Source organism: Diabrotica virgifera, chromosome 8 (assembly GCF_917563875.1).
Source record: "Diabrotica virgifera virgifera chromosome 8, PGI_DIABVI_V3a".
NCBI classification, from domain to species: domain Eukaryota; kingdom Metazoa; phylum Arthropoda; class Insecta; order Coleoptera; family Chrysomelidae; genus Diabrotica; species Diabrotica virgifera.
The window spans coordinates 201129498-201201586 of NC_065450.1; the positions used below are offsets into that span (position 1 = coordinate 201129498).

Sequence of the window (72089 nt, forward strand, 5' to 3'; positions counted from 1 at the left end):
TCATAAACTTTGTCTTCTTGACATTCATTGTTAGCCCATATTCTTCTCCAAACTCTGCTATTCTGGTCACCAGCCTCTGAAGATCCCCAATATTTTCAGCTAAGATGACAGTGTCATCCGCATATTTAATGTTGTTAATGGGAACTCCATTTACCTTTATTCCAGCTGTTTCACCATCCAGAGCTTTTTTCAAGATCTCTTCCGAGTAGGCATTAAAAAGAACCGGCGACAACACGCATCCCTGTCTCACTCCACGTCTGATTTCAATTTCCTCCGACAGCTGATCGTTAACACGTACTTTTGCTCGTTGCTTATAGTATAAATTCGATATAATCCTGAGGTCATTGTAGTCCAGCTTCCTTGATTCCAGAACATGCATTAATTGTTCATGTCGTACTTTGTCAAATGCTTTATTATAGTCAATAAAACACGCATATATATCTTGATTGACGTCCAGGCACCTTTGTATAAGTATGTTAAGTGAAAAAAGAGCTTCACGAGTTCCCAGGCCTTTGCGAAACCCAAATTGCGTATCATTAATGTCTATGTCTAGTTTATGATATATTCGGTTATGGATGACTTTCAGTAGCAACTTTAGCACATGGGACATCAAACTAATGGTGCGGTAGTCGCCGCATTCTCGTGCGTTTTTCTTTTTAGGGAGGCAAATAAAGATCGACGTCAACCATTCTTTGGGTAATGTGCCTGAGCTATAAATTTTGTTCAAGAGTACCACTAAAATATCAATATGCTGCTCATCTATAATTTTTAAAAGGTCGATAGGAAGCATGTCAGGTCCTGGGCTTTTTCTGTTCTTCATTGTTTTTAACGCATGTATTATTTCTTCCGTTGTAATATATGGACCTATTTCTCCTGAAGTAAGTTCTATGTGTTCCAGATACCCTCTTTCATCATCGAACAGTTCAGCGATGTATTCTGCCCAACGTTGTACTTTCTCATCGGTCTCTGTTATAGCGACCCCGTGTCTATCCAGAAGTGCACCAGTTAGATTTTGCTTTCTTAGTCCAGCCATTTCTTTGACTTTCTTATGTAGGTTAAATAGATCGTATCTTTTTTGGAGATCCTCGATCTCTTTGCATTTCTCTTCAAAGTGTTTTTCTTTTGCCTGCTTTATCATCTTCCTTATCTCGTGGTTAATCTCCCTGTATTTATTGTCATTTTTGTTCTTATATTGTCTCCGTTGTTCCATCATATTCAGTATCTCGTCATTCATCCATTCCTCTTTTCTCCTTGTGGAAGTCTTTAGTATATCTTGGTGTTATGCAAAATACTAAAATAGAAAAATTCATTTTTTTAAATGTGGTTTAAATTCGTCATAATACCCTAATCAGTGTTTGTTAGTTTTGCATATCACACATGTAAAATATACAAAAATATGCAATGCCGCATAGAATTCTTACCATGTAGTAATATAATTTATTGGTCAAAGATATTATATTTCAACCAAACAACTTTGCTCTAAATGAGAATGCTTTGTTTATTTTCTTCAAATTTCTTGCAAGTTGTTAAGTTTTGTATCAGCACTTATGAGAGGAAATGAATGATTTCTAGTAAAATAAACACTATAGTGATACTGTTTTCTTACCGCCTATGTAATTTAAGTATTGTGTACTTATTAATAGGTATGGAGTATTAATCCCATAAAAGCATAGTATTTAAAATAAACATTTACATAAAGTTTAGTTTAGAGATTTTGTATTATTTCATGTGATTATACCTATATATAGTTTGTCAGTTGTACTCTGCAGTTAAAGAATCTAGTGTTGCATTCAATTAATATAAAATTATATTTGTTAAGTACTCAGTACTATTATTAAATTACGGTTTCACATTACTGCAGAAACATAATCTTGAGGTTTTAAAGTTAATATTTTTATTTAGTTAAATAAAAATGGGTTCAAACAAAAAATTATCTGGGGCACGAACCGAAGAAGAAAAGCCGAAAAAGAAGAAATGACAAAAACAATCTTAGTTTTCTTAGCCAATTTCTTAAAAAAATTAAAATGAAGTTATTCTGTCAGATCATGGATCCAGTAAAACTGTGACCGAACTTTATTTATCGGGGACATTTGCGGATAGGGGAACACCGACTAAGTCGATGCCTCGCTGCCTGGAGCACACATCTTTAGGACACAAGTCCAAAATCAAGTCATTAATATGGAGAAAAGCTCTTCTAGCTACCCCTAAAATCAGGTGGTTTAACCACATAAAGTAGTACAGAGGATGTCCCATTACCCAGAGCATCCAAGCACACGTTCAGTACAAAGCCTCCTCATTCATTATGTACTGCGATGGGGTGGGGTGGTGTTATGGACAGTCAGTGACCGGTTTGATCTTCGGAAATGTGGGTCTCACTGTTTCATTAAAACACACATAATGTCCCCAAGGCTGGGGTTGTACGAAAATCTGCATGGGCGCCAATGCAGGCACGCTGTCAAGGAGGCCGTGCCACCCCCTAGCTTTTCGGGTGCTTTAAACTATATATTGTCATCCAAAGTATACAAAATGTAATGTGCAACATCTTCACGTCTGGCCCCACCCTAAAAATTTTTATATGGGCGCCCATAAAAATGTGTGAGTGGTGGGGGCGCCTGTGCTAGTTTTGCAGGCGGGCACCTTATACCCTAGCGCCGGCACTGGTCTAGTCTCTCACAAATGAAAATAAATCATCATCATCATCATTCTCTTTGTCTTATCCCTATGCGGGGTCGGCTTCCCTAATTGCATTTCTCCACACAATTCTATCTTGGGTCATATCAATGTTAATCCCCTTTACCAAGACATGTCCTGCCTTATCGTCTCCCCCCAGGTCTTCTTTGGCCTTCCTCTTCTACTCCTTCCAGGAATCTGCACTTCAGCTATTCTTCGTATTGGGTGATTAACGTCTCGACGTTGAATATGACCAAACCATCTTAACCTATGCTCTATCATTTTGGCATCAATTGGTGCCACACCTAGACTTCCCCTAATATACTCATTTCTAATTTTATCCTTCTTTGTCACTCCACTCATCCATCTAAGCATTCTCATTTCCGCCACATGCATTCGTTGTTCCTCTTTCTTTTTCACTGCCCAACATTCAGTTCCGTACATCATAGCCGGTCTAACGGCTGTTTTATAGAATTTTCCCTTCAGCTTCATTGGAATTTTTCTGTCACACAACACACCACTCGCTTCTTTGCACTTCATCCATACAGCCCTAATTCTACTGCATGGATCTCCATGTATTTCTTCATTACTCTGTAATACCGATCCTAGGTACTTAAAACTATTGCTTTTCACAATCATTTCACCATCCAAAGATACCATTTTATTTGTAGTAACTCCATCTTTAAATGAACATTCCAAATACTCTGTTTTTGTCCTACTAAGTTTTAAACCTTTCTCCTCCAGAGCTTGTCTCCAGTGTTCCAGTTTTTGTTCCACGTCTCTTTCACTATTTCCTATTAACACTACATAATTAGCATACATTAGACATCATGGAATGCTACCCTGTAGTTTCGCTGTTATCTGGTCCAAAACTAATGGGAATAAATAAAGACTAAGCACCGAGCCTTCGTGCAATCATACTTTCACCCGAAATTTATCCGTATCTCCCACACCTGTCCTAACTCTAGTCGTTACTCCCTCTTACATATCTCTCACAATCATTACATAGTCGCCAGGGACTCCTTTCTTATTGAGTGCCCACCACAGAATCTCTCGAGAAACTCTATCGTACGCTTTCTCAAGATCAATGAATACCATATGAGCGTTGGTCTCTTTATTCCTATATTTTTCCATCAGTTGCCTTACAATGAAAATTGCATCTGTTGTTGATCTGCCCTGCATAAGCCAAATTGATTATCGGATATTTCGGTTTCTTCACGTATTCGTCTATCAATTACTCTGCCATATTTTCATGGTGTGGCTAAGTAGCTTTATAGCCCTGTAGTACATTGTTGTATGTTTCCCTTGTTTCTGTAGACAGGTACTAATATACTGCTTCTCCATTCCTCTGGAATTTGTCCAACTTTCATAATTCTATTAAATAGACCTGCTAGCCAACTTATTCCTGTCTCTCCCAATGCTCTCCATACTTCCCCAGGAATATCATCTGGTCCGACTGCTTTTCCTTTCTTTATTTTTTGAAGCGCTTGATCCACTTCTTCGTTTGGTATTCTGGTAACAAATGAAAATAAATCTAAATTCCAAATAATTTGTAACTGATTTTTATAGAGGACAAGTGTACCTAGACGACCTCTTTTTCTCCTCTTATGTGGTTTCCATTTTCAAGTTCACAGCGGTATTCTTATTCTGTCCATCCTTCGCATATGTCCATACCAGAGTATTTTTCGTTTTTCTACCGTCATCTATTTCATTCGTTAGTTCTTTAATTCGTTCATACATCTCACTTTGTCCGTTAGTGTTAATCTGCAGCTTCTTCTCCCAAACATCATTTACATTTCATCTATTCTGTATTCTGTTTGACATTCTTTTATTTACCACATACGTCTCTGAACCAGAGTGATCAGCTTTCCACTATATATTATCTTAAATATTTGGTGTTTTATTTGCTCTTTATTTCTTTTCTGTTTTATAAATTTGCCTACTGTACTATTTTCTGCCCTCTTGATCTCCTGTAGTCAGCTACTTTTGGTAAGCTTTATTCTTTTCTTTTATTTCTTTTCTTTTATTCTTTATTTTTCACCAAGATGGTTTTTGTTTTTATAATTTATCTGGTCATTTTCCCTTCCAATGGATCTTCTGCTTCTAAGTGTATTTGGGTGTTCATGTTGATATGTATATGTTTCATTTTTGATGCCAGTCTCAATTTATAAAGAAATGTGATCGAAGGGTACCTGTTTGATTTTATAATTTTACTCTCATTATATTTTCTTTTTTTTTTCAGGCTGTTGAGATCGTCACTTCTTATGTATATTCTTAATCTCACTAAATGATGGTCTGATCCACAGATGGCTCATCTACATATTCTAGTTTCTTCAAACTGATATTTTTCTTCTCCTTTTGTCATCGGGGGTTTTTATAACTATATCCCTTCCTTTTATATTACTCTTTTGTTTATGGCTGCCCAATTATTGGCGTAGGTAAGTATTTTTTTTGTTATTGCTACAGACACTCCTCTTTTTGCTCTTTAGTTTTTATTTACTCAACATGACCATATGCTTCACTTATTTTTTTTCCTTTAACCTTTTTTTATTCAGTAAGTACCGCTATATCTAGGTATTTTCCACTGCTTTCAAATCAGCTATTCCCAAAAAAAAACGATGAAAACTTGAGCAAAAAATTAAAAAATCTAATGGAAAATTGAAGAATTCTAGCAGAAGAGGAAGCAAATAATTCATAAACGAAAATATTTAGTAAAATTAAACATTTATTAAAATAATATCTTATAATATTCAATAATTTATCACACGAATTTCATAATCTTATAATTTTAAAGAAACCATATTGTTTCCGTTCAACTTTTCCACTATATTTATACTCTTCAGGGGTGTACCATCTGCTAAATGTGTGTAGACGGTACGGGTGTATCTCTTCTCATCTGAAACGAAAAAAGATATATAAAAAGATAAAAAGTTAAATTTTTCCAGTTTTTTAACATTTATCATTTTCTTAGGTTAGGTGCAGGTGCGACAGTTTGTTAGGCTTATAGACATACTATAATACCTAGACTGCGTGCTGCAATCTAAACCTATGCGACCAGTGCGACAGAGAAAAATGACTGTATATATTAGGTATAGGCATCTCTTTCTAATCGACAAGGTTTATCCAATTACGTTTTGCTTATCGACCACGTGAGTTCCCACTGCCGTCGATTTGATAAACCCCGCCGATTAGAAAGGGATGCCTATATCTAATACAGTCATTTTCTCTGTCGCACTGGTTGCATAGTTTTATATTGCAACGCGCAATCTAGGTATTATGTCCATAGACATATTAAGGGTAGACAAGGCATACTGAGCAAAAAAGCGTAACGTGGAAGAAGTCGATCTCGCGCATGTGACAGACAAATATGGCTAGACTAGTCAATCCTTAATATTGGCGTTATACCTCGATGCACAGAGCAGCCCATACCTTGCCTCATCTACTGGTTATTATATCTATGATTATGCCTATGGCTACGCTATTCCCGCTGTAGTTCATTTTAATTTTTTTAAACGGTATTTTTACACAAATCTTTTATTTTTCTTCAATAACCAACTGTTTTAAAAATGTTACTTCGTGCACATCTATGTAAATAATATAATATCTTACCTTTATCAGACTGTTGATGTACAATAACTTGACCCAATGTGACTGTCATGCCGCTGAAATTACCATCGACTATACTAAAAAAGAATAAACGTATTAGCTCCCTATCTTTAAATTGAAATAAAACAAAGGACATTTTTATACATTTTAAACAAAGACCTCCCGAAGTCATTATGTATGGAATATATGTTTTTTATAGCAGCAAATGAACAAGAAATGCTAGATTTCCTGCGACGAATCTCCTTTTTCGTCAAACATTTTCAATCCACTCCTGAATGTAGATCTCTCCCAATTACTTTCCCGATCTCTATATTGCGCCAATCTAGCCAATCTCTCCCAATATCTTTATCTATATTACGCCAATCTAATCCACTGTTTGCCTGCCACTGCTCTTATATCATCTGCCCATCTCTTTTGAGGCCTTCTCATGCTTCTGGTCATCCTCCTTGCTCTCCATTTAGGGTTCCTCGTTTTCGCCTGTTGTCATCTTATCTGGCTATGTGACCTTCCCAGTGCCGTTTCATTTTTTTTAATTTCTTCGTAAATGCATTTGTACGATCAATTTTTTTGGGCGGAGGTAAATTCCTCACCAACCAGTAGAACCATATAATCCGACAGATATTTTCCTCACCAAGTTTAAGGGTTCGTATTAATCCGGTAGGTATCTTCCTCACCAACTCACTCAGGTAATAAAATAAAAAATATAGATGTAATTTAAGAATGATTATTATGAAAGCATCCGAAATCCGAAAAAAAGACATTCATTTCCTTACGTTGTAATAATAGTTTATAATATAGATAATGTGCAAAACGTATAACTTATTATTTTTTATTTACTATAATAAGAAACACACTTTATAAAATCCATTATAGTCATTTGATTAGACTGATAACTTATTATAGTTATTAAGGTACCAAGGGTATTATAAGGATAATAACGCTTGAGGTCAATAGTGTATAATAGACCGAGGGCCTTCGGCCCGAGGTATATACGTTGACCGAAAGCCTTATTATTTTATTATTATAATACCCGTGATGCCTTCAACGTTTAATGTCCGACTAAATTATTCTTTATATGCAAAAAATTTGAATACATTTTGAATTAATTAGTTTTCGAATACGTACTTTTACCAGAAATAGTCGTAACGTAATTGTGGTAACCATAGTTTTACTTAGAGTTTTATTTGTCAACGTGACAGTATTTAACTCGTTATTTAAATTTAATAGGCGCTAGGGCGTTATTTTTCTATAACACCCCCTTGGGCGTTATATCGTACTTAATTGACTTCGAAATAATGTCATTATTTGTCAAATAATAGACCAGTCGTACGTAAATTTTCTACATTTTTCTCAGCTTACTTGCAGACTGCAGTAATAAAAAAAATTCATTTTATAGTTTGCATGGCATTAAATCAAACACAAAACAATCTGATACGTCTTCCGGTTTTATATAATGTAAGGCCAAAAGTATGTTTGAGCCTACTTCAGAATCATGTTAAATCAAAAGACTGAATTTTCTATACCAAGTTTGGTGTACTTAGGTGAAATCTTCAATCATGTATTTCAGTGTTTGGACACATTTGAATGATAGCATTATGTATAAATATAGCCTTTTCAAAATCTACAAAAACTTTACTAGGATAAAACTAAATTTCGAGAGCTTTAAAAATTTTTGATTTTAACAAATAGAAAAGATTGTTTTAAGTTTCTGTTTTTTTTTTGTTTGACAGTAAACAGTATAATAAAGAAATATAATGCCCATTAATTGGCCCATGAATAGTGAATAATTGCAAATAATATGTGGTACGGTAATAATTGTGCCATACATATAATATACGAGAGGGGCAAAATTATGGAATAATTTAATTTTCTCTAAAACGGACGATTTTGGAGAAAAACCCCGAAACAGTTCGATTTTCATTTTTGAATTACAATTTTTTGGCCTATATTTTCATAGTAGTAACGTCATCTAACTGTGCGTGATCACGTAATCAATGATTTTTTTAAATGGGAATAGGGGTCGTGTGGTAGCTTATTTGAAAGGGTGTAATATTCTCTATTCAGTAATATAAACATTAATGTAATTATTGATTGATTGATTGATGAAGTCACTAATATGAAATAGATAATATATATGCCAAAAAATTGTGATTTAAAAATAAAAATCGACGTGGTTCGGGTTTTTTTGTCCAAAATCGTCCATTTTAGAGAAAATGAATATATTCCATAATTTTGCCCCTCTCTGTATAAAATTCAATGTTGCTAAAAATCTTATATTTGTTTCACATTCACAACTAAATACAGTTATCTTACTTTTGACACAGTTTATAAAGAGAAAGTTTTCCTCCTTGGTTGTTTTTTGAGCACAGCTCTTCACAAATTCTTGAACCTCATATTGGAAGAAAGTTGACCAGGCATCATTTTCGTCGATAATTATATATATTTTTTCTTATATAACAGAAATCAATCGTAGTAATTGTTTCAAGCAAATTAGCTGCAAGCCCTTGGCGAATGATTTTTGGCGGTTTTTCAGTATATTCTCTTCGGCTTTACGTTTACAAGAGTTAGAAACAATTTTTCGGTCTATCTTCTGCAGATCTGGTTCATGATTATGTTGTAGGCTACTTCTAGTTATTGTAAAATTTGCCCCAATAGTATTCAATTTCGCACTAAAAGTTATTTTATTGCCTCCAGAACACTTCTTTACTTTCTAAAACTTTCACCTTATAAAAAATAAAATTTTCAAATACCGAGATTACTTTCTATTAAACATGCCATTGTTGTCAAAATTCCAATTATGAGTAAAAATAAAATACTATAAAATTAATAAATTAATTATTATAGGTACCTACTGTAATTTGATAGTAGATAAATAATTTCCTTGAATGCCTTTTAGTAAAATCTACCTGAAACAACCATTTCAGTTTTGGTGAGGAAAATACCTGTCGGATTATGACATACCCTTCCAAACTCAGGTATAAGATTATTTTGGTGAGGAAATTACACCCGCCGATTTTTTTATAGGGGACAGAATCTTGGACTCTTCGTGCACAAGAACACCAAAAAATTGATGCATTGTGGTCTTGAAGAAGAATGCCTCGCATACCTTGGATAGCGCATCGGACAAATGTTTTCATTCTCAACCAACTAGTCATTAAAAAAGGCTGTCAACAACATATCTGCAGCTAATTCTATATTCTTTGGTCACATAGTTCATAGAGGTGATGACAAATTAAAGAGATTAATTGTTTCTGTAAACTTTCCGGGGAAGAAACCAAGAGGATGGTCACCAAGAAGATGGTTCGAGCAACTTCAGAATTCAGCGGGCTACAGTTCACCAAATATAGCTGAAAGTGTGAAATTCCCATTGCTTGCGCTAACAATGAAGTGAGAACGCACATACAAAAATGGTCTGGACAGTCAGTGCGAGTGCGAGGTCCGTCGTTTGACGAATGCGCATCATGATCGTAGTTATTTTCACACTTTCAGCTATATTTGGTGAACTGTACTCATTCTGTCTCGAAGATGAAGACCAATTTAAATTTTCAACCAACGTTAAATTTTCAGGCGGTTATATTAAATTGGTGCAGCATATGTTGTACCTAAATCATCTCCACTTTGAGATATTGAGATATTAGTATTGCGTTGTCTGCATAGCAGATTCTTTTAAGTTGTTTTCTCCCATTTGGTATCTATTTTTGGTTCTTACTTTTTCTGTTATTTCATCCATGATTAAGTTAAACAATAGATAACTCAGGTAAGTCATCCCATTGCTAGCTTCAATTCGGTCATATCTGATGTAGGTGCATATATCTGGACTAGATTATGTAGCCCGTGTGTTGTGTTTAGCTGGAGTAACATTACTCGTTCAGAATAAAATATGCAATTGATACAGGATTTGGATATTTTCTGTTTGAATACAAACAAATACGCCAGGTCTGTGTTAATTATTAATTCCATAGAAATATATTTTGTAATCGTTTCCTATTTGCTCTTGTCATCTTCGTGGCCATCTTCTTTCACTGACTCCTAGGATTATTTTTATTCTGACCTTTGTTTATTTCCCGGACGATGTTATGGATTTTTTCTGCTTAGTACATTTCTGACATTTTTCCAGTACCACTTGATGTTGATGTGGTATATGTTCTTTCGCAGTGATACGCCTCTATTAATTGCCAAAGTTCGTAAGATCCCTTTATTAAGTGTCAGATGGTCCGAAATTTTGTAAAAATGCAGCTTTTGTATTTTCCAATAATCTGAACACAAATTCGTGGCAATGAAGGTGTAAACTAAATATACGACATAATCAAAAACGAGGAAAACGGGAACATTGCAATCATTATACTAATAATATTAAGCTACTCACCTAATATCAATTTGGTTTGATTGATATGCCAGGTTTGCATAGAAGTATCTTTGATTATTTTGGTATTCAAAACTGGTGTAATCGTCAACATAAAGATTACCACTGGCTGTATTTTCCTAAAATAGATTTTTTTGAAAATTTAATTTTTAAAAATAACACATACTAGTCCTTTCGCCAGGGGGGGTACAACGGCCTCCTTTATTCAGATGGACTTACCCAAGTTTTTTTCATGTATTTTGACCCGTAGAATACGAATTTTTTGGGTAACAGTTGATCAGGATGTCGATAAGATTGTTATTGACCAAGAACTTGAGGAATTACATATCAGAGGTTTCTCACAAAACACAACATTTTTTTGTATTTTTTGGGTCATTCTAAGTAAAAAATGTTCTAACAAGTTTTCCCGTAGGATGCTCAGTTTTCGAGATAAACGCGGTTGAACTTTCAAAAAATCGAAAAACTGCAATTTTTAAACCCAAATAACTTTTGATTAAAAAACAAAATAGCAATTCTGCTTAGCGCCTTTCAAAGTTCAAGTCAAATTATATCGGTTTTGATTATTTGCATTGCTAAAAATTTATTGTGTTATTGTTAAACAAAGCTACAAACACCTAGTGCGTGAGTGATGTTTTCTATGATTTCTCATTTAAAATCTAACGAGTAGGTAGAATAGGTACTAATGCAATCGAGGCTATTTCTACGTAGCATGCGTTAAAATGCATGTAAAGGCACGGGAAACACTATGTGTTTATAGCTTTGTTAAACAATAAAAAAATAAATTTTTAGCAATGCAAATAATTAAAACCGATATAATTTGACTTAAACTTTCAAATGCGGTAAGCAGACTGGCTATTTTATTTTTTAATCAAAAGTTATTCGGGTTCAAAAATTGCAATTTTTCGATTTTTTGAAAGTTCAACCGCGGTTATCTCGAAAACTAGATATCCTACGAAAAAAATTGTAGAAACATGTTTTGCTTAGGGTCGATTTCTCATACCTGCGTTAATCTATGGTTCAGTTGAACCAGGTTCACCCGTGATCTGTGGTTTTGTTTGAAATGCATTTCTCATTGTGGGTTCATGTCAGCGCTCGTTCTACAGCTTTCGAGAAATGCCAATAGATGGCAAAAGGTAAAAAACTGTCGCCATTTTGAACTACAATTTTTATGCTGTTTTTGAATAAAGTTAAATTTAAGTATTTATAGTCAAATAGTCATTTTAATAATTATAAATAAATATTATAAAAACAAAAATAATGTTATCATTTATCGTTGGGCTTAATATAATAAAATATGATATATTTATTATATGACAGCGTTTCGTGTTAATACAACGCATGCGTAGTCCATGGAATCATCTGAACTGAGTTCTGAAATCTTTGAACGGCCGAATTCCACCGTTCAAGCATCGTTCAAGTTTAAACTGCAATCGGTTGAACGTGAATTGAGAAAGACGATTTTGACTTTAAACTGACGTTTACTAGAAGTTCAGGTTAAACTGGAGTTGAACTCGATATGAGAAATTGGCCCTTAGAATGACCCAAAAAATACCAAAAAATGTTTTGTTTTGCGAGAGATCGCGGTTATGTAATTCCTCAAGTTCTTGGTCAATAACAATCTTATCGACATCCGGATCAACTGTTACCCAAAAAATTCGTATTCTACGGGTCAAAATACATGAAAAAAACTTGGGTAAGTCCATCTGAATAAAGGAGGCCGTTGTACTTCCCCTGGCGACAGGACTATACACACACATATCACGTTTGTTTACGCTAATATTCGAAACCACTGAACCGATTCAGATTAAATTTTGTGAAAGTTATTGTTTGGTTAAACATAAGAGATAGGATATTTTTTATCTCGATGAATGACCCTTCCTTTTTTTAATTTTAATTAATTATATATATTCGGAAAAATACTATTTATTCTGATACCCTAGAAAAATTGTGGAAACGGTCTGATATCTCGAGAAATACAGGTCCAAAGAAAAACAACTATCAAACACATGTTTAATATTTTTCAAAAACCTATCGAATGACACTAAAGACGATCCCCTACCCCACCCCCTGGGAATGGGGCAAGGGGCAACTTTGAAATCATATATGGAAACCCCCAATTTATTGCAGATTTGGATTCTGTATTCAGTACAGTACCATAAAAATTTCCATCCCCACCCGCCCCCTTGGATATTATAACATAGGCAGCACACTTCGAGTAACTCTTCTTCTTCTTCTTCTTCTTCAGATGCAAATCCACTAATGGATGTTAGCGATCACAATTTCCATTAACTCTCTGTTTTTGAAATGTGTATCAGAGATTTTAATCGTTACTGTCGTTAATCCCTGTCCATTGCCTTACATTTCGGAACCAGGGCATTTTTTTGCGTCATATTCCTCTCTTGCCTTCAATTTTACCCTCGATTATAAATTGTAGGAACTGGTATTTTTCATTTGGCATGATGTAACTCAAATATGCCGTTTTCCTTTTCTTAATAATTTCGAAAAGTTGGCGTTCTTGGTTGATTCTCTTAAGGACATCTACATTTGTGACTTTGGTAGGATACGGCGATAAAGTCGCATTTCGAAGGGTTCTAATCTGTTTATATCCCTCGTTTTGAGTGTCCAACCCTCTCCGCCATATAGCAGCACCGACCATACGTGTAGCACTTAGTAAACCTTAGTCTTAGTTGAAGATCAAACTCTGAACAGGTCAGTACCTTCCTGAATTTTACGAAAGCTTGCTGAGCTTGCTCAACGCGACATTGTACTTCCCTGTCCGATGCCCAGTCTTCAAAAAGCCACGTTCCCAGGTATTTAAATTTGCTCACTCTTTCAATGGACTTGGTATTCAGTGTTATGCTGGAGTTTTCAAGTGCATCCAAGTTTCTGGAGTTGATCATGAATTTGGTCTTTTTGGAATTAATCTCTAACCCCATTCGCTTATTTTATTCTCCGATTATGTGACAAGTTGTTGAAGATCGACTATGTCAGTGTTTCCCAAAGTGTGGGTCGCGACCCCCTGGGGGGTCGCAATGAGGTACTAGGGGGGTCGCCGGAAATTTCCAAAATAAGACAAAAACACTACTTTGTTAAATCATGTATTTTTATTTTAATAAAGCCGTAAATAAAAAGTAACAATTAATTGTTTTTTTGAAACTAGTCTTTCAAATCTAGGCTGTGTATTTGAGACACACACAATTATATCGTTTTCAAGTACGAGACGATTTCTCACTTTTGTTTTAATGGCAGTCATAGACGAGAAACTTAACTCACATAAATATGATGTTACAAATGGAACCAAACATTTTACAGCTTCATTCGCCAACTGAGGGTATTCCTGCATCTTTTTGGTCCAAAATTCGTCCGGGTTCTGGGAAAAAAATTGGAGCTTCAACATTCCATCACTTGATATTTCAATAAGTTGTTCTTTCATGTATATTGGTATTTCAGCATGTTGAAAGGAATCGGCTAAAAACGAATTCAGTATCCATCTGCAACTGTCGTAACTGTTTTGAATTTCTTCAGGGAAATAATCACAGAGCTGTTGTTTTAAATTAAGCAAAGTAACTTGCATGCCTGCATAAACTTGTTCAAAATTTGTAGCACTGTAACATACATTTTCTATAATTTCCTGAACGCACTGGAATGAATCGAGCTGCTTTTTGCCAAGTGAAGTTGACCATAAATCGATTTTTCTTATAAACCCCTTAATTTTATCTGTGGCTGTAATTATATTAATGTCGCGACCTTGCAAATTACTGTTCAAAATATTTAATTGTTCGAATATATCAGCAAGGAAACCTAGTTTCAAAAGCCGTATAGGATCGGAAAATTGATTTTCATATGGGGACTTCTCATCTTTTAAATACATTAAAAGCTCTGCTCTTAAGTCAAATACTCTTTTTAAGACGTTGCCCCTTAAAGCCACCTTACTTCGGTGTGATAAAGAAGATTTTGAAATATAGCACCCATGTCTTCGCAGATTTTTCGAAAAATACGGGTCTGTAAAGCTTTTCCTTTAATGGAATTTACAACTTTAATGATGGATTTCATAACACAGTCCATTTCAGGAGGTAAAGCTTTTGACGCCAGAGCTTCTCGATGTAAAAAACAATGTCTCCATGTGGCATTAGGCATTATTTCTTGTAATCTGACGACAAGACCAGATTGATGTCCTGTCATAGCTTTAGCGCCATCTGTGCATATAGCAATACATTTTCCCCAGTCAATAACATATTTACTTGTGCGTTTCACAAAACTGTCGAATAAACATTTTCCAGTGGTATTGGTCTCCAATGGGGAACAAAATAAAATATCTTCTTGAATGCCATTATTTGTATCATATCTTACAAACGTAATAAATTGGGCACAGTTAGATATATCCGTGGATTCGTCCATTTGAAGAGAGAAGTACGTGCATTTATTAAGATTTTCCACAACTTGCGCTTGAATATCTTCTGCCATATCACTAATTCTTCTTTGGATAGTATTATTTGACAGAGGTATTGTTTTTAACTTTGCAGACTCTTTTTCACCAATCATTATATGTACCGTTTCAACAGCTGCTTGCAAAATCAGATTTTCAGCAATTGTGTGCGGATTACTAGTTTTGGCAACGCGATAAGCAACTTTATAACTTGCTAATAATGCTTTTTCGTTAGTAGTGGTTGCCAATTGAAAAGTATCTTGCTGTTTGTGAAGGACGTTCAGCTTTCTTTCAAAGAATTCTACGGGTGTGTCTTTTTTATCTGGATGTTTGCTATTTAAATGTCGAAGTAACTTTGATGGCTTCATGCTTTCGTTTGACAATACTTCTCCACAAATAACACATTGTGGTTTATTGGAAATAATGGTAAAACCATATTTAAGATATTCATCACTGTAAAGTCTGTTTTTCTTTTTATTACTGCCACTTTCAGACGTAGATGGTTCTGCACTTCTTTTTAAAAACTTATCCATAATTTGTAATTTATCGTAGACGTAAATACGTAAACGGGAATACGTAAGTCGCAAAATATTTACTCATTACTTAATACCGCTGCATTCGCCACAATGTGCTGTTTCGAACTGAGGTCTCATTGCACATCGCCGCTTATATAAAGCCAAAACGAGGCTACGAGAACGTTCCAGAGTGCCATCTAGTAGCGAAGTAAGGAGTAGAGCCTTCGCGAATATCATGGAAAAGTATTGCGATGTAGACACAAAGATGTCGCGGTGTACAATGTGCAGTCGACTTTTTATTATTTATTTTTATTGTAAATGCTAGTCTGGCAGAAGTACTACTAGTGTACTAGTGGGACAGATCGCAATTATTAAAATAATTGTTGAATTTTTTAAATGTATTTAGTTTGAATTTAAACAGTAAAGTAAAATAAAATTTGAGAAACCATCAGTTGTAAATTAGGCACGCTATTTTTGTCGCTATTTTGGTTTGGGTAATGAGTAGGGGGTCGTGAAAAATTTTTTTAACAAAAAGGGGTCGCGCTTTAGATAAGTTTGGGAAACACTGGACTATGTTGTCACAAATTAAGACACCATCATCAGCATGTCGTATGCTGTTGATCCATATTCCATTTACTTTGATTCCCATCTTTGCATCTTCCAAAGACTCTTGAAATACGGCTTCCGAATGAATGTTAAATAAAAGAGGCAAAACACATATCCCTGTCGAATACCCCTTCTTATATGTATGGGTTTGGATATAGAATTGTTTATTTTTAATTGTGCCGTTTGATACCAGTACAAGTTTCCAATGCATCTTATGTCTTTTTGGTCTATATCAAGTTTCTTGAGGATCTGCATTAACTTGTGGTGTTGGACACGATAAAATGCTTTTTCGTAATCTAAAAAGCATACATTGAGTAACGCTGATCTATATATTGAATCCACCCACCAACATTTCGGCAGAATTCATTAATTAAATTCGTTGTTAAAACGATCAAAACTATAAGAACAATAGTATAACAGTAAACAATGTCCGAAAAACTGAGCAAATTGATGATTCGTTGTTCTACCCTGTATGTAAAATATCCTCAATATACTGAGGTGATCCAGGGATTAATTCTTATTTTTTGAGATATGATGTCTCCACCAGTTATTCCACGGAACCTTTTGAAATAAGTTTCTCCTTTTAACTTCTTTCGTAATTTATTTAGCATCTTTGTTGTTAGATTTTCCATATCTTCTTTTGTCGGAAACTAATTTTGGATATTGTGTAAATATATGCTGCAGTTATGTCTTGTTTTTATCTCAGCTTCAATTCTCATTGTATCCACGTGTGTGATTGTTGGTTTATCATTAATTCGTTTATTGATCTTTCGAAGTACTTCTGATACTGGTTATATAGTATGAATCACAAAGGATAGATTTTCAGAGAAACATATTACATAGTATGAAGATTGAGGTCTGGAAATAAATACAGACAAAACAGAATACATGATAATAGGCTGCACAGGCGAAGACCGAGACTTAAAAGGAAAAATAATAAAAAAACACTAAAGAATATAAATACCTGGGAGTTACATTGACGGAAGATGGAAACGACGAAACAGACATACAACAAAAATTAGGTAGAGGAAGAGCCATCACAAGTCAAATAAACTCATTACTATGGAGTAAAGATATACGAGAAAGTACAAAAAAAAACAACTATATAAAACATTTATTGAAAGTACAGTTACATATATCTCAGAAATCTGGAGAATAAATAAGAAAATGCAGAACCGAATAAACGCAGTAGAGAACAATTTTTGGCGAAGATGCTGTAAATTAACATTACACGATCATGTAAGAACAGATGGAATAAAAGAAATAATGAAGGTAGAGACAAGATTAACGAATACGATAGAAAGAAAACAACTTTCCTGGTACGGACACATGAGAAGAATGAATGATGAGAGATTACCGATTAAAACCTGGAAATGGATCCCAAAAAGAAGAAGGAAAAAAGGAAGACCAAAAAAGTCTTGGAAAAAGGAATCAATATAGCCATGAACAGAAGAAATATAGCAAATATATTCATGGCAAAACAGAAAACAATGGCGTTCGAATTGCGATAAACGGCCTATGATACTTTAAAACAGTCGCTATATATATGTACATATATTTCTTCACATATGTTTTCATATAAGGCTTATTTACCCAAACAGATTTATATAGATTCATATAATTTTGAAAATCTCAATAAAAAAATTATATAATTACTTCTGTGATAAAATAACTATATTTATAGACACTTACCTTGTCTACGTTCACATACAAAACGAAAGGATCGTCTTGCATTTCAGCAGTTGATGATCGTTCTTCGTCTCTCCTTGTAATAATACTTCCTGCTTTATAGAAATATGGAGACTAAAAAAATAAAAAACATGTGTAACAATATGCATCTATGCTTAAAGCATACGTTATATAAAATGCAGGTCATAAATTAAATCACATATTCTGGGACCAAAAATAGTTTGACGGAACCTAACTTACCTTAGTCCAAATGAGCATACAAAAAAAGTTACAGCCCTTTGAAATTACAAGATAAAAATCGATTTTTTCCGATATATCGAAAACTATTAAAGATTTTTTAATGAAAATGGACACGTGGCATTCTCATGGCAGGAACATTTTAAAAATAAATTATAGTTAAATTTGTGCACCCCATAAAAATCTTATGGGGTTTTGTTCCCTTAAACCCCCCCAAACTTTTTTGTACGTTTCAATTAAATTATTATTGTGGTACCATTAGTTAAACACAATGTTTTTAAAACTTTTTTGCCTCCTAGTACTTTTTGGAAAAGCTAGTTTTTATCGAGATATTTTGAATATTTGTCAAATCCACCACATATTTGTATACTGTTACGTACGATTGTAGAGACCTGGTAATAATATGAATTTTTTTTATAAATTACAGTTTGAGGTATATTTTGAACCATATTAGAAAATAAGCCACATCTTGATAAAAGGTGCCTCATCGGAAAAATACTAAGAGGCAAAAACGTTTTAAAAACATCCTGTTTAACTAATGGTACCGCAATAATAGTTTAATTGAAACGTACACAAACATTTGGGGGGTTTAAAGGCACAGAACCCCCATAAAATTTTTATTTAAACATATTAAAAAAGAAGCCGCATCTCGATTAAAACTGGTTTATCGAAAAAATATTAAGAGGCAAAAAAGTTTTAAAAACATTGTGTTTAACTAAGGGTACCACAATAATAATTTAATTGGAACGTAAAAAAGTTTGGAGGGTTTAAAAGAACAAAACTCCCATAAAATCTTTATGGGGTGCACAAATTTAACTATAATTTATTTTTAAAATGTTCCTGCCATAAGAATTCTACGTGTCCATTTTCATTAAAAAATCTCTAATAGTTTTCGATATATCGGAAAAAATCTATTTTTATCGTGTAAATTCAAAGGGCTGTAGCTTTTTTTGTGTGCATATTTGTACTAAGGTAAGTTAGGTTTAATCGAACTATTTTTGGTCCCAGAATATGTGATTTAATTTATGACCTGTATTTTTGTTACACCCTGTATATTATATATAGTCATGTGATTATTACGGTTAAATTGAAAATGTATCTATTGAGATCTATCCAAAAACTTCAGCGATATATCTCAAATAATATTTACACAGAAAATTAGTTGACGTATGGAATAGTAGATGGCACAAAAAACAGGCGAAATTACTTAAGATAAAACCAAAATTTCAACCACTGGCTGATAGTTTTTCTCAGGCGATCATCACGCGACTGCGGCTTGATTATAATCATAGATAAATAATATAGTATTACCAGATAGATAGGCAACTCACTGTAAAAATTTGGTTCCTTACGCCATTTGCGAGCGATGTGTTAACTAATCACCATTTGGCGGGAAATTCAAATGGACAAGCATTAATTTTATCCGTTTAGCGCCTCTTGCGGGCAATTTCGTTACTAATTAAAATATCTTTATATTTTACAAGAAATAATCTCACCTATATTATTAAAATAAAATACCAAAACTTACTAAGCTTGTTAAAGTATTTTATTTAAATAATATCTAAGTAATACTCATAAATTATTCGGAATTCTCAAGTTGCAAAATATGTTATTTTTGCTGTCAAATTTAGTAAGGAAAAGGGATATAAAAAAGTTAGACAATTTTTTTCTAAATATATGTACGTGTATTTATTCGTTGTTTCAGATAAAACAGTTATAAACTAATTACTATTTACCATTTACCTATGCATTTTCTAACTTTTTTATGATTTGTACACAACAATAATAAATCATGTTTATTTTTTTTATTAACACAACACCAAAGTTCTTTCGCAACTAAAACAAAACTACACACTACACTTTATAAACGAAGGATAAGGAACCAACTGAAATTGAAATTACTAAGAATAAATCGTTACAGATAATACAATAAAAACTGTAAACTAATAGAAAATTATTTGTACTTGCACTAACTCTAGCTGTCATTACTTTTGAAGAATTGACAATCGAGTTAAGCCTCGTTTGATTATTTTATTTGTGACATTCAGGTATGGTGTTTTAACATAAATGATTGGTTAAAGTCTTCGTGAGCGAGAAAGGCTGTCGTTTCTCTTTATTTAGCTGAGCGGTGTGGAAGTGGTGGGGGAAATTCCCCAATTTTTCCATATGAGATTCCGGGTCATGGATTATAATCGCCTAAGCCCTAAGCCATAGATTCCCAACCGGAGTGATGCTTGTGCTTGTGAGACTGCGCTAACAATAAAACATCTTCTAATGAAGTGCTCTTTACACAATGTGGAAAGACGTGAATTCGGAATCCCGAAAAATTTGAAAGAACTATTATTAATCTGTGGTTACAAAGTGATTATTCAATATTTAAAATCAATTTTTATTTATTCAATATTTGATTGAATGAAGTCACCAATGAAGAAGTGCTAAGGAGGATGAACACAACCGCAGATTTTATCAACATCGTGAAGGGCCATCGTGTTTACCGCAGTCCCTCTTTATACTGTGGCAGTACTAGAATATGCTTGTAAAAAACTTAACTGGGAAGAGCGAGGCCTGAATATTGACGGTAGAAGATTAACAAATTTGAAATTCGCAGACGACATAGTTTTATTCTCTGACAAACTTAAAGAGATATGTACAATGCTACATGAACTTCAGTTAGTGTGTGCCAGTGTAGGTCTTAAAATAAACATCTCCAAAACAAAATTCATGACAAACCTAGTACCTAGCGGAAATATCAATATTGGAGACAACGAAGTAGAGCTAGTAGAAAAATACATATACCTTGGACACGAAATAAAGATTACAAGAGACAACCAAACATGCGAACTACGAAGAAGAATAAACCTAGCATGGCCAGCCTATGGAAAACTCAAAGACATCTTTAAAAGCGATATACCAATTTCTTTAAAACGTAAAACATTTGACCAATGTGTGTTGCCTGTGATGACTTATGGTGCCGAAACTTTGACATTGACAGCTACAACTTCTAAAATGCTGCAGATAGCCCAGAGGAAAATGGAAAGATCAATGCTGAGTATATCGCTTCGTGACCGAGTTAGAAATGAAGACTTAAGACGAAGAACAGGAGTTACTGACGTAATTTCCCGAATTGCCACCCTGAAATGGAACTGGGCCGGACACGTCGCCCGAATCAGTGATAAGAGGTGGACGAAGAGATTACTTGAGTGGAGGCCGAGATTAGACAAAATAAGTACAGGAAGACCACCTACTCGTTGGACTGACGATCTCAAGAAAATGTCTAGAAATTGGATGCAAAGTGCTCAAAATAGAGCACAATGGACAAAAATGAGGGAGGCCTATGTCCAGCAGTGGACGCAAAGGGCTGGATGATGATGATGATGATGATGATGATGATGACGATGATGATGATGATGATGATGATGTGAAGGGCCGTAAGCTGCAGTACTTGGGATATATAATGAGAAATCAAGGCAGATACTCCAATGCATTTTGCAAGGTAAAATTGAAGCAAAAAGGGCCACACAAAACCAACAAAATCATCATAGCTTGAATGATCGCCAACGTTCGAAACGGACAGGCACCTTAAGAAGAAGACTATTATGGATGTTAATTTTTCCTTTTTCGCTATTAGCCATATAAGCTGATGCGGGTTTGTAAATAAAAATCATTGTCAAAGCAAAATTCTTTTGAAAAAATAAAAAATAGGTTATTATTTATATGCATATCTTTTTACTTACTGTTGTTCTGAAGCTATTTTCTTGTGGCATTTTTATAATCAAGTATATTCAAATGGGAAATAAGCCACAATTTTACCTAAAAATGATTTTATTAACATTTCGACGCCCAAGTCGGGTGTCGTTGTCAAAATACCCAATAATACTAAATAAACAAAAATGTTGTTGCTTAGTAAAAATTTCTTCTAATAATTTATTTAATCTGACTCATTTATATCGGCAATTCAGACACGTATTATACATTTTAAAGTAGACGACTTTAAAATGATATTGCCAATATTGATGAGTTGCGTTCCTGGGACGACTTTACTAAAAGATAGTTCATTCGATTACATGAAACCAATCCCAACTCAAGAATATCCGCCACAAAAAATCATAGCATGTGATCTGTCTTTAAAAAGACAACCAAATGTAACGTTGGCACTGAAATTCTCGCGTTAGAGATTCCATAGTAAATCACGAGGGAAAACCAGGAAAAACCTCGTGATACTATCCCGACATCGTAAGTATTTGGGTTTACATTTAGTTTACTCTCAAAACTAATACCAAATTCTGACTTGATATTTTAAATTTTAAATAATACTAAAATACTAAATGTACTAACTCGATATGTTACTGATTTACTAATTGTGGTATTTTCTTTCTATTGACTTCCTCCTTTAATATGGGTAACCACATCCTACTGCATTCTACCGAGGAATTTGCGACACAATTGGTTTCATTTAGCATAATTAGAGCCGCTTCTTTGATTTTTTTTACTATCTGCTTCTTTTAGGACTATACTTGAATCTCTCCACTGAACTCTATGTTCATTATCCCATGCGTGTTGACATATTTGAGATCTATCAAATTCTCTATTTTTTATATAAGACTGATGTTCATTTACTCTAACGTCTAATGGTCTTGACGTTTCACCTATATAAAATTGTTCGCATTCACAAGGTATTTTATAAATACAATTCTTTGTTCTTTCTTGTTCACTGTTAGGTTTAGTTTTAGATAGAATAGATCTCAATGTGTTTGTTGTTTTGAATGTTGTTGATATGTTGAATTTATTTCCTATTGTTTTAAGTTTCTCGGATAGTCCTTTTACATATGGTGATATGGTATTGATATTTTCCTCGTATTATTTCTTGTGAATGTTGTAGGATCCCGTTCTAAGTTGTTCGGTTCCATTAGATCCAATCTTGACAATTCCTTATTTATAAACGATATGGGATAATCATTTTTTAATAAAATAGATGTTAACAATTGTTTTTCTTCTAAAAATGAATTTTCGTTAGAACAAGTAATTTTGGCTCTATCATATAAGGATTTAATGATTCCCTTTTTAACGTTGATGTTATGATTTGATTTGTAATTGAGATATCTGTTGGTGTTTTTTTTTTAATTTTTACTAAGCAACAACATTTTTGTTTATTTAGTATTATTTGGTATTTTGACAACGACACCCGACTTGGGCGTCGAAACGTTAATAAAATCATTTTTAGGTAAAATAGTGGCTTATTTCCCATTTGAATATACTTGATTTTTACTTACTGTTAAAATAGTTACGGGTAAGATCGCAGAAGATTGCCCATTGTAGATTTTAAACGAACCATCATCTACTCGATACCACTGATTATCTTCTGAGCCAGGGAAATTTACAGTCACCGATCTTGCTCCTTTTTCCATCACAGGCCTTGCTAATATATTGGAACCTACGCAACAAAAACGTGCAAATCAATAAATCTAACCGATTCTTAGAAAACCATTTCTTTACTTACCCAATAATATATGATAGTCCTGGTCGACGCTGCCGGGATAGTCGTAGAAAATTGGTCTCACCACTGGATCTCCTGTTCTGGTGTGCTCGTAAAACAGGGTATACCACACCGGTATATGCTTGTATCTCAGTCTGAGGGCATTTCTGATAACATCCTGGACTTCTGTGGAGTATATGTAGGGTTCCCTTCTATCCGTGTTATTTTCTGCGTGACCTCTATAGAAAGGCAACCAGACACCTGCCTATAAAAACATTAAAAAAGTTATATCTAAAATTTGAATTTTCTTCAAATATTATCAACATAAATTCTGTATACAGCCAGTGGCACGCCAGCACGTGTTAGCGCCTGTGTGCAAATCATTTAATGGCGTCCAAAAATACGCATTTTTTTAAGTTAACCAAACAAAAATAACTAAAAATTCTCATATATGCAACGGGAAAATAAACTAAGTTAAAACAATTAAGTAAAAATAAATATTTGGTGTAACAATATAAATAACTAGAGATATGTGTTGAAGTGAATAAAAGATAAGATGCTTGAATTTTAAATCCAACCGCCCTAACATACGCGGGTTTAATCTTCAATGCAAATTTTTATTTTTTTATTTTTTTTATACATTTTATGATTGTAGGTATATTTATATATTTTTTCAGAAAATACGTATTTAGTTAAAATTTTTGCCAACAATTATTGTTCAGAAATCATTTGTGGCATTTTTCAATGTGTTTGTGTGTGTTTTATTATTTTATTCTTTTATTTTTTTTTATTTTTGGTATTGTTTTAATAAAAATTTTTGGAAACTAGTAAATATTAAAATTAGTATAATATTTAAATAAAATATAAATAAACTATTTAAAGTATATTAATTTGGTTGAAATCACATACCTAATAGAAGTATAACTTCTTACTTGCGTACAAAGTCCACACACATTCTTTTTTTTACATTTTACTAAATACTTGATTCTATACCAGAAATCTAGTTGACATTATATATTTATTTACCTGATACCATCTTTGGACTAGCTCCGTCTCAGGATTGTGGAAAAATCCACCGACGTCAGCTCCGCAAAATACCAAGCCCATAATATTAGATAAGATACATTCTGAATAACTGACTTGCAAGAAAGGCCAATCGGCCGTATTGTCTCCAGTCCACATTGCTGTATATCTTTGACTTCCAGCGAAGTGAGATCTGGTCAAGATAAATGGACGTTTGGTACCATTGTCCCTCTGCATCAGTCCTTGGTGTGTAGCCATGGTCTAAAAAGACAAAACTATAAACAAGAAATGTATTTAATTGGAATTAACAGCAATTTTAATTGACCATAGGTTGTTTTATTTTGTCGTTCTCGAAATAAAAAATTAAAATCAATGTACTATCAATTAAAATTGGGGTCAATTTCCTTTAAATATAGTAGATGACATGGAAATGACAAAAAAATAGTTTCAGAACTGTATGAAATACACTGAGCAGCAAAAATAACGCACCACCTTAAAAGTAGGACATTTTCGATCTCTCGTATTTCCTAAACCTGTTGTCCGATTTGAGTGATTTTTTTAGTATGTTATAGCATTATTCTTTAAGAATATCGATGTAGTAAAAGTGTTGCTGGACAGGTAAATGTCATTGTATACCGGGTGTAAAAATCATACTTTGTTTTTTCCTCAAAGTTCGGAACACCCTGTGGAATATTCTAGCTTGTATAAAATATTGAAATCAAAACTTAATTCTATCCTTAGGCTTTCTTAACATTTTGTTTTATGATTCATTCGCTTATGTTTGATGATACAAAAATTGGGTACGTTAACAACTAGCCATGTTTTTCGTCAATAAATCCACATTTTCTGCTTAGTTTAATTAACAAGCCTAAAGTTGGCTATGAGAGATTAACAATTTAATAGATGTCAAATTGTTAACAGTCAAAAAATGTCAAAGTTTCAATTAATCCGTAATTTTTTTTCTCTTTTGGTGGAAATGGAACGTGCAGGGCCCCCGTAACCAAGCGTGCAACGCGTGCGACGCACGCGGGCGCAACCCCAAATGGGCGCCAAACCGAAGGTTTGGCAAATAAGAAATATTAATTTTAAATGAGATAATTATCTTTTATACAATTTTAATTTCAATTTTTTCATGAACATCGAGAGAAATCTCAAAAATCAAATATTGTGTTAATACTGAAAAAATAATTAAAATTTTATTTTAGATTTGGTGTTAATAATTATTACTATTATTTTATATTTAAAATAATATATAATATCCGAATCGAATACCTATTTTGCATTATCCGTAAATGATTGAATTAATGTCTTCTAAAGTAAAAAATAATATTGGGTATGGACGGTATGGTGGATAGTTCCAATATTATTCAATAATTATGTACTGTAGCCCAGACTCCTGTCAAAAAAGCAAACAAGCCTAAGTTTGCGATATGTAGTATTAAACGATAATTCTAAAAAAAAGTTGAAATACAAGAGAGTTTTTTAGCTTTTTACCTAATATTTGACACTACAGGGGAAGGACTATTTAATTTTGTAGTTGAACCATTACAAAATTTAAATTTGAGGGCGCAAAATTTCGCGAAAATGTGTTTTAAATGCATTCATTTTTTTCGAATCCTGAGAAAAGTAATAAGTATTTTTGAAAAATTTAAACGCAGAATGAAAGATTACAATATTGCCGAGGGTCTAAAGTCCCTGAAAACTTCTATAATGTTTGTTTGAATAAGTTACAGGGCTGAAAAAAAAAGAGAAAATTTAGTATGATTTTTAATTTCAAATATCCCATAAAAAACTTTTTTGTTATTCTAAGGGACTTTCGACCCTCGGTAATAACGTAATGATTCATTCTGCGTTTAACTTTTTCAAAAATACTTATTACTTTTCTCAGGATTCGAAAAAAAATATTGCATTTAAAACACATTGTCGCGAAATTTTGCTCCTACGCCCTTAAGTATAAAAGACACGAGAGGTCAAGGGTATGATACAGGGTGCACACTGTCCACGCTGCACTCAAAGCCACCTTCTGACCGCCGACGAGGGACGCAGGTTCGCCTGTCGTTGTACAATGGTTTCTAGGGAGACTGGTCGAGAGCAAAGCACGGACAGTACACGTAAATGTCTATGGAACCAACAACAATCCATCAAACTTTCTTCTCTGTTGACTTCTTAGCCTTCTGGACACCACCGTCCGGCATAACCCAGGATCCAAGAACACCAGGACACGGCGCTTGCCCCAGTGTGTTTTTCGGACTGTTTGCTTTTGCTGCCAACACAATACATTCACCTCAAACCCTGAAGAGGACAAAATCCTAAACGGGGAAGCACATTGAACGCATTTCTTCTAATCATTATCTAGACAAGCAAATCAAACAATGTGGCTGGCTGAAGGGTATGATAACGGTGCCAATATGCGTATATAATAAGGGTAGAATTTTACGTATGTTTCTCTTTCTCCACAAATAGGAGTATTATAAAATTCATGTTCCTGAATTAAATCTAAAATCTAAATTTTTTTTTTATCTAAAACCTCTAAAAGTGATACAAAATGGTCGAGTAGAATAAAAACTATAAAGCTATTCAAATTTCATATAATTAAAGTTTGTGAGAATCTTATAGATATAGCAGATAATGATATCTTTAACATAGAAAATAGATAGTATTAGAATAATGATCAAGTACTAAGTTCGTTAAATAGTAGATTTGACATAATGCCTGGTTATGATAATGTTTTTGGTTTTTTAGTGATATTTTTACATTAAGTGACGATGTACTTTGAAAAACGGTCTTTCTCTTCAACAAAACCTAACTGATCCAGTAAAAACGGAGGCGGATATTGGTGCAACTGATTTATTTAGTGAGATAAACGCTTTAAAAATTATTTTCATTACTTGACTCATCAAATCCTCTTAGTAATCTTCAACAGATATTTGAAAATATCTAACTTCATCTTTACCAAATATCACTATTTCATTAAGAATTCTTTTCACTTTAACTGTGTCTGTTGCTTCTGTGAGGGATCATTTTCAAAATTAAAGTTAATCAAAATTATTTTAAGGTCTACTGTGGTAGAGGAAAGATCATCTGGGTTGACAATATTAGGTATACAGTGCTCTTCAGATAAAACTATCCACCAAATAACTTTGGAACCACTCATTTTAAGAAAAAACACCAAAACACGTCAAATAATAATTGAAGCGGGAGACATTATGTCATATTTAAGCTTGCCGGGAAAGGCACCCTCAGGTATCATCCGTTATTTTTTATATATATTTATATTTTATATTTAAATTACTACCCCCTTTTTTATTTCATATTTGGATTCTCCTCTTTGTACTGATTTCAAAAATGTATAGCACTTGATGCTTAAAGTGATTAGTTTATGAGAAAAATAAATACAAAAGTAAGAAAACTGGATTGAATAAAAATTATTGTTTTAACAATTTTATAACATTTAGGTTGAAAATTTCACTACCAAAAATTTTAACAATATTTATTCAAAAATTTTAACAAAAATTATTCAAGCTTTGAAAAGTCATTTTGAATAATTATTGTTAAAATTTTTGGTAGTGAAATGTTCATTCTAAATGTTTGTATGTAATAAAATTTTTTAAAAAATAATTTTTTTTTAATCCAGTTTTGTTGCTTTTGTATTTATTTTTCTCATAAACTAATCACTTGTAAGCATCAAGTGTTATACATTTTTGAAATCAGTACAAAGAGGAGAATTCAAATATAAAATAAAAAAGGGGGTAGTAATTTAAAAAAATTAAGGTATGATACGGGGGGTGAGAGCGTGCCTTTCCCGGCAAGCTTAAATATGGCATAATATCTCCCCCTTCAAGTATTATTTGACGTGTTTTTGCGTTTTTTTTTAAATCAGTGCTTCAAAAATTATTTAAGGTGGATAGTTTTATCTGAAGAGCACGTACACATAGCAAGAGCTCGTCAAAAATAAAAAATTATAGATTTATTTTATAAGTGGATGTAGTATATTTAAAGGCGCTAAAATATGTGCGCACGCGGGCGCCGCTCGGCCTTGCGGGGGCCCTGGGAACGTGCTACAAGGAATTTGACCCGTGATGAGTGTGTTCAAGCAAAAGAAATACATATATGTACTTTTATAATGCAAAAAACCTTCTATGCATAGCATGGTAGCTAAGTCCTTCGCTGTGTAAGGGCACTGCTTGAACCCACTCACCACGGGTAAAACTTCTTTGTAGTACGTTCCATTTCCACCAAACAAGAAAAAAATTACGAACATAATTAAAACTTTAAACAATAAATCAACTAATTTTCACAACACATTCTACAGTTAGATACATTCTACGAAGTCATGTACTGTGCTTTTGAAATTTTTGTGCAAAAAAAATGATGTCAACAAAAAAGTTTCCAAAATGGTTCTCGCCAGAACTAAAAAAAATAATAATTGAAAAAAAGTTATCACATTTAAAATTTAAAGTTAGTTCCTCTCTAAATGATTATAATGCATTCTCGAGCCTTAGAAGTAAATGTAAAGCTCTAACAAAAACTTGTCATAATAACTTTATAGAAAAAACTGAGAATGCCATTCATAGTAACATTAAATCGTTTTGGTCATTCATAAATTCTAAACGAACGAGGATGGGTTTACCAAATGAAATGTCTTTGAACAGTATCACTTATACAACTCCCAGTGATATTGCAAATGCATTTGCATTATATTTCTCATCAGTTTATTCTGAGAAAGCAATCGGTAAACGTATTTTACCTCCCACCACCAATATAACGATTAATTCCTGTAATATTACAATATCTCAAGTATATGAAAAAATTATGACGTTAGATGTGAACAGAGGTCCTGGTTCTGACAAAAGACCTCCGATAGTCTTAAGAAATGCAGTTTTATTTTGGCAAGACCATTGTGGAAAATTTTTAATTCGTCTTTGTATACTGGTTACTTTCCGGATCCTTGGAAATTAAGTTTTTTAACGCCAATACATAAAGCTGGTAGTAGATCCGACATTACAAATCGACATTACAAATTACAGACCAATTTCTATACTAAGTACTATTCCTAAGTTATTTGAAAGCTTAGTGTCCAGGATTGTCTATCTCAGGAGGTAGTTGTCAGTTCTGGTCTCCCTCAGGGTTCACATCTGGGTCCGCTATTATTTATTATATTTATAAATGATATTGCAGATATAAACTGTGATAAGCTTTTGTTTGCGGATGATTTAAAAATCTTTTCGAAAATATCTAGTCCTGACGATTCTGAAAATCTGCAATATTAATTAAATAAAATACAGGATTGGTGGAAAGAAAATGAAATGGAGCTAAATGTCAAAAAGTGCCATAAAATTAGTTTTTATCAAGGTAGAACGTATATTCCGTTTGAATATAAAGTTGATAACACACCACTAGATTGTGTTGATACAATAAGAGATCTTGGAATACTGTTTGACAAATCGCTAAAATTCGCAGATCATATCGATTCTATTATTTCAAAGGCATTACAGATGCTTGGCTTCATGAAACGAAACTGCTATGATTTTAAAAGTCCCAATACCCTAAAATTGTTATACTGTTCTCTTGTTAGACCTCACTTGTAATACTGTTGTAGTGTTTGGTCACCTTACTATTACGTTTACGCAGAAAGAATTGAAAAAGTTCAAAATAAATTCCTTAGATTTTTGGGATTTAAAATTAGAGCTATTAATGGGAGTAACAGGTTTTACAGTTATGACGAAATTAGAGCATTTATAAATATCAACACCCTGGAAGAACGTCGTTATCACCATGATTTGAAAATTCTGTATAGTTTGTTAAATGATACAGCAAATAGTCATTATTTATTGTCTAAGGTTGGTTTTAAAGTTCCTTCATATAGTACCCGAAATGCAGTTGAAACCACTTTTCATGTACCATTTCATCGATGTAATTATGGCCTCAATGAACCTATAACTAGAATGTTACGTCTAGCAAATCAAAATACTAAGAGGCTTAATTTTAGTTCCACACCTAACCAATTTATACGCGACTTGCAACAAATTAATATTGCCTCTTAATTGTTTTGTCTTGTCCACCTTTACCAGTCTGTTTCTAATTTGTTCTGTATGTAATTTATTTCTTTTAACTATTATATTTTATGTGTTATATATATGACTTATATTTGGTATACTAAATTGTTTCAAAATTTGGAGAAAATTGTAACTGTATTGGGTTTGTCCCGTGGAAATAAAAAAACAAAACAAAACAAAACAAACCAGACACTTTTTGACTGTTAACAATTGGCATCTATCAAATTGTTAATTTATCATAGGCATTTTAGGCTTGTTTATTAAACTAAGCAGAAAATGAGGATTTATCGATAAAAAACGTGACTAGTTGTTAACGTACCTAACCATTTTATTATCCAACATAAGTGAATGAATCTAAAAACAGAATGTTAAGAAAGCCTAAGGCTATAATTGAGTTTTAATTTCAATATTTTCTAGAATCTTCCACAGGGTGCTCCGAACTTTGAGAAAAAACCCAGTATGATTGTTACACCCGGTATACAATGGCATTTACATGTCCAGCAACAATATTACTACATCGATATTCTTAAAGAACAAAGCTATAATATACTAAAAAAAATCACTAAGATCGGACAACAGGTTTAAGAAATTCGAGACATCAAAAATGTCCCATTTTTAAGGTGGTGCGTTAATTTTGCTGTTTAGTGTATACGCCTGTTTAATAACAACTTATTTAAAGCCTCCTAACAGCTCACCTGAAGAAAACCGTAAATATTGTGAATATCTCTATGGGGAACATTTCCATGGTGTAAAACATCAAAAGGCAACGTTTTTTCCAGCTCATCGTCGAATACTGATGGCTCGTTCATGTCGTTCCATACTCCAGCAAGAACGGGAGTTGATTTTTTAAATTTCTCGTAGCTGTACCAACTGGCGTAGTAGTCTCGAGCTTCTGGGTCCAGGAAATCAATATAGCTGGATAAACCTGGCCAACAATCACCTAAAAATATGAACCAGAGAATAAAAAATACTCTGAAAATACCGAGGATACTTTCGATATTCCAAATATTCAGAGAAAAAAAATAGGAAAAACATCATTGAAACTCCCAATAATCCAAATCTTAAATAATTCATGCAGCTAAATTTGATGTGGTTCAAACCAAAAACCGAATATGTATAGAGTTTTTATTCACACCATCTTCTATTGAGCTCGAAACAGAAGTGGAAGATCAAGATCTTCACGTGCCTTGCCCGTTCCGAACGTTGGCAACTAACATGGCTATTCTGACTTTGTTTACGGCTGATCTGAATAGTTCGGCAGATGACAGTCCGAACCATTGTCGGAAGCTTTGGAGCCACTAGTATCTCGTCCTTCCTGGACCTCTTCTGTTGTCTATTTTCCCTTGGATAATTAGCTGAAGTATTACATATTTACTTTGCCTCATAATAGTGTACACGATAGACAGACGACGTCAGAAGGATTGCTTGAAATTGGTTGCATGATGCCCAAGACCGACAGAACTGGAAGAAATTAAGTGAGGCCTATATTCAACTTTGGATGCAGAAAGCTGGATGATGACGATGATGTGCTTCATAACGTGACCCAAGTTTTTTTTTTATTTATTAAACACCAATAAGATGCTTAAGAACATTACAATCTGATCAAATAATGTGATCAATGAGCAACTTATTTCTAACCCAAATTACTACTAAAAACTTAAGACTAAGGACAAACTCAATAGTACCCCTAATGTTAACTTGTACCATCACTTGCACCGTGCACTATTTTTCACTTAACTAACTCGAAGGGTTTCTTCCTCTTGAGTCTTCTAGGAAAATCTGTGTTGTAGAGGAGATGGATGGCCTCAACATTGACGTGTTGAAGAAGTCGTTGTTCGTGACTCTTGGCAAATTTTTCTATGGTTTTGTTAACAGTATCCATGTCTAGGTCCCTATTCCTAGAGGTCACTGTTCCTATAGTACCATGGAGCGTTGACAATATTCCTTAGTACTTTGTTTTGGAATCGTTGAATGATGTTTAAATTAGTATTACTAGCGCAGCCCCATAGCTGGATGCCATATGTCCATATAGGTTTTATAATCTGTTTATACAAAAGTATTTTATTGTAGATCGAGAGAGTGGATTGTCTTTCCAATAGCCAATACATTTTTTATACTTCATGTTAAGCTGTTCTCATTTCTTTTTAACATGGGCCCTCCAGCGTAGCCTAGCGTCTAGTGTAATACCCAAATATTTTGCGGTATCAACGTATGGTATCTGAGTATTATTGACGTTAACAGGAATGTATTGTTTTTTCTTGTTTTTAAAATTTATATGCACTGACTTAATTTCGTTTAATTTAATTCGCCAGCGTTTAGTCCACTTGTTAAGTCTGTTAATAGAGATTTGTTGTTTTCTTGCTGCTTCTTCATGGTCTTCACCTACGGCTAAAACGGCAGTGTCATCAGCAAAGGTAGCTATTGTGTTATGATCTACTTCAGGGATGTCACTAGTGTATAATAGGTATAGGACTGGTCCTATCACACTACCTTGTGGTACACCTGCGTTGATTTTCTTTAGTTCCGAGTAGGCTTCTTCTTGCTTAACCCTAAAAATTCTCTCTGATATATAAGATTCCAATAATTCTGTGTATGGTCTTGGCAAAATCCTGCGTGCCATACCTTATCAAAAACTTGCGCCACGTCGAGGAAGACAGCGGAGCAAACTTTCTTTTATTCCAGCACAGCGACCTCTCTATTATATCCGTTATTCTATGGACTTGGTCGATAGTTGAATGACTTTCTTGAAACCCAAACTGGTGTGATGGAATTAGAGCCTAAGCATATATAAGAGGTTTCAACCTTTTCAGCAAAAGCTTCTCATACAGTTTTGAAATTACGGGTAGTAATGAAATCGGTCTGTACGATGATACTGTATTTGGCTGTTTTCCAGGTTTAAGGATCATTATGACCTCAGCCACTTTCCATATCTTGGGAATATATCTTAATCTGAACGAGACATTTATAAGATATGTCAGTTTTACTATGGCTTTTCTAGAAAGTTGTTTTAAGATTTCCCCAGTAATTAAGTCAAACCCAGGTGCTTTCCTGGGATTGATGTTTGATTTAATTTCGTCGGCCACTTCTTTTGGAGTGACTAGTTTAATTTCACCTTCTTCCTGTGTGACATTTTCCCATTGTAGTGTGTTATCACCTTCATTTGGCTGGAGCGTGACCCAAGTCTTCCAACTTTCTTTTCTTTATAGTTGTTCCTACCTCTATCTCCTTACATATCCGGCGTAGTACCTCCTCGTTGGTCACGTGCTCGGTCCAGCAAATACGTAATATACGTCGGTGGTCCCACATTTAGAAGACCTCTGCTTTCTTCATTAATGTTGCAGTCATTGTTCAAGCCTCCATTCTATATAACAAAACCGGAAATACATAACATTTGAGAAGTCGTATTTTGAGAGGTAGGGTGAGGCTGTTACAGGTAAAAATTTACTTCATGCTAGTGAACGACAACAGCATGCTTGAATAAAAGAATATGGAGAAATAAAAGTCAGAATTTACAAAACAGTCATAAGACCAATAATGACATACGCGGCAGAAACACGACCTAATAGAGAGAGAACAAAAGGAATGCTAGAAACGACAGAGGTGAAAACTCTTAGAAAAATCGTTAGTAAGACACTATGGGACAGAGCTAGAAGTACAGATATACGACGGAGATGCAAAATAGAAAACATCAAGAATTGGGTAAGAAAGAGAAGAGTAGAATGAAACGATCATATAAGCCGAATGAAAACAAATAGAGCAGTAAAGAAGACGGGAGGCGATCAAAGGGTTGATAAGGAGTCCTGGGGGTGGTTAAGGTTGTCGAAGCCTTGGCCACACAAAAAGCCTTGGGAGATGCTCACAGTATCAGGAGAAAAATCAACAAATCCTACTTCCACGTCCTTGTCGTGATTGCTGGGCAATGCATAGCGTACAATGGGTGTGCGTTATGTAGCAGACGGAAGAGGGTGAAAGGCGAATTTCCAGCGCCTGAAAAAATGGAATATCTCGGCTAAGGGAAAAAACCCTAACAGAAAATTCTAGCCCTCCAGGTTGGGGGTTGGGCGATGGGCTAACAACTCATTCCCGTAAAATACTAAAGTTGTTACAAATCCACGCGCTATGCCTCGGATCCAGGATGGAACTTACGGAAAACGAAACAGGCTACGGAAACGGACGATGATTTTCGGAACATGGAATATTCAAGGAATCTCTACAAAACATAATATTTTTGAAGAACTAAAAATGAATCGCATAGATATCTGCGCTCTGACAGAAACAAAAAAGAAAGGAACTGGAATGGAACAAAAGGAAAACTACATTCATATCTACAGCGGAGTGAAGAAGGAGAACAGAGCAAAGTCAGGAGTATCATTTGCAATACGCAAGAAATATAAGAAAAGTATAAAAGATTGGGAATACGTAAATGAACGAATTTTAAGAGTAGGTCTAAAACTCTATAACAGAGAATTAGAAATATTTGTTGTATATGCTCCTACCGATGATTCAAACCAGGATGTAAAAGATAAATTTGAGGAAAGCCTAGCGGACACCATCTCAAAAATCAGCAACCGAAAAGAGATTATCATGATGGGCGACTTCAATGCCAGAACTGGGTCAAAGATCAATGACGACATTGTGGGAAGATTTGGCGAAGAAACTGTTAACAACAACGGAACAAGACTTGTGGGACTATGTGAAGCGTATTCCTTACGGATAACGAATGGATTTTTTCAACACAGATCCATCCATAAATACACATGGACGCAGCCAACCCGACAATTGAAATCGATTATAGATTACGTCATCATGAAGCAGAAATCATCAATTGTGACGAAAGATGTACGAGTCTATAGAGGTGCAGAATGTGGAACTGACCACTTTTTACTCAGAGCAGATCTATACTTTCCATATATCTTGAACAACAAAATTGAAGAGACCCAGGAAGAGATTACAGAAGAACACCCGCCTCAGTACAAATACAACATCGACGCACTGAAAGATAATTCAATCTCCTTTCTTTTTAAATTAAGACTGAGCCAAAAGATAACCAATACACAGTTTAATACAAGAACAGCAGATGAAAAATATGATCGGCTAAAAAAGTGCTTACATGAAGCTGCATTCGAACCGTTAGGGGAAAAATCCTCAAATAACACTAATCACCCTTGGTTTACAGATTCTTTAAAAGAAAAGACGAGGGAAAAAAAAGAAGCATATCAAAAATGGCTCAGTACCAATTGCTCAGAAGACCGAAAAACCTACGCAAGAATAAGAATGGAAACAAAAAAAGAAGTGATTAAAACCAAAGAAAATATGTGGCTGAAGAAATGTGAAGAAATAGACACTCTTATGGGAGGAACAAAAAGCAGAGAAGCTTGGAGAACAATATCAAATACAAGACAAAACGTACAAGAAATATGCCAGATATCCCTTATAAGTGTAAACGAGTGGGAAACATACTTTAGAAACCTATTGCAAGAGAATAGACAGGAATATGTAAGGCAAACCATCATCGCCCCAAACAACCTGGAACAACTAGAAGATATAACTATTCGAGAACTAGAACTAACGTTAAGAGAAATGAAAAACAATAAAGCTCCTGGTCCCGGAGGTATTCCAATTGAACTCATTAAGCACAGCACGACACAGGCAAAAGAAATTTTAGTTGAAATATTCAACGGATGCCTTTCAGGCAATAGTGGCGTGCCCTCTGAGTGGAAAAACTCCATAACTACCCCTATATACAAAAAGGGTGGTAGAAAAAATTGTAATAATTACAGAGGCATTAGTGTGACTAGCTCAGTTGGAAGACTGTACGGACGAATAATAAAGAAACGGATAGAAAAGGAGTGGCAAGATTCCGAAGAACAAAGTGGATTTAGGACAGGTAGATCATGCACAGATAACATTTTCTGCATAAGGCAATTACTAGAAAAACGTTCTGCTAGAAATCTAGAAACTCACATGGTATTTGTAGACTTAAAAAAAGCATACGATACCGTTCCCAGAGGAAAAATGTTTGAGGTATTACAACAAACCACTTTAAATAGAAAATACATCCAAACAATAAAAGATCTCTATGCTAATGCAACAACAGCAATTAAAATTGGAACGAAACTTTCAAATACCTTTGAAACTTCGAAAGGCCTTTTGCAGGGATGCTGTCTGTCGCCCACTTTATTTAAAATTTACCTTACACATGTGTTAAAATATTGGACTAGGAAATGCCAAACAATGGGGATACCAGTAGGAGATTCTTATTTGTATACGTTGCTATTTGCTGACGACCAAGTTGTGATTTCTGCTGATAAAGATGACGCCAGTTACATGATTAGAAAATTGAAAGAGGAGTACCAAAAATGGGGTTTGGAAATGAGCATGGAGAAAACTGAATACCTTGTAGTCGGAGGTGATACTGAAGACTTAGAATTAGAAGGGGAATACATAAAAGGATGTGATGAATTTAAATATCTAGGTTCAATTTTTGACAAAAACTCCACATGCGATCAAGATATAGAATATCGAATAAGCCAAGGAAGAAAAGCTATAAAACAGCTAAATGGCATTTGGTGGAGTACAGGACTGCAAAATCAGACAAAGAAAAAAATCTACCAAACTATCGTGGAAGGAATTGTCCTGTACAACTCGGAAGTGTGGGAAGTAAAAGACCGACAAAATAAAAGACTTCAAGCTTTAGAAATGGACGCGCTTAGAAGAAGCTGCAGAATATCTAAACTGCAGCATATCCCAAACGAAGAAATAAAAGAAAGAATGGAAGTAGAAAAGGATATTATAGACAGAATAGAACAAAAAAGATTAATATGGTACGGGCATGTCCAGAGAATGGGACCAACAAGATGGCCCAAGAAAATGATCCAGTATGTACCACCCGAGAGAAGAAAAAGAGGCAGACCGAAGAGAACATGGATACAAGATGTAGAGAAAGCAATGAACAGTAGACAACTCAACGAGGAAGATATTCGTGACCGAAAAGCATGGCGAATAGGATGCGGGAAACGGCGAATGCTGTAGAACACCCGGTATATATATAAAGAAGACGGGAGACGGTTTCCCAATAGAAAACAATAAAACGACAACGGAAGAACATTGAAAAACAGAGAGCCATGTTTACACAAAAGAAAAAGAAGATGAAGATTCCTATACCTTTAAAATCTTCTCCGTTGGGCTTTTTAACGAAGTATTTTCCTTTCGCTCCAGTATACACTGGGTAGTCCTCATCAACTTTGATGTGAGGGTCCAAAATGACTACCAGTTTTTTGTTAGTACTGGACAAATTCCTCTGCAATTCTTCTGGATCAGAATAAGTCTCAGGATCCCACGTAAAGTATCTCTTGCCGTCGGTGTAGTCGATGTCCAACCAAATGGCATCCATCGGGAAATTGTTGGCGTTCATCTCGGCTACGACGAATTTGGTGTCTTCTTGGGTTTTGTAGGACCATCTGCATTGGTGGTACCCCAGAGTCCATAGCTGAAATAAATGATACAGTCAAGACAATTACCACAATGTGCGTCGAAAGCCGTAGGAACATATATAACAGTTTTGTATCTTACTTGAGGCATATGGGCTACACCTGTGAGCTTCGTGAACTGCCTGACGACGTTTTTGGGTTGATTTCCAAGCAAAATGAACAGATCTAAGGTACCGCTTTCTACCATAAAATAACTCCAGCCTGATGTAGATTCTTCGTCGTACCAAATGTCCACCCATTGTTCAGCTGCGTTGTGCAAAAAGATGCCAGACGTTTGGTTCTCACTAAAAGAATAGACAGAATAGTACTGAGATGCAACGTGCTAATAAATGTTTAATGAAACAAGCATGACTTACGAATGTCCATATACAACAGGAACAGATCCATATACCGCCATTGGAGAACCAACTTCATAATGATCATTATCTGCATTTCTATTCCTATAGGGGTCCATCAGTACCTTTCCGTCTACATCTCTTGTCGATGGAAGTTCTAGCTTGACTGGATGGTGATGCAAACCATAGAGTCTCTTGGCATTGATGAATTCCGTTGCAAATGCGAAGGAGTTGTCTTCCTAAAATAATTTATTATTGTAGTATGATGACGTTTAGTATTTCAAGTCTTAAAAGGGGGAAGCGTGGACGATGGCTAAAGGTAATGGCGAGAAAAAATAAGAAAAATTGTTGCATAAATTTATGAACAATGTTTCCTGTAAAAGCGTGTCCCGGATGTGTATGCAGAATTCATGTGCACGTATCAGAATTGGGAGCAGTACATCAGGTGATCCACTTTTCCATTTGTTATTCAACTTTGGTTTAGAGCACGCAGTTAGGAAGGCACAACCAGAACTAACAAGAGGCTTTGCTGCCCAAGAAACGAAGGTACTGTTAGATTTTGCAGACAATGTCGACACAATTGAGCAATCCACCGGAGATGCGAAAGAGGTTTTTACCCTCTTTGAAAGTGGGGTCAGCGAAATTGGTCTCAAGGTCAACGAAGATAAGACCAAGTATATGGTAGCTGCTAAACATCTAAGACCAAAAATTAGACAAAACATTTCGATAAATGAGGGCAATTACGAAGTTGTCAAAGAATTGAAATACTTGAGAGCATAGATAACAGCCGAAAACAGTTAATGAAAACGATGTAGCAAATAGTAGAATGAACGGTGAATCTCCTGGAGAATCTTTGGGCCTTGTAGAGGCCAGATAACAGCAGAGTGAAGACGAAAATATAACCAGGAACTCCAAGCACTATATGGAGACGAAAAATAGTACGGTATATTAAGGCAAATTGTTATAAGATTGGTAGGACATGCACTGTGATCAAATGATGTAATACTCCTAAATACAACCTTCTGGAAAAGGCCCGATGGATGAAGGTCAGTTGGTAGCCCCAGAAAAAGATATAAGGATACAGTAACAAGTGATCTACGCAAGATTGAGGTGCAACAATGGGATACTGCTGCAAAAGACCGGCCATAGTGGAGGAAAATGGTAAATGCGGCCAAGGATCACTTGTAGAGCCAAGGATGGAGAACAAGAAGAAATAATGAATAAAATAATGGTCACAGTCATAAATTAATGCTTAAAAATTCGAAAAAGTTGAGTTGAAAAGCATAAATGATAGAAGAATTTGTGTATGGGATAAAAATCAGATGATATTTCGAACAAGTTCTATGAAAATCAATATTTTATCCACGTTTTGCCAGCACGTCAAATTTTGTTCTTTGCTCACCTTATCAAACACCAGTTGTTCCCCGTTTAGTGCAATCTCTTTGGTGTTGTCGTCGTAATAGAACTCCACTTTGAAACTAGTTCCTGTAGTTACTACAACTTTGTACGAATATGATGCGTTTGTTGGTGCTATAGATACTTCCCTTTCTGATGTTTTTGCTGATATTCTAAAAATATAGATAGAAGAAATAATACTATTTATCGACCACTTATAATACAAACAACTTACTCTAAAGTTTGTGGTTCTTCCGCCAAAACATCAGCCAGTTGGTATCGTTTACTACCCTTTTCGGCAATTTTTATCCTTGCAGTTTCATGGACCAGTAAAGATATTTGCAGGATTAGTTCCTGACTATCGGAATTTGTTAGAGGAATCGAGATCACATTGCCAGTTTGACTTAATTTGTCTAATTGAGCTGTAAACTTCGAGTGATTTTCAATGGTTCTCAATTTTCTGAAACAAGAAATTTAAATTATTGAGTGAGTGATCCAAACGTGTTTTTTTGGCGGTCAAAATTTAAATGAAGGAATATTGCGGATTAAACATTACCAGTAAACAACCAATACCTATACACTTTGGTGTATTAAAATATTTTTTTATAATCTTACTCAGCAGGCCAAACGATTAAAATTGTCATTTATCGGTGTAAGCGAATTACGATGGCCTGGTTCAGGAATACAGCAAGCCAAAATCAATAAAGCACCTGGATCAGATCAAATCCCTGCTGAGATACTTAAACTTTTGGAGGAGAAAAATGTTACCCACTTAACCACTTTCTTTATCAAAATTTACAACGAAGGAAAATACCAGATGGTTGGCTGGAGTCATTGTTTATAGCATTATCAAAGAAAAGCAGGCCCACCAAATGCAGCGATTTTAGACTAATCAGTTTGATGAGTCACGAACTTAAGATACTTTTAAGAATGATACAAAACCGTGTATTCATTCTGTGTGATAAAGTAGAATGGGTAATAAGCAATTTGGAATTAGAGCTGGTCTAGGACGTAGAGAGGCACTATTTTGTATGTGCGTTCTTTTATAAAAAAGTTGTGAGTTCCGAAAGAACGTTTATGTTTGTTTCATCGACTTTGAGAAGGCATTCGACCGAGTACAACACGATACACTTTTCAATTGCCTGCGGGCAGGAGGACTTGACCACTACCTACGATATAATATTGCTAAAATACTTATATTACAATCAAGTAGCCCCTATCCAAGTTGGAGATACTCGTACTGAAAAACTACCCATCAAACGTGGAGTACGACAGGGTTGTGTTTTGTCACCCAGTCTTTTTAATCTGTACAAGATGGAGTAAGACTGGGCGGAGAAGTAATCAACAATATCAGATACGCTAACGATACAGCCATTCCTGCAGAAAATTTACAAGGTCTCCTGACATTAATAAATCTAGTCAGTGAAGCAAGTTATCGGAGAGGCCTAAAAATCAATATTTCAAAGACAAACTGGATGGCAGTTGGAAAGATTAATGTAGACCAAGGTGTGCTTTCTCTTGATGGAGAGGAGATAGAACGGGTGGACCATTTTAAATACCTGGCAGTTGGTTAAATGTAAATTGCGAAGGTGATGAAGATATAATAAGCAGGATCGAAATATCAGATAAGGTTTTTATGGTCCTGAAATGTTGTGTGTGGTCTATATTATTGTATGGTTGTTAGACATGGAGGTTAAAAACCACAGTGCTAAATAAATTAGAAGCATTCGAATTGTGGTACAATCGACGAATCCTAAAGATAGCGTGGGTTTCGCACACTCTTAATAAAGATGTTCTCCAAATGATGAATTCAGAACGTCTACTCATAAACATCATAAAGAGGAGAAAAACAGAATACTTCGGCCATATAATTAGGGAACCTAAATAGCATCTACTTTGCCTTATAATACAAGGAAAAGTGGAGGTAAAGAGATGGATTGGGCGAAAGAAACTTTCATGGTTGAGTAATATTAGACAATGGTGCGGTTCCACGGTAGAACAGTTATTACGCGCAGCAGCCGATAGATGGAGGTTTCAGGAACAGTGTACAGACACGGTAACTAAAGAAGAAGAAGGAGGTTCAGGAATATGCAGACAAAAAGATGGAATATTATATTATAGTGAAAAATATATCCTTAACTTTTTAGCATACTGATAGTCTCCAGAGTATTTAAGAGTTATTGGATTGAGTAAACACGGCAGGAAAAGAACTGGGTATACAAAAATGAATGCTTCTAAGACAAAATTAATGATATTTAGTCGCTAACTTCAAAACAATTCTTCCTTACAGGTAAATCAACAAAACATTGAGATAGTTACTCACTTTAAATATCTAAAATACCACATTACGGACCAACTAGATCCAAGTAAAGAGATCAAGAAAATTTTTGAAACTGTTTTAAAAAAGTAAACGCATCTGGATCACACAAACTGAATTTAGACATATCGGTAGTCTTTAGTTAGTTTAGTTAGAAAAAAAATTGTACTTACTTGCAAAATGGTATTCTGGAACAATCTTTGTATATGGTGTGATTCGCACACGAAACATAGCTGGCTATCAAAGCCAAAAGTAGTAAAGGTCTGAAAAAAGAGAAATAAATTATAAAATTTATAAAATTTGACAATGATAAACGTTATATTGTTGTATTGTCTAGATTTTAAAGGAAATACAATATACTCTATTTCTTTGTACCCGTGGCGTGCTGGAACTTTTTACACAGCCCGGTGATTTTATAGAAAAGCGGCCTCCCATTTCCCATACTCGTACTTTTACCTTCTATTATCAGGATGTTTTATTCGTTATTTACAAAATAAAAAAAACCAAAAAAATAAATTATTTTTAAATCAAACATAAAATTTTGAATTCAATGATTTTTTTAAATTTGCTATATTTTTTTATTTAAGGATAAGCAATGTTACAAATAATAAATTACATGTATGACAATATTGTATGCAGTAAGGCAGAAACCATAATTTCCTGAATAAATATATAGGAATTAAGATAAATGTAAAATAAAATTTTGAGAATTTTTCAATCATGTAGTAAGTTTAATTTTAGTAAATCAATTATACAAGAGAGTACAAATAAATACAAGTTCAGTGCAAATACTTTAATTTAACAATATTTAAATGTTAATACAACGCAATAATCTAGACATTCTTTTGCAATTATTTTATAAAATAATTACTTAACTCTCAATCAATAATTTCCGCATTAAATAAATTCAACATTTCAAACAATATTTATGTACTCTATGTCATATTATGCATAAGTTTTTAGTTTGTGAAAACTGTCATTATAGATAGCAGTGCGTGAAGTGTTTAAAGTGTTCGTGAAGTAACAATGTATTTTAAATGGAACTTACTTTTTCGCACTGTTTTTGACACACTTTCATATAATCAAATATCCTTAACTTTCGCGTTGTCATGGTGATGACATAATGGGCAATAAATTACGACAAAGTTTTGACAGTTTTATGGTTTGAAAGAAGTTAGAATTTTTAAATGTCAAAGTTCTAAAAATTGTAGAATAGAAATAAATTCCAATAACGAAGAGTTACAATTTTTTATTTGTTCATCATAGATAAAATATTGTATGAAACTGTGCGTGAAGTACTTTTTGCGAACTTACGCGATGTATGTGCTCTAAACATCGCGTGCTTTCGCAAAAAGTATACTTCACGAACTATTTCATAAATAGCTATTTTAAGGGTACTGTATCATAGGCCTCCTCTAAATCAGCGAGCACTAAATGAATGGGTATATTTCTGGCTGTTTTTTTCTCTACAATTTGTTTCATATTTACTTTTGATTCATTCTTTTATCATTCTACCTTAAAACCTACCCAATGAGCTAAAAACGCTTATACCTCTGTCATTTTTACGTTTCTTTTTGACCATTTTTTTTGTGGTTGGAGCTTATACACGCTAAGTTCCAATCTTCTGGGATATTTTTTTGTTTGATTAGACTAGACATTTATTAAAGGTTTCCGTTAACAATTTTGTTAGTATTGACGGTCCGAATTTTATTAATTCAATGGGGATGTTTCCAGGCCCTGTGGCTTTCCCATGTTTCATTTCCTTTAAGGTTCGTTTTATCTCGTCCACACTGATTGGCTGTACTTCTTCTATTGGATCTGTTCTGAAGTCTCTGTAATTTATTTCGCAATGTGGTCTTGCTCGCGCAAATACGTATTTGTAATATTCTTCCCATTCTGACATACTTATATGGTTTGATCGTATTATGAACTTCCATGCTTCAGATACTCGAGTTCCACCGATATATCTCTCCACCTTCACTTTTTGGTCCCATGTTTAGTTATTTCGATAATATGCCTGTATGTATATACAGGGTGTTCCGGAAAATAGTGCGTTCCTTAAAGGTGTGGGTAGAATGCACCATTTAAAAGAAAACTTTCTTATAAATTTTTTTTCTAAAGTCATCTGTTGCCTCAAAAAAATAAAATAATGTCTTCTACTAAAATTTATATTTGGCAACCCGGCAGTTTTATTTATTTTGACATAGCGAAGATATTTAAAATTGTAAACACAAACAGTCATATCATAATTACCTGTAACCCGAGAATACATCGCATTGTTGAGGTATTGTCACAGTTTTTTTATTGTTGTATAAACCTATATACTGTAGTATTGTCATGATTTCGATCGCAAGTATCATGTTAATTACGTACCTATAGAGTATAATTATTAGTGCAAAATTTAGATTTAGGTACACCAAGGCGTTTTACCTCGAAGTTTAAGGATTTGTAGATGGTTTCAAAACAAAATCTTCAGAGAACCCGAATTTCTGTGTTGTGTACAGATACAGCTTGTTTTACGAGAAATGGTGTGTTTAACTCTCATAATTGCCATAAGTATGAATTTATGGGCTGGGATTATTAGTAATTATCTGATTGTACCACTCGAATTTCCCAGAAGATTGAATGGAGAAATGTATGTAGTACTCAAATTTTTGTAGGTAAGTTACAAACTTTACAAACCTTATTTATTAGATATTTAATAAACACAAATATTATGCTGTTTTTCTATCACTGTTATCAGTATTTTATCAATACATATTATGCCTAATGGTCGATGATTCATAGTTACAGTAAAATTATTTTTACACAGAAGGAACGCAGAATTGCCGGCTGTATTTGCGTTTCTGTGGACATTAATCAAATGCATTAAAATTAATAAATTATTTTTTTGAAAATGGTTGGAAAAAATCGACTTTACAAAAAAATTTTATCAGACTTTAATATATGTACCTAACTAATATGCTATATAGAATGTATAATAATATGTCCGTTTAAAACAAAAACACCGTTCTAATCTTTAAGTTTTGCATTCTTTTGTTATGAAAGATATCAAGAGCTAAATTTACACAAATCCATCTTAGTGTATGTTTCCAATATAATCTGTTGCACAATAAGAATATCATTGTCCTCGCTAAACAAAATCACGTAGACTGAATTTTAAATTAATTCTTCTTGTGGCTAAGCTTCTTTATATTCACAACAAAATTGAAGTTACTGTAAGAAGTGGAACCATTAAGTAACAATCTAGGTGATGTTATGTATATTGATCACAAATACTAAGTACTTTACCAAAAATGGATTCGTATCGGTATTGGAATCATTGGGCAAGTTCTTGATGGTGTGCGTAACGCAAAAAAAATCTTAAATTTGCCATGTAATGCAAGGTTTTAACTTTTCTGGATGTTGTAACTTGTGAGGAAATGACAATTCGAGATTCCCAAGCAACGATAGACACCGGAAGAGGAAGAACAGAAATAATAAAAATAAAAAATGGAATAAGACAAGGAGATGCGCTCTCAGCGGTAGTATTTATTCTACCACTAGACAAGTGGTAAACCACTAATAAAAAAACTGTCAAACGGAGGAACTATACGGTATAAACAAAGAATACATACTTTACACACCCACCCAATTTGGTATAAATAATAGGATATGCGGACGATATAACCATAGTAGCAACAGATAAAAGGACATTGGGCACCCGAAGTCACATTTATCGACAATGTCACCATTATGTCACATAGCTCTGTAAGCAAAGCACTTAGAGACATAATTTTTGTTTTATTTTGAAACTAGATATTATTGTTTATAGTCAAGGAAATGAAGCATTTTGGCTCGCAATTTTTTCGTCCAGCATGGATTTACTTGAAATTTTCACAGAAGGTAGGAAATAGTCCAAGGATCATTTTCTATATCATGCTGCTATACGCTAAAACCTTAGGGGTAGTTGCCACCCCATCTCGGGGGTGGGAATTTTTTATTACACTTTAACCATGTAAATCGATGTAAAATTTGATTTTAAGAAAAAAATGTTTTTTACATTTTCTTCGTAAAACTAATATTTTTCGAGTTATTCGTGGTTGAAAGTAACAGTTTTTCGACGGAAAAATCGACTTTTTTAGAGGGTTTTTTGAGAATAACTCGAAAAATATGCATTTAATCATAAAAACTGTAAATATCAAAATTGTATCTTTTAGTAACACAAACGAAACTGTTTTTCTATAATATTTTTACGACCAATAAAAACCGAGATACGGCATGTTAAAAGTTAGCTTTTTTCGTCAAATACATAATTTGAAATAATCAAAGCCAAATAACGGGAAAACTTTGCATTTTTCTAGGAAAACTTACATGATGTTTTTTCAAGCATATAATAAGATATTTCAAAAAAAAAAAAAAAATAAAAAGTTTCTAGCATAAAAATTGAGCAGCTTATGATCAAAAAAAAGTCGGTACCTGTTTTTCTCTACGAAAAAAACAGTGAAAACAACCCCCTAACTACCCTTGTAACTAAAAATTGGTCTTCGCCTTTCTGTAATTCCTTTTATAATTTATATTATCAATAGACCCAAGAAGTTTGACCTATTTAAAAGGCCTAATTTTAGAAAATTGGAGTTTAAAGAAAAATTGATTTTTTACAATTTTGCATTTTTTATTATTTTCTTTAAAATATCTCCGAAAATACTGGAGATACGAAAAAAATGGCAGACTACTAAATTGTAGCTTTTTTAATAGCTAAAATTTCCTTATGCATAGATTTTCATTACAGTGAACAGTTAGCGAGATATAGCTGTTTAAAACATCTATTTACGAGCAAACATCCCCTTATTCGAGCCCTTTAAACCCACCTCAATTAAAAATTAAGGGATCTTACGGAATTTAATTTAGACAGTCTTATTTCTCTTCAAAAATCCTACAAAACTATTATTGAAAAGCTTTTTATCGCCAAAAATGGAGGAGCTGTGTTTATAAAATTATTTCTTTTTCGAAAAATTCGAATAGTCTCTTATAGAGTATTTTCAATGTACCTATATAATACCACAGAGCCGGTTCGTATACTGGATGACTAAAGAACTATTTGTATGTGCATTTTTATATATTTGTAAATTCGTATTTTTGTGTAAATAATTGTTTTTGTAATTCTTTAATTCTACCTTTTTTTCTGTATAGATCTATTAAATTGTCTACTTATAAAAATTGCAATGTTATTAAGGGTGGTTTTTAAGGGTTAAAATATTATGATATTATATCCTAAAGCATAAAACAATCATTATTTAACCAGTCAAAACCAAATTTTACCTATATTAAAGTTTACACTGTTTTTATATAATTATTGACAATAAGGGTAGTTTACACTCCTAAAAATAATCAACGCCCTTGAGCATGATATGAAGTACAGGGTAAGATGATCCTAACACCAAATTTTTATGTAAATTGATGCAAGCCGAAATTATTCTTTTAGGATAATTAAACTTTTCATATATAGCTCCAACAAGGGTGGTTTTAAGGGTTGAATATTGTGATATTATATCTTAAAGAAGAAAACAATCATTATGTTACTAATAAGAAGCAAATGTTGAAAATAATAAAGTTTAAAATGTTATTTTATAATTTTTTACAATTAGGGGTGGTTTTCACCCTTAAAAAACCAAAAGCGTAGAACGGCTCAATATAGAAAATGAACTAGAGGGTGAAATGAGCCTAATCCCAAATTTTTGTACAAATCGATGCTGGACGAAAAAATTGCGAGGTCTTGCTATTTTTCCAGCTTCATTTCCTCGACTATTAGTTACGCGTAGATTTTTGTAAAGTTAGAGTGAAGGTAACATTTATTTTAAAATTTTTGAAAATACTCTTACAAAAAAAACCCAAAAATGTTTAGATTTTATTTTTTATTTTACTTGTTTTGTTACATTTTTCAATAAAACTTTACGCAGCACTTGATATTATCTATCTACAACTACTGTAAAAATTTGGACCTTTTATCTTCTAAGGATCCAGAGATATTTGACATCAAAAGTTAAAAAACATAGTATTCGGGAAATTGCAAAAATATAAAACACTCTAATAGGCTATAAAGAAAGCTACCGGTACCAGTGGCGTAACCAAGAAGGGTTTTCGGGGTTATAACCACCATTGGGATGTACTTTGAGCTTAATCCATACCCACCAGAGACCCTCCAGTAGTTTTAACCCCCCCCCTTGGATCATCCTGGTTACGCCGTTGACCGGTACACGGTAAGTTGAGTGCGGATGTTCAAAAAACAAATAATTTTGTAGCCATGGATACTTTCTACTATAATGTGTCATTGTCATATATCGTTGGAAAGAGAATATTTCAGAGAATAATTTTCAATCATAACCCAGAAAAAACTTAAAAAATTCAATGTTCGTACTTTGGCTGCCCTTAGAAAACCTTCCAAGAAATAAAAAAAGAAGCGAAACAAAAACGAAATAAAACAAAATACATGAACGAAAGCAAGAAACAGAAAACACAAATGACAGAACTGACTGATGCAAAAATGAAAATATAGATATGAAAAGAAAAATTCAAGCGAGAACTAAAGCGTTCTATAATTCTCTAATAAAGAAAATTTTAGAAATAAGAAGATAAGCCGAAACACAAAAATGAAAATCTGCAAAACGATCATAAGACCAATAGTGGTATATGCTTCAAAGACATTTGCATTAACAGCTGGAGAAGAACAGCAACTGAAAGTTTTTGAGAAGAAGATTATGATAAAAATACTGGCACCACAGAGGGAAAACCAAGAGGATGCAAGACAATGGATGAATCAAGGGATACAAGAATGGATGGGTCAAAAGAACATAGTTAGAGCAATAAAAGCACAAAGAAGCACATATTTATATGGTATGGGTATTAACTGTAAAGATCATGAGCATACATACACCAAAAGAGTGGTCTTTATTCTTTATTTATAGACTCATCCAAATTTAGCCTTAAGGCTTTTGTATTGCATAACAGTAACCAGTTCCATTCGCTCTCTTTGGCGAATGGAGTTTAAAAATGCTGGCCGACTACTGCTGGATACTTAAAAGATATATGCCAGAAGAAAAATACTCAAGAAAATGTCTTATAACTACCTTTTAATGTAGTAAACCCATGTCCATGTACCTAGCTACAAATAGATAAAAAATGTGACTTGTATTTGACTGTCACAAGAAAACCATACGTGAGAGAAAAAAAACTATTAAAATTTTTGGATTTAATGTAATCAGTAGTACTATAAGAATAAGTCATTAAAACTTTTTGAACAAAACATAGGATACCTATTTTGTTTGTTGCCCATTGTATTAAACCAAAAAACTAGTAGGTATATCCAGGATGCTAATGAAGCAGTAAGAAGTATCAAGTAAAAAAATAATTTATAGATATTAACAGAAAAGTAAAGAAACTTATATCAAATATATATTTCCTATTATCAATTTTTCCAGTTTTTCCCCATGATATGCATTGTAAATACTAACAAAAGCCTTTTATTCGAAAAAACAATCTAATAATTTCACCTTCAAAACCATTTCTAATACATGAAGGTTAAACTTAGTTAATCAAAAACTATAAAATTTTGCTAATAGCACTGATAAAAATATTATTATATTAATAGAATCCTACCTTAACATCTTGTCTGACCTTTCCATACGTTGACACTGAACGAGTTATTTAGCTTTTATGACAATCATTAGTTCGTCCAATTTATTATATTTATCATCATCGACTATTTCAAGAGTCTTGTTGGTAAATATCCACTTATGGGTACTTAAAATAATCATATTGATGATAGCACCGGAGCCTGTTAACTCTATGATAGCAATAGTGTTGTTTCATACATTTTTTTATTTTAATCATAATCATAATGGAATTTTCTGAAAATTGTTTACAATTTATACGTAATAGTAGTTTGAAGAGCATTTTGACGTGATTAGTAATGTTATTAATGTTATCTGATTTGGAAAATCATAACAAAAATGTTAGGTAAAGTCCTTTTCATGATCATTTTTCAGTGCGTCACAAATGATAGGAAAAAGGGTAAGTCCGTGATAATACACATTTATGACATTTATTCTAACATGACATTTTAGTTAAATCTGACAGTTGTCACATTTTATTTTCAATTTAGAATAAAAACAAATCAAATGTGTTTCTTGCATTTATAAAATGGTATTTTCTTTGATTTGTATAGTCTTATAAATTATACAGATTATATTTGTAATATTATTATCTAATTAAAAAAAATTATTTTTTTTAATTATGGCGCCATCTATCGACAACTAGAATAATCACAGAACTAGAAGTAATCACCGACGTACCTTTTTTTCTGTCACATACAATTTAATGCGTTAGAAAGAAATCGAAAAACTATGACGCACTGAAAGATGATCATGAGAAAAAGAATATCTATCTACTAATTTGTTGAGAAATGAACTAAAATTTGACATAGAAACCTGGGAGCAACACTTTTATATAATTAACATTGCCTTAAATTATCTAGACCCACTGACAACATACCAGCTGAAATTCTCAAATTTGGAGGATACTACCAAATATTTCAGTGTTTTCATAAATCACTAAAGAGAAATAAATCCCCAGGCATTGATTCAATACCATGTGAAATACTACAGTTACTAGGTGACAAAGGATTACATATCATCCATTCTATCTGTGTCGCTGTTTGGAATTCAGAAAAATGGCCATCTGATTGGTGTACCTGAATTTATATCCCACTACACAAAAAAGGAACTACTGCCAGATGTGAAAACTACCGCACACTGTCACTAATAACGCATGCTAGTAAAATCTTGTTGCATATCATCAAAAAAAGATTAAAAACTTATCTACATTACCAAATACCTCAGAAACAAGTGGGGTTTGTAAAGGGTAAAGGTACAAGGGAACAAATCCTGAACCTGAGAAAACTCATTGACAAGTCTAGAGAATTTCAAGTACCTATGATTATATGCTTCGTTGACTACCAAAAGGCATTTGATTGTGTAAGCTGGATAAATCTGTGTGAGGTGTTAGATAAGGATGCGTGTTGTCACCTGACTTATTTAACATTTATAGTGAACATGTCATGAGGATGGTTTTAGAAGGATGGGCCGGTGGAGTAACAGTAGCTGGTAGGACAATCTCCAATTTAAGATTTGCTGATGACACTACACTTATAGCAGCAAATGAGCAAGAAATGTTTGATCTTCTGCGGAGAGTTGAGCACGAAAGCAATAAAGTTGGTCTGAAAATCAATAAAGCTAAGACAAAAATAATGGTGGTCGACAGATTCGACACTATTCAACTGACTAACATGTTACAGGAATACCAGATAGTAAACACCTTTCTATCCCAGGTCTAGTATAACTAACGATGGTAACTGTGAAGCAGAAGTTCGGAGACGTATTGGTATGGCAAAAAATGCGATGAGTCGCCTAACTAAAGTTTGGAAAGGCAGATTTATCTCTCAAAATATTAAGATGAGACTGGTGAATGCCCTTGTATTCTCAATATTTCTATACGGAGCAGAGACTTGGCCTCTTCGCGCATGCGAGCGCCAAAAAATGGATGCCTTTGAGATGTGGTGCTGGAGAAGAATGCTGCGCATACCTTGTACAGCTCATAGGACAAACGTTTCCATTCTAAACCAACTCAATATTAAAAAAAGGCTGTTCACAATATGTCTGCAACGAATTCTGCAATTCTTTGGTCACGTGGTTCGCAGAGGTGACGACAGTTTGGAGAGATTAATTGTTTCTGGAAACGTTCCGGGGAGAAGATCGATCAAGAGGACGATCGCCAACTAGATGGTCTGACCTAATAAAGCATTCAGCTAAAAACTCATTCTGCGAAGCTCTTTTAGCAGCTGAAGATAAAGACCAATGGAGAAAAATTGTTAGGAATATTGGAAGAAATCACGATCCTCAGTAATGGGGAAGCGCCAAGAGAGAGAGACCGAAAATATTTGTAAATTTTCTACATGTCATAGGCCTGAAAAGGAAAATCTTTGACCAGTGTGTGTTGCCTGTACTCACTTATGGACCGGAAACATTAACACTAACAAAAAATGTAGTAAACAAGATTCGCATAACTCAGAGGGCTATGGAGCGCCAGATGTTGGGTGTCTCCTTGAGAGCCCGAATCCCAAACGAAGAAATACGTCGTAGAACAAAAACAACATATGCTGTCGAAAAAATCGTGTCGGTAAAGTGGAATTGGGCAGGACACGTCACCAGATTGTCAGACAACCGATGGACAAGACGTATTGTCGAGTGGAGGCCACAAGAAGAAGCACTACGACTGACTACGAGGACGTCCGTTGAGTTTTCTCCTAAAAGTGCTTTATTTTTTGGTTATTTCAAGTTGAAATATTAGATTTTAAATTTGACGAATAAATACCTACTTTTTTTTTTACCTAAAAAAGGGGTGTAAAGTTGTGTTGTAGAGGTAGCACCTTTTATCGGAACGACCACATCGAGCGTCATAGACGGGAGATGGTTCTTGATAACTGCTCCTCATAAGACAACTAACTCTCACTTATGGCTCCACGTGCCACACCCCGGGCAACTGCATTGGTATGCAGGGTAAACTAAGCGAGGGTAGCCAGATATGGCGAGAACTCCACCGAGCGATTGCCGGTATAAGCAATCCAACCTTACTGACCAACGGCTTCGGGTGGATGAGTTGGTAAGTGGAAGGGCACTCTTTTGTCCTGGCGCTAAGAAATTGGCACCAAAGGCGAATGAATCAAGTAAATGATCAACGGCATAAGGATACAGAAGGCAAGGAGAAACCACTGTATTAAAGATCCAATTGGATATCTCTAGTACAATCATCATGGCAATGAGTATTAAAAGAAAAAAATAAACTGATCGTGGGAATCGGAGCCCAAGATCCGGCAGGGGAGGAACAGACAAGGACTCCCAGATCGTTAACCGGCGAAACCCTTGTCAAACACCGAAACAAGACAAATTAAAATTAACGAAAGCAAAGATAGGTACGTGGAATGTCAAAAGCATGTACCAGCCGGGTAAAATGCATAACGCATCCTTCAATAAATGAGAAGACTGAATATAAATATACTAGGGGTAAGCCTACATGGTGGCCTAACTCAGGATGCCTTTCGACCAAAACCGGTACCGTATATTACTCGGGAAACACTGACAACCAACATAGACGTGGAGTAGCAATTATTGTCGATACAAAGGTCAACAAGACAATAGAGGGTTTTGTCCCAATCTCAGAAAGAGTGATGCTACTACAAATAAGGACATCACACACGAAACTAAATTTGATCCAAGTATATGCACCAACGACGGATGCAACAGAAGATGAAGTAGAAACATTCTACCAACAAATTGAAGATGCACTGAAAATGACAAAGAGCAGGGAGATCACGGTAGTTATGGGCGATTTTAATGCAAAAGTCGACAAGGGAAGCGCTGCCTGGAACAATAATGGGAGATCAAGGACTAGGGGAACGTAACGATAGAGGTGATCGTCTAATACAATTCTGCCAAGAACAAAATCTAATAACCACAAACACGTTCTTTAAATTACCTTTGAGACGGTTATATACATGGCGCTCACCAGCAGATAAACCGGAAAAAGTGGTAAAAAACCAAATCGATTATGTACTGACTAAAGAGAGATATCGTAACACCATCAAATCCGTTAAAACATATCCAGGAGCAGATGTCACATCAGACCATAACCCACTAATTGCTAATATCACGCTTAAGCTTAAACGTATTAGAAAACCCCATAGAACTCCAAATATAGATGTTAGAAAACTGAAAGAAGTTGATATAAAAAACAAACTTCAACAGAAAATATACGAAAACTTTGATAAATTAGATACTAACACCTACGAGATAAACCATTAATGGGAAACACTAAAAAACTGCCTACTTGTTCCATGCAAAGAAATATTAAAAGAACCGATAAGAAAGAGAGGCAACTGGATGACCGACGAGATACTCCGCATGATGGACCAACGAAGACAAGCCAAGAACAAAGACAATCACAATTACAAAGTAATTAACAATGAAATCAGAAAAAAGATAAGAGAGACAAAACAAACTTACTATGAGGAAAAATGTAAAGAGATAGAAGATCTTCAGAACAAATACGATCTATTCAACCTGCATAAAAAGGTTAAAGAAATGGCAGGGCTGTAAAAAAGAAACCACAACACAACTCTTTTAGACAAAAATGGAAACACTATTATAACGACTGGCGAAAAGCTAAAACGATGGAAAGAATATATGGAAGAGCTTTTCGACGACGAAAGAGGAAACCTACAAGACATATCTTTCGAAAACAGAGAAACAAGTGTAGAAATTACAAAGGAAGAAATATTGTATGCACTAAAAAACACCAGTAACGGAAAAAGCCCGGGGCCAGATCAACTGCCTATTGATATCCTTAAAATAATAGAAAATGAGTACATAGATGTCCCCTTAAAGCTCTTTAATGAAATTTATCAGTCGGGTGACATACCCAATGAATGGTTGACATCAACATTTATTTGTCTCCCAAAAAAGAAAAATGCTAGAGAATGCACCGACCACCGCACCATAAGCCTGATGTCTCACACACTTAAAATGTTTTTAAAGATCATTCATAAACGCATTTACCAAACACTTGATATGGATATTGAAGAAACCCAATTTGGATTCCGTAGAGGCGTAGGTACCCGTGAAGCTCTCTTTGCATTCAACGTACTAATCCAGAGATGCTTGGACGTGAACCAGGATATGTAGTCTGTTTCATAGATTACAACAAGGCTTTCGATAAAGTCCGCCACAAACAGCTAATGGACGTCTTCAAAGCAAAACAACTACAATACAATGACCTTCGAATTATAACAAATCTATATTATAAACAGCAAGCACACATACGCATTAACGAACACACAACAGAAGAGTTCGAAATTAAAAGAGAAGTGCGACAGGGGTGTGTATTGTCACCAAGTCACCACTACTATTCAATGCATACTCCGAAGAAATTATGAGTGCTGTTAGAGAAAGTTCTTTGAAACAAATTTTTTTTTCCTATCCTTTCCTTCCACCCTACTGTATAAATAAAGAAAGCAAACATAATTAGTTTTAGTTTTAGCGTACCTATAACCTATATAATCTTCTGAAAAAAGGGGGCGCAAAGATGAGTCCCGCACCCCGGCGCCGTGTATGCTTAAGACGGCCCTGTGTACTCTGTAGTATTGAACAAATTCTTCTATTATTTCGTTTCCTTGACCCTTTCCCTTTACTTCAGTAAGTACCGTTATGCCCATTATTTTCCATTGTTTTAATTTTGTAAAAGTATCGTAGTATTTATTGTTTATACTCTCTACATTCCAACATCCTATATTCATTATCCGTTTTCGTTTGTTTCCGTCTGGTATCCAAGGCTTTTTCTTTTTATTGTTAGTTTATATTTTTGGTTCCCAGCCCACTGGGCTGCCCAGGTGCCAGGGAGCTAACTGGTGGTCTCAGTCCCAGCGCTAAGGTATAGGTAAGGGGTAAGGTGCCCGCCTACAAAACTAGCATAGGCGCACTTTGTTTTTTTTTTCAGATTTTATTATATTTATTTATTAATTTCACTTAAAACACACTATGTAAATAGTTTAACATAATTTTAGTTTCCTTGTTTTATTTTTTACAAAATTATAAATAAGATTACTTACCTACATATTAAAATCTAATTTATTACATATGTAAGTATATCATTTTCCCTTAAAATTAATGCTAAACTATCAAGTCTCGTATGTGTCTTATTGTCCTTAAATATGTTAATTAATTTGAAAATGACTGGATACCATTACTAGAACCGTTAATACAAGTTTTAATGCTATTGCAAAATTTAGAAGAGATAAATGATTTCAGATTATAAATTTTGAAATGTTTAATGGTGATTTTATGGTATTGCGACATTTGTTCTAAAAATATCTTTATCTACTCTACGTCATATTATGTGTAAGTTTTTAGTTTGTGAAAACTGTCATTATAGATAGCAGTGCGTGAAGGGTTTAAAGTATGCGTGAAGTAACAATGTATTCTAAATGGGATTTATTTTTCGCACTGTTTTTTGGCACACTTTCATATAATCAAATATGCTTAACTTTCGCGTTGTCATGGTGATGACAATATGAGCAATAAATTACAACAAAGGTTTTGACAGTTTCGTGGTTTGAAAGAAGTTAGAATTTTTAAATGTCAAAGTTCTAAAAATTGTAGAATAGAAATGAATTCCAGTGACGAAGAGTTACAATTTTTTTATTTGTTTATCGTAGATAAAATATTGTATGAAACTGTGCGTGAAGTACTTTTTGCGAACTTACGCAATGTATAGCACTCGCTCCGCTGTCGCTCGTGCTCTAATCATCGCGTGCGTTCGCAAAAAGCATACTTCACGAACTGTTTCATAAATAACTATTATACAGGGTGATTGATTAGTAGGGTAAAGCTCAATATCTCCGCTATAGTAATAGATAGCAATAAAAGTTAATAACAAAAATTTTAGCCACCTTTGAGCTTCACATTACAAAATTAGTTAGAATGTTACAGGGTGTTCGGTAACACAGTGGCAGACCTAACTTATGTTTTTTTAAATGGAACACCCTATATTTTATTTTATATTCGAAATTCTGTTAACTTCTCCATCACAAAAATATAAAGGTTTGTAATGTTATACAGGGTATTTACAAAGTTATAACCAATTTTGTATGAAAATCGTAACAAGTTCAACTCCCTGTATAAATAAAAATAAGCACAACAGCAATGGTTTATTAATGCCATATTTTTTATTTATTGTCAAAATTTTTAAGAATTATTGATATTGCTTATTTTCTTTATATCAAATACAGGGTGAGTCAAAACGCAAGTACATTATTTTCTCAGTAATGTTAAATGGAACACCCTATATTTTATATAATTATTGAAAAGTAACATTAACGTACTTTAATTTTTATATAACATTCCCTATGCCCAAATTTATTAGTTTTCGAGATATTTTCATTTTTCAGAGCAAATTATTTTAGGTGTTTAAATTTATCTAAATTTTAAGTAAGCCATGCCTGAATTAACAATTGAAGATTACCGATTATCAATCCGGTAATCAATGTAACACTGTAGCAAATAAAGAAATAAAAATAATTTATTAGTAATACATTTCACAAACAAAAACACAACCACTACATGCAACATTTTTGAAACAATTAAAAACTATCTTTTTATGTAAATGCAACAAATAAACAAAGAAAATTAGTAATAAATTTTACAAATTTTACAATTAAACACTACTTTTAATAAAATATTTTTAATATTTAATTACATAAGGTGTTCAAAATTATCTCCTAACATATTTATGTACGCCTAAAAACGATCATTGAATGAGCTACTTACTCTACGGAGCATTTGTAAATTAACACATAGAAATATACTTTCTATTCTATTTTTCATCTGATCCCTTGTTGTTGGAGGTATTTTATAAACTTCATTATTAACGTAACCCCAAAAAAATCAGTCCAGTTTATTAAATTCTGGTGATTTGGGTGGCCACGCTACTGCTCTATTGAAAAATGAAAATATCTCGAAAACTAATAAATTTAAAAATAGGGAATGTTATCTAAAAATTAAAGTACGGTAATGATACTTTCCGATAGTGATATAAAATACAGGGTGTTCCATTTAAAATTACTGAGAAAATAATGTACTTGCGTTTTGACTCATCCTGTATTTGATGTAAAGAAAATTAGCAATATCGACCATTCTTGAAAATTTTGACAATACGTTAAAAAATATGATATTAATAAACCATTGTTGTTTTACTTATTTTTATTTATACAGGGAGTTGAACTTGTTGTGATTTTCGTAGAACATTGGTTATAACTTTGTAAATACCCTGTATAACATAACAAACCTTTATATTTTTGTGATAAAGAAGTTAACGGGATTTCGAATTTAAAATAAAATATAGGGTGTTCCATTTAAAAAAACATAAGTTTGGTCTGCCACTGTGTTATCGAACACTCTGTAACATTCTAACTAATTTTGTAATGTGAAGCTCAAAGGTGGCTAAAATTTTTGTTATTAACTTTTATTGCTATCTATTACTATAGCGGAGCTATGGAGCTTTACCCTACTAATCAATCACCTGTATATCGAAATTTCATCGAAAAGTTCTATGGGGTTAAAGTTTCTCAGCGTGTGAAAAAATTGTTTAAAAATTGTCACAGGCTCCTAACTACTAACAACAATCCTATAAATACCTAAATAAGAAATTTGAAGAAAATAAACGAAGCATTTTTAATAAGTACAAAAATGTCTGTTTTTTGACACATATTATATTTTGGCATATATTTCATATGAGTGACGTCATCTATATGGACGTGATGATGTAATCGATCATTTTTTAAATGAGAATAGGGGAATAGGAGTACCTACGCCCATAATCCAAAATCGAGCGAATATAACACTTGTACTTGTAGCCCAGTAAATGAACGGGAAATTCGGCGATACCGTGTAATTTTCAGGGGCAACTCCGAATTGCATGAAAATTTGGATTTACGTTCTACTTACCCTCCACTTCAAAGTTGAAATTGTGCCGTTGGTAGCTTTTACTTGGGGGGTGACAGTCACCCCTTCTCGGGGGTGAAAAAACATACGTTCAAGATAAGACCGGAAATGGATAAATTGACTGATTTTAAGCAACTTTTGTTCTATAGAGCTTTTTACGTAAGTCAATACTTTTCGAGTTATTTGCCATTGAAAATGTTGATTTTTCGACAAAAAAACTACGTTTTCAGACGGGTTTTCGCAAATTACCCAAAAAGTAAATATTTTATCGAAAAAAATATTCTCAGCAAAAGTGTAGCTTATAAAAAACCCAAAAAATGGTGTATCAGTAAAGTCTATCAATCAAATAAAAACAAAGTTGTAGCTCATGAAAAATACATTCTTATTGGTCTAATTCCAAATCGAATATTTCAAGGTGAAATCACCGAAAAATTAAGCACTTTTGGGAAAAACCCGTTTAAACTTTTTTAAAGTGTTTATAAAAAGCTTTGTTTTAATTGTTAACAAAAGTTTTAGCATTAAAAATAAGAGCGAGTTACGCTCAAAACAGTTGGCCCTCTTTTTTTTTGTAAAAAATCATGAAAATCTCGCCGTGTTTAGCTCCCCAAATGAAATTAATCGCCACCGCTTTACAAACAATTTACTTACCTATCTATTTTTTATATGATCTGTCAGTCTCACCGGTTTAAAGTGTTTATTTTTGAAAGAGTTATAGTTGAGAAAGCTTGAATGGGTCACTAATCACGAGTGTATGCAAATTTTGAACAGCCATATCTTAACCAATTTTTGTCTTACGGAGAAACAAAATGAAACTAACATATTTATAATAGCAAAACCTACATTTTTTACTGTTTAAGATTTTTCTTATCACTAATACTTTTTAAGTTATTTTGAAAAAATGAAATTTTTCAAAAATTTTTAGAATTTTTTTTTTACTATAAAACCAAATGTTTTTAAAAATAAGCACTTCAAACCAATCAAACTTACAGATCATATAAACAATACACATACAGTTAAAATAGATGGTAAAGCCAAACGATTAATTTCATTTAGGGTGCTAAATAGAGGGAGGTTTTTACGATATTTTTTACCAAAAAAAAAGGGGCCAACTGTTTTTCAGTGTAACTCGTTTATTTTTGATGCTGTAAACTTTTGTAAAAAACAAATAATAAGCTTTTTTTCGATGCTTTAAAAATGTTAATAAGATTTTCCCGAAAAACGCTTCTTTCTTCGGTGATTTCGCGTTGAATTATTCGGTTTGGAATTAGACGAATAAGAACGTATTTTTCATGAGCTACAACTTTGCTTCTACTCAATTTGTAGACTTTACTTGTACACCATTTTTTTCATTTTTTTATAGGCTACACTTTTGCCAAAAATATTTTTTTCGATAAAATATTTACTTTTTGAGTTATTTGGAAAAAACTGTCTGAAAACGTAGTTTTTTTGTCGAAAAATCAACATTTTAAATCGCGAATAACTCGAACAGTATTGACTTACGTAAAAAACTTTATAGAACAAAAGGTGCTTAAAATAAGTCAATTTATCCATTTCCGTCCTTATTTTAAACACGCGATTTTCACCCACCGAGAAGGGGTAAATGTCACCCCCCAAGTAAAAGCAACCAACGGCACAAATTCAACTTTGAAGTGGAGGGTAAGTAGAACCTAAATCCAAATTTTCATGCAATTTGGAGTTGCCCCTGGAAATTACACTCCAAAACGGTCATTTATTGGGCTATTGTAGAACATTAAGGGCCGTTTGTTCGAACGCTAATCAACATTGATCACTATCAAATATTTAATTACTGTCACAACTGTCAATGTCAACTTTGGTTGGGTTGCTGAAAACATAGTTAATTATAATTATGAGATTAGTAAGTCAATTAACATAACAATTATTAACATAATTAATTAACTAATTTCATAATTGTCATCGATATTTATGTTTTCGGCAACCCAACCAAAGTTGACATTGACAGTTGTGGCAGTAAGCACTATTTGTGTACAAGTATTTGATAGTGATCATTGTTGATTAGCGTTCGAACAACCGGCCCTTAGCCTTGTTGATCTACGCCATTGATTAAGAAAATATACAGATGAAACTGTAAAAAACTGGAACGAAAAATGGGGAGGGATGGGAATAAAAATTGATGAGAACTATACTAAAATTACCATAAAGATGCACTAGAAATAAAAAACCAAGACACGTTGAATGTTACGAGGAGCACTCCCGAATTATGATTTACAATATATAAACTTTGTAAATCATGATTTGGGAGTGCTCCTCGTAACATTCAACGTGTCTTGGTTTTTTATTTCTAGTGCATCTTTATTGCGATTTTAGTATACATAAATCAAATAATTTTAACAGAAGACAAAGACGACATCGTCTACAAGTCTACATGATAAAAAAACTGGGAGAAGAATTTGGAAGCTGGGGTTTGGAAATTAATTATAATAAAACGCACTACCTACGTGGCCGTTAGAGGCACCTTCTTCTTCTTCTTTGTGTATAGACATGACTCTGTCTGTTTTTCCAGTGAGCCTCCAGTAAGTTGTCGTTCCATCGTTTTCGTGGTCTTCCCACTGACCGTCTTCCTATTCGGGAACCGTCTCTCGCTCTCCTTACTACTCTATTTGTTGTCTATCGACTTATGTGGTAATTCCATTCTCCTCTTGTGTTTCTTACCCAGTTATTAATGTTCTACGCCTTGCATATCCTGTATTGGGATACACTGCATCTCAGTAATCATCATCTTATTAAGACACATTCTTTAATAATTAAATGTCTTTGGTAAAACAAATAGGTTTGTTTATAATAAATACGATTGACCTACATTACCACATCAATGCATGCGGTTTTGATACAAGGTCAGTTTGAAATAATAATTAGTATACGTTATTTATAATCTAGTCGATTCAGCAGTTTTAGTATCACTCTCACTTTTTGTTTATATAAAAACAATAAACACGGCAATCCACTTTTAGTTATACTTTCACGGAGAAAAGATTAGTCAATTAGTATTTGAGATCCCAGCGGGCAACATCACATCTATTAAATATTATACCACCAGCTCCTTACCGTTATTACTCCAACGTACAAATAAATGTATTCACAGTGAGTATTGTTACTTCATCAACCCTTATGGTAGGGGGTAACCACCCCTTAATTATCTGAGGTGGCTCAGAAGCTAGGAGCCACCATAATCCGTTGTATATCTGTACTTCTAGCTCTGTCCCATAGTGTCTTACCATTGATTTTTTGAAGGGTTTTCATCTCCGCTGTTTCGAGCAATCTTTTTGCCAGGTCGTGTTTCTGCCGCGTATGTCATTATTGGTCTGATGACTGTTTTGTGAAAATTTTACCTTTCATTTCTTTTCTGATATTTTTATTTCTCCAAATTGTGTCGTTCTGGATAGTGTGATGTCTACAGTTGAGTCCGCGAGTCTTGACCCGTGCGTCATTAATACCTACCTGGCAGTGCCGGTTTAACCTAACTTCGGGCCCTGGGCACTAGAGATTTAGGGGGCCCCTTCATTGCTATTCGTTGTCAATTTTTTTAACAAAAAAAAAACACATGCATTAACCTGCATTAACTATTAACGTTTATTGTAAAACCCATACATTTTTAAAAATAAAAAAAAATATTTTTAAAACAAACAAGAAAAATAGTAAACGTAAAAAATATTCCAAAAAATACATTTAAAATTATAAAAAAAAACAGAAAGTTCTACAGAACAACACATGACAAACAAAAAAAACATACATATTCTAAAAAATATATAAGACAAAAATTAGCTTACTTTTTTTCTTGACTAGGCATTAGCAAACTGCCATATTAATACTATCAAAATTCAGTTGCTCCACTTCTTCATTTTTTATAATACGCGTGATAATGCGTCTAGGTTTTCTTGACCCTTTGACCTTCAATAATATGTATCTTTACTCTGTTTAAAGCCAAAAAAGACAGCTCGCCTGACGCATTAGAAATTGGTATCGTCAAATAAACTTTCAGTAAAGTTAAAAATTGTTACCTTTACATCCTGGATGACACCAAATTTTCAAATGTTTATTCAAATTTTGGCATGTTATAAAATGATTAATTTCATTATACAAGTTCTCTTTGGTTTCATCAACATCTTTTTTATATTCCTCGCATAAAATATTAATTCACTGTTTGACTTCTTCTTTATTTAGTGTAAAAAACATCTAACAGCTGATCTGAACATCTTTGTAGCATTAAATTCTCTTTAAAAGATCTTGAGAAATATTGTGACATATAACATTAAATAGGTACTTCAATTCTGAATATCTCTTGCCCCTTTAAAATTTTTTCACTTTCAACTGCTTCATCGAAAAATGTTTTTTTCTTTGTTTTTTGAAGGCCACTTCTATAGAATATGTTTGAGATTATTGCCTTCACAAAAAAATATTTTTGGCTTCTAGTTCAATTTCGCTTAATTTATTTCTTACGTCTCCAACAAAGCTCAAATGTCGCATTAATTCTACTCCAATTGACCCGTTCAAGTCCACAGTTTCTAACGTTTTGCTTGTTGCATTCACTGCTTTTAAAATCCTTGCCCAAATCAGTGTCCATAGAGTATCCAAGCTAACCTGTCTCAAAGGTATCCATTTTATTATGCAGTGCCTTGGCTTCACTTCTAACTGCTGATTTTTTGTCTCTATTATTGCTTAACTGGAAAAATATGTTTGATGGATCCCTAGTTTTTAAGTAAAGCATTTACAGCGTCAAAAGTTTCTACATGTTTTGTTTTCATCGCTTCCAGGAATTCATTGCAAGTTTGGTTAGACAGATAGCTAACTGAACCTTTTTCTTTATTCGCATTCCGCTGTAAATGCTGAGCTAAGAAGTTGTCAAAAGCAAAGTATACAAGACAACTTGTAATTTCCCTTATGACGACTCGTTAAATTCTCATGGGATCAACGAAAAGCTAGTCCTTGAGAAGCAAGTAATTTAATGGTGAGAACAACTCTTCTTAGGACCTTTACTCTCAATAGTCAGCTTCGCGTTCTACTTGCTCTTTTAAACCAGCGTCTATAACTCTAAAAATAATTTGCACTGGTAACAATAAACAGCTTTAACACTTCTCTTTGCCTCTATTGGGTTTACTCTATAAGAGTTGCTTTCATAAGCTTTATTTCCAGCTTCATACATTTTTTTACAATTTTCTAAGGAATCGCTCCAGCGATTATAAGCTTTGTCTCCAGCTTCATACATTTTTTTACAATTTTCTAAGGAATCGCTCTTTGGTTTGAAAGTTGTCACAGTTCTTATTTATCAGTCTTAAAATCAGATCATATCGAAATCGCAGGTATTTCGTAGTCTTTTTCTTTATTTAAAAAAATATGGTCCTCGATTATTTAGCGGACTTTAATTTGCAATTAATAAAAGAAAGTGTCCCTACGGGCCCCTGGGCGCCCGCTCCAAGCGCCCAATGAATAAAACGGCACCGCGCCGAAAACCGTGTTTTTTTCAATTATTGCTCTATAACTCCGAAGATTTTAACTTTACAACAAAAACACTCAAATAAAAATTCACCGCAATTAAATTTTGCATAGCGATAAGTTTTTCCCGATCTGCTCCGACGAAAATTTTCCTCGGAAAATGCGAGTTTTCCCAACAAAATTTTTAATTTTCAAATAAAGTTTTAGATAAGTAATTATCTACCAATAATTAAATAATTTAGTTTAGATTATAGTTCCAGAAGCTGGTGAAAATTGGACGATAATATTAGCAACAATTCAATTGTTAATTAATAATTTACGGTCACAATAATAACCAAAATAATTTGATGCACTGATCAAAATTTTTTTAAAGCAGTCATTTTCAAGACCTTTGAAATACGCATTTTAAGTATTTTTTAAAATTAGAATATAATAAACAGTTTCTGAGAAATGTTAATTTGTTTATAACTATTTTTTTTAACATTTAAAGATTATGCAAAAAAAAAAATGAAAAATTTATATTTTGTGGACAAAATATTAAATAGGCATCACATCTTTATAATATTTCTAAGTTTGATCAATGTCTCATGATTATTTTGGTTGTTATTGCGACTGTAAATTGTTAATTAACAATTGAATTTTTGCTAAAATATTCGTTTAATTTTCACCGCCTTCTGCAGTTATAATCTATACCAAGAAAGCTTTTATTTCACCAAGTTATTTAATTATTGATAAATAATTACTTGCCCAAAAAATTTATTTGAAAATTCGAGATTTTGTTGGGAAAACCCACATTTTCCGAGGAAAATATTCGTCGGAGCAAATCGGGAAAAACATGCCTCTATGTAGAATTAAATTGGGGTGAATTTTTATTTGAGAGTTTTTGGTGTAAAGTTAAAATCTTCAGAGTTATAGACCAATAATTGAAAAAAAAACTATTTAGGGGCGCCATTTTGTTAATAAAAAAAGTTACACACTATCTGCGGATTTGCATACCTATATTATTAATATATAGGATCATAATATTCGATTCCAGAAATAAAATTGCTGGTAAATAACCTTTCTTTGTACTTTACTAATTAGACCAGCGTATTATAACTATTTTTTTTTTCGAAATTTAAAGATTATGAAAAAAACCGAAAAATTTATATTTTGTCAATTAAATATTAAATAAGCATCTCACCTTTATAATCTTTATAAGTTTGATCAATGTATCATGATTATTTTGGTTATTATTGCGATCGGAATTTGTTAATTAACAATTGAATTGTTGCTAAAATATTCGTTTAACTTTCACCGGCTTTTGGAATTACAATGTATACCAAGAAAGCTTTGATGTCACTAACTCGAAAACTATCAACTTTTGAGAAAATGACCAACGACTTTGTTTTGTTCAAAATCACCAAAAAAAAAACCTAAAAATACCTACATATTTCGGGGCAAAAACATAATTTTTAATTTGTTTAAAAAAATTGTTTCTTATGTAAAAAAATGTATAACCTGTATGAAGTTTGGAATGAGTTTAGTGCAACTGATTTTCATTATCGAGTTGAGATATTCATCTGTTAGCTGAGAGCTGTACTGATTCTTAATAAAGTTCATTCATGAAAAAACGGCTTCGCATCCATAATTTGAGCCTAACATAGTACACAATTTCATAGCCAAAGATTTTCAAAATTGCAAAACACTATATTCTGAATGTAATCGCGGTCCGCACAAAACTAGCCAACGGTCCGGATGCGGACCGCGGTCCGCTAATTGGTGACCCCTGCTTTAAATGATGACGCACGGGTAAAGACTCGGGGACTCAACTGTAGTAGATATTTACTTCATCACTTCTTGTTCTATCATCTGACCATCCAGCTCAAATTTACACCTTATTGAATTTGCTGTTATAATTATGCATTTTGTCTTTTTTGGTGAAATTAACGTGTTAAATTTTCTGGCGGTTATATTAAATGGGCGCAGCATACGTTGTGTGTGTGTGTGTGTGTGTGTGTGTGGAAAGATAATGGTATGGAATCAAGTCCATTTGCCACAGAAAGTTTTAAAAGGAATTTTTCTTATAGAATAACTACAGAGATGTGGGTTATGCCGTTTTAAATTTGTATTTTATTTTCTTTAATAAAATTTACTAAAAGTTCCAAGGTGTTTTTATTGGCAGCTAACAACATTTGTGTGAGATTTAATGGAAGAAAATATTTCATTTCAATAAGTGTACGAATTAAATCATTGGATTTTTTAAAATGTTTTTTGCAACCGAAAAATGTATGGTTTAGATCTCCGTAAGAGTTCTGATCACAACTACAGGCCGAGGACTGTATAATGCCCAGCTTAGCAAGATGCGATGGAAATCGCCCATGATTTGTTTTAAGTCGAAAAACACTTGCCGAAAAGAATTTTGAAGTAGGGTAGTTGAAAATATATTGAGGTGGGGATGGTAGGGTAGGATGTATTTTAAAATAGGTATTTTGTGAGTTTTCTACAGTATTTTCCCACTGTCGTTCCCATTTTATTCTTATTTTATTTTTTATCAAATGAAAGACGTCTGGTAATGTACAAATATTACAAAGAACTCCGTTAAGTACTGCTTCCCTAGCCAAACTATCAGCTTTTTCATTACCTAGTATACCTGTATGACCTTTGACCCATACAAATGTTATATTTAAATTTGCTATCAAATTTTTTAAATTGCATAATATAGGACATTTCATTCTTTCAAATTTTATGCTTTTTATTGACTCCAAAGCAGACTTAGAATCAGTTAGTATGACTCCATCTCGTAAATTATTTGATGTTAACCAAGTAATGCCCTTCCAAATTGCTATAAGTTCAGCAGTATATATGCTACATATTGATGGTAATTTAAACATGAATGATTGTTTTGTATTTTGGATAAAAACTCCACAACCAACTCCACAACCAAATCCGAAAGGTTGTGGGTTCGAATCTCACCAGAGTCAGAAATTTTTCATTTATTATAAATTAATGGATGAAGATAGTTTCTGTCCTTGTGTGATCGGTACTCACCGGAGGGACCGCAGACGTTCGGATACAATTAGCGTCTCTTTGCAAAGACAATGACGTCGACTTTGCAAAGTAACAAGACACTTACTCAACACACACACTACACATTACTCCCCTGACTTAGTGATAAGTTATACAATTACGTGGCTAACGGTTGTAGTTCTAAACCAAGGCCAAAATCAGAGAAAAAAAAACTCCGTGTTTTGTTTTTGATCCATCTGTATATATAAATGGCTTATTGACTAATCCACCTAATATGGATGTTAGAAGGGTGTGATTTATATGAAGGTATTCTGTATAATTGGGTATTATGACTCTGTGTGGTTTTATTAGAGATCTATAGGGTATGGTATACATAAACAATGTTTTATTTTTACCAAAAGAAATGTGATCAGCATTGGTCTCAACGAAAGCTTCTGCCAGTGGAGGAGAATTCTTTATTTTCCAATAGCGGTTTGTTAAATCTTCTTTTGCAATTTCACTTAATTTGTTGATTATGTTTGACTCTAAGGATTTTAGTTTTAAAAGATATTTTTGTGATAATAGCTGCCGACGCAAATCCAAAGGTAATTCAATTACATTCTGCCAGTATTGCTTTCACCGGTGATGATATCATCCCACCAATGCAAGTTCTAAGACATTTATATTGAACTCTGTTTATTTTGTTTAGATTGGTGTTACAAGCAGATCCGTATAAACAACATCCATAGTCAATGATAGACCGCACATAGGCTCTATAAAACAATAAAGCTATACCAGTAGCTGCGCCCCAACTTCGATTTGTTACACACCTTAGCAAATTATAGCCTTTCTCACATTTGTTTATTAAGTGACGTATGTGACTCGACCATAGTAACTTGGTGTCAACAATGATACCTAAATACTTAAACTCTTTAACTACCGACAAGGTACGCCCACACAGAGTTAATATCTCTGGTGCACGTAGTCTATGCCTGGTAAAAAACATAATAGAGCATTTTTCTGTTGAAAGGGTCATATAGTCGGTTCGCTAAACTCAGACGCAACTGGCTAGATATTTTAGTCGATAGTTTTTTTTGTTTTTTTGCCAATTTTGCAAAAATTGGCAAAATTACTAACTATTTAGTGATTATTAACTATTTACTAATTATTTTTTACCAATTTTACTAAAATTGGCAAAATTACCGACTAAAATATCTAGAAAGTTGCGTCTGAGTTTAGCGAACAGACTATACCAGTTTCTTCTGTCCATGTACTTACCTTATGCATAATATTATCAAGAGCCTCAGTGCATGCTTCATAACTATTTTGGATGGTGTATATACAGATATCATCTGCATATTGTATGCAATTTACGGAATTATGAAATAGTGAATGAATATTGGCAGAATATATATTAAAGAGTATAGGACTAAGTACGGATCCCTGAGACAACCCATGATAAACAATCCTTGGACCATGTAACACATTTCTATGGTCTCTAATATAGACATGTCTAGAAAAATATAGTTGCAATATATTTAGAACAGTCGTTTCACTAAGACCAATCTTAATCATTTTCTGTTTAAGTATATTTATATTTACAGAGTCGTAAGCCCCTTTTATATCTAGGAATAAACAAGCTAGGTACTTGTTGTCAGAAAAGGCAATCTGGATGTCATTTACTAAATGAGTTACTGCATCCAAAGTACCATATCCCCTTCTAAAACCGTATTGAGTATTAGGTAAGATATTGTTATACTCGATGTACCACTCCAGTCTTGTTTTTATCATTCTTTCGAACTTTTTAGTTATACATGACATTAAAGATATAGGGCGATAAGAGGAAGGCATATTTCTATCTTTAGTAGGTTTTAAAATTAAACAAATGGTAATTTGTTTAAGATGCTCAACATAGTTTGAATTCACCCACCAATCATTGTATATATTTAGTATAAATTCTTTAGCAACTTGGGGAAGATTTTTAATAATGTCATATGTAACATAATCATTACCCGGAGCAGTACATCTAGAGGTCTTAATTGCAGCTTCAAGTTCTGTTATATCAAAAGGTTTGTAAATGTTTGTAATGTAATTAATAGATTATGGCAAATTACTTAATAAATTGTAAAAATAGATTTAGTAGTTTAGTAAAAAATGTAAAAATATAAAAAAAATATCTGTAATCCCATCAGGAAAAAACGACCTGGATTAGTCACTAGAGGCCAGGTCATATGTAAAAACAATAAATAAATAAATAAATAATATATCAAAAGGTGCATCCATGTAGTGCCTGCCAATTTTCTCGTTCGGACCTTCAAGCATATTTGGCACAAAACTAGGTGCTACAATATCAAAAATTTGGTTTATTAGTTCTTCAGATAGAGGATGTTTATTAAACGTTGAGTTTTTGTTCGATATTTTTTTTATAAAACTCCAAATTTTTGATATTGGGGTATTTTTATTTAATTTGTTAATAAAATTTTTCCAGCATAGTTGTTGCTTTTGTTTAAAAAGTAATTTAGCTTTGGCCTGAATATGCTTAAACTTGAGGTAATTTTCATAATTCGTGGTAATTTTATATTCATGGTATGCGTATTTTCTATCATTAACAATTAAAGTGCATTCATTATCCCACCAAATAGGATTTGGAGGTTTTTTACTGTTACCTGAACGAGATTTCATTGACTTAGAAGCTGCATCATTTATTACTTTCATAAAAAAATCAAAGGAGTTATTATTACTGTTATTGTTATAGATTTGGGCTTCGATTAGGTTTTGAAAAAGTGTCCAGTCAGCTGAAGACTCAATCCATTTTCTAGAAGGTGTTTTGTTAGTGGGGATACATTCCCGAGATATAGTAATATGGATAGGGAGATGATCTGAGCCAAGTGTATCATTCAGAGGATTCCATTCAGATAAACTTAAAAGGCTAGGTGAGACAAAGGTAAGATCTATGGCAGAAGGTCTTTCGTTAGGTCTGTCTATCTTAGTAGGTCGTCCGTCGTTTAAAATAATTAGGTTAGTTTCTTCTATAGCTTCTACAAGTCGATTTCCTTGTGAGTTATCTATTGTAGAGCCCCAAAGACTGTGATGACAGTTAAAATCACCGCATATAATGACATCACCCTGTAGTTGTGAAAAAAGATTATTCCAGTCAGTCTTAGTTGCTTTTATGTTGGGAGCTTTATAAATGGAGGCTAAGGATATCTTAAGGTCATCGATATATGCGCAGCATACGTTGTAAATTGTAAATCATCTTCACTTTAATATATTAGTATTGCATCGTCTGCATAGCAGATTATTTCAAGTTGTTTTTCTCCCATTTGGATCTTTTTTACTTCTTACTTTTTTTTATTATTTCATCAATGATCAGGTTGAACAATAAAGGACTCAAGGAATCCCCCTGTCTTATCCCATTACCAGCTTCCATTGGGTCAGTTAGTTCATCTTCTACTTTTACTTTTGTTGTGTTGTTCTGGTAGATGTTTTCGATCGTTTGAATTATTCCTATAGGTACCTCTCTTGAGTATAACGTCCTTTAATTTGACCTTGTCAAATGCTTTTTTAAGGTCCACGAAACAAAAATATGCCGGTTTGTTGTAGGAAACAGCAAAGACATGAACATGACAATTACACACCGCGCCATCAAAGCAGAGGTTAATAATTTTCATGTTTGGGTAATTTTATTGATAAATTTTATCTATCACCATTTGCGCATTTTAAAATTTAAATAGAAGATTACAAAATTATTCCATTAATTATTTTGTTTTTAATGAATTAAAGAAACTATCGTAAAATCCATTAATGGTCCGACTGCATAGATAAAGAAGTATGATAACAACGTTTTTAGTCTTATTAATGTTATGCAAGGTACAATTATTCCTATCGATCAATAACCTGATATTCCAAATAACATCAATTATCATAAGATAATGTTTCTTGTGTCTATACGTTAACCTATAAAACGATTTTTTTTCAAGGTCCTCAAATAAAGAAGTGTGTTATCGTTGTCATGTATTATCTACGTGGATACCTTATGATGATACATAACATGTGATTGTGCATATTGTCAAGGCTGTCTAAAGTGATTATATTATTTTCCTCTCTATCTCTCCTATGGCGCTACAGCCCAAGTCGGGCCCTGGCCTCTCCCAGAATCCGCCTCCAAGTATCTCTGTCCCTGGCTGCTCTCCTCCAGTTGTTCATCCTCAATATCTCTTTAGCAGTGGTTCTCACTTCGTCTATCCACCTCTTCCTTGGTCTTTCTACTGACCGACATCCCACCATAGTTCCACTAAGCGTTCTACTTGGTATTCTGGCATTATCCATTCTTATAATGTGACCTGCTCAGAGCAATCTTGGAATTTTTGCAAAATTTTCTACATATTGTTCTTTGTAATGATACGAGTATAACTCAATATAATTCAGATCACTTTTTAGTTGGCACAAGAATTCGAGCTAGAATCTCAAACGCGAAGAAGGAGAGAAGTACCCAAAACAACGCGCCTTAATATTGAACTCCTCAAAAATCCGCAAACGGTAGAAGGGTTTCAAAACTATATCGAAACTAACTACATAATTAATGAGAATCTAACAACCAGCGAACAATGGGAAATGTGTAAAAGTAATATTAAAGACGCAGCAAATAATATTCTAGGACCAGAAAAACCACCATCACGCAATGACTGGTTCGATGCTGAGTGTGAGGACATTACAAGGAGAAAGAACGATGCATATAAACAGAAACAGCAAAGAAGAACCCGAGAAAAACAACAAAAATATAAAGACCTTAGAAGAGAAGAGAAGTGCATTCATAGAAGAAAAAAGAGAATTTATGAAAATAGA

General features: G+C 33.7%; 1 protein-coding gene across 1 annotated transcript; it reads right to left on the reverse strand.

The window, feature by feature from the left end:
• Positions 1–5375: 5375 nt before the first annotated feature.
• On the reverse strand, positions 5376–50054 carry LOC114327813 (neutral alpha-glucosidase C). The gene is made up of 15 exons (XM_050659612.1): positions 49837–50054; positions 42375–42464; positions 40120–40344; positions 39892–40057; positions 38511–38728; positions 38237–38438; positions 37829–38153; positions 31360–31604; positions 24612–24869; positions 23610–23850; positions 23383–23543; positions 17879–17989; positions 10643–10758; positions 6280–6353; positions 5376–5566 (listed from the first exon to the last, which is right to left on the reverse strand). Exons 1-15 carry the CDS (start codon positions 49860–49862, stop codon positions 5451–5453), a joined length of 2574 nt encoding a protein of 857 aa, XP_050515569.1. The 5' UTR covers positions 49863–50054; the 3' UTR covers positions 5376–5450.
• Between the last annotated feature and the right edge of the window lie 22035 nt (positions 50055–72089).

Bases quoted from the DNA above. Each gene is read 5' to 3' on its own strand.
- LOC114327813 (XM_050659612.1), bottom strand. From the start codon at position 49,862: ATGGAAAGGTCAGACAAGATGTTAAG. The intron at 23,851-24,611 runs GTAAATAAATAT...ATGTTTTTATAG, and splicing joins TAGTCCAAAGATGGTATCAG to GCAGGTGTCTGGTTGCCTTT. The intron at 6,354-10,642 runs GTGAGTAGCTTA...ATTCTTTTTTAG, and splicing joins TCAAACCAAATTGATATTAG to TATAGTCGATGGTAATTTCA.